The 72,089-nt window shown below is 34.3% G+C and overlaps 2 protein-coding genes across 2 annotated transcripts; one reads left to right on the top strand and one right to left on the bottom strand.

Annotated features, from left to right (window-relative positions):
* Positions 1–7,333: 7,333 nt before the first annotated feature.
* Positions 7,334–8,154, bottom strand: LOC139874950 (probable serine/threonine-protein kinase PBL28). Its single transcript, XM_071862340.1, has 2 exons — positions 8,114–8,154; positions 7,334–8,030 (listed from the first exon to the last, which is right to left on the bottom strand). The coding sequence occupies exons 1-2, from the start codon at positions 8,152–8,154 to the stop codon at positions 7,334–7,336; spliced, it is 738 nt and encodes a 245-aa protein (XP_071718441.1).
* An 8,120-nt stretch (positions 8,155–16,274) lies between these two features.
* LOC139874949 (uncharacterized) lies at positions 16,275–69,034 on the top strand. The gene is made up of 2 exons (XM_071862339.1): positions 16,275–16,404; positions 68,055–69,034. The coding sequence occupies exons 1-2, from the start codon at positions 16,275–16,277 to the stop codon at positions 69,032–69,034; spliced, it is 1,110 nt and encodes a 369-aa protein (XP_071718440.1).
* Positions 69,035–72,089: the final 3,055 nt, after the last annotated feature.

The following is a 72,089-nucleotide window of genomic DNA, read 5'->3' as shown; positions in this document are numbered from 1 at the left end:
CTCTATTTCTGTCCTTCTGAAATATTCATATCGACCTATATTTATCTATACCGAATATATTTATGTTTTTCTTTTCTTCTTCTTCATCAATATTAATCGAATTTTCATTATCATCATAATTATCATTTAATAACATCATCACTACCCATGATCATAAGATCTTCATCAATTATTCAACAACTTCTCGGGCCAAAAATAAAACACAAGCCCAACTAAAGTCACGGCCCAATTAATTCTTAACGGCCCAAAATACAAACGAAATGGCAGCCCACTTCAGAGTTTTTAATCCACCAGCCCGTATAATTGTTTTAAAGGAAAAGGAAGTGTCGGTGTTTGTTCTTGATAACAGGAAAAGTAACAACCAAGTTGCAGTAACTTTATTCGATTATAATAGCAATAGTTAACTGCATTCGATACAAAAAAATATAGCAGTAGTCGTGGTATTTGGTTTGGGTTTGTATCGAGCAATTGAGTGTTAATGTGGACAGGAAAAGAAAACAATAAGTTTCATGGTGAGCTTTGTAGAATCTCGGATAGAACAAAAAGAGGAATAGAATTATATAGCAGGTAGCAGTGAATGGGTTTTTGATAGGGTGATTTTTGGGTCTGATCAGATTAGAAGCAGAAAGAAGCAACAAAAAAAATATGGTGTTACTTTTGGTGGGTTTAGTTTTCGAATAGTAACAAAACCGTAGCAGTTATTACTCGATGATTATGTGGTTGATACCTGAAATGAACAGATACATAGACGTTGGGGGTTTGTATATGGTGATCGATAACGAGCAGTAAACCATATCAAGATCGATGGTTTGTCGGGTTTTCTTTGTGTGTTGAACAAAAAGGAGTGCAGTTGTCGAGCAAAAGAAAACACAACAAGAGAAATTTGTTTTTAGCAATTATAACTGTTTCAATACTTGATGACCAAAACAGTTTTAGAGGTGATCTTTAACATGAATAAACTTGGGCAGTGGTTGTTAATAAGTGTAATCGAATAACAGCATTAAAGATGATTGGTGATGAGAGATGGTGACCGTAGAAAAGAAAACAAAAATGGAAACAATGTGGTGATATAGCTTGGTTGCAGTGGGGTGTGGGATGGCGGTGGTTATCACGATGGAAATATGGAAATGGGTTTGGTGGTGGTTCAAGTAACAATAGTGATAAGATGATGTTGATGATTGAAGGTAGGTTTTGATGGTGAGGGTGTGGTCTTGGAAGGTCTTCGGCTAAAACAGAAACATAGGATCGTGGCAGTGACAGTAAGGTTAATCGATGGTGATGTTGGAGGTCTCAAGGTGATTTTGGTCCAGTGGTGAGTGGTTGTCTACGATGATAACATACAACGGTTTGAGAATGATGAAGACAGGTGATTTCATGTACGTGTTTGTGGTTATTAACTTCCTTAAATCACTTTGTTGTTTGCCTTTGATCATGTACATATATGTAAATGGATATATCGATATTTATATTGTGTTATGTGAATTGCCAACTAAAAGGAATTGAGTAATAAAAAGAAATGAAAGTGATGATGTTGTGACTGTGCAAACGGAAAGGGGGTTAACAAATTGGTGTTCGATGGTTAGTCTCAGAGAAAATAGAAAAGGTGTAGTTATATAAGTTGATCAATCATAAGCCTATATGTATATCTATATATCACATATTCATATAATTATCTAAGTACTATATTATTATAATAAGAAGAAGAAAATATTACACGTGCCTAGCATTATTAGCAGCCTTCATTTCAATTTATTTGTGCCGACAGTTTAATATGAATGGCTATATCGGGCTCCGTTGTTAATTAGTGACGGATAAAAGTCTTCGGAAAAATTTCAAATTTTTAAATTAACTATATTTATTTATTTTGGTCATTATGGTATAAAATTCGATCATTAATTTATAAAATAAAAATTACATCAACTGTCCCTCTCATTTATGGGTGAAATAAAAAAAGTTCTAAAATTTAATAAACAACTCCTTAATACATTTTTAATAAGTCTATAATTTATAGAACTCATTTTCGGATCACCGCTTATTTTAAAATCATATAAGTTTGAATTTGACTTACTTAATATCAATCGGAACATCAAACGAGTATTACAGTCATTTAATATTTATATTTAATATACTTTATACATATATTTATATTTTTTTATATGTATACACATTTATTTACAAATAATGGTTCGTGAATCGTCGAGACTGGTCAAAGGTCAATTGAATATATGAAACAGTTCAAAATTTTTGAGACTCAACATTACAGGCTATGCTTATCATGTCGGAAACATATAAAGATTAAGTTTAAATTTGATCGGAAATTTCCGGGTCGTCACAGTAGATATCAACCTAGAGAACATATGTTGGTCAATAAATGTCTTATCAAGCTAGGTCTGGTCATAGTGTATCACAATCCTAATGCTCGAGATCGACATACAAAAGTTATCAAAAGTCATTTCAAAAAGTCAATCTGACTCAATACTATAGTTGAATGATCATGGTAATCGAAACATTTTAACATTTCACATAGTTTTCCAATTCTTGTAAAATTAGACTATAGTTTTTATAAGGCTTTAGAATATGATAAAACAATCAATTTTGACAATTGCTCAACAAGACGAGACGTGCCTTATATAGAAATTCATTTACTCGATTAGTAATATTTGAAAATCCAATTAATCAATCTTATAAAGAACTTGTTTAAATCTTAATTGCAGATTCAATAGTAATTTCAATTAACGTTAATCATAATTCAGTTGACCATATCTTTTAATTCGTTCATCGAAATTACGCAATTTCTAAATGAAAAGTTATTGATTTTTCGTCCGCTTTCCAAAAACATGCATATCATATACCTTTTATCAGTAATATATGTATTAAATTCGTGATTCATCATAAACTGTTTAATCAATGAAATTTAGCATACAAATATGCATAAATATATATACTCTAGCACTAGACATAGATACACTATTAATATATGAAAGATAAGATATGAATGCTCACGTATCAATATTGTGATTCAATATTGCAGGAAAGTACGTAGACGCAACAGATATGATAAACACTAGGTTTGACTTGCAAATAATACCCACGAACATTACCCATAACCTCCATAGCTATAAATCATAGTTTTCTTAGCTTTATCCCGTTTGAAAACCCATTTTGAAAGTGACACGCTCATAACATCGTCGTAGTATTTTATGTATAATACTACTAATAATAATAAGATTAATAATAATAATATTAATCTTAATAATAATAATAATAATAATAATAATAATAATAATAATAATAATAATAATAATAATAATAATAATAATAATAATAATAATAATAATAATAATAATAATATAAATAATAATGCATACGGAGGAAGTATATGTGTGTGTTATAAGCCAGAAATGATCGAGCTTTTATAGGAAATTCCTGAAATCCCCTACCATGCGATCGCATAGGTTGTAGGGCATTTGGCCATGCGATCGCATGGCCTAGCTATCCAGCACCTATCGTTTTGTTTTCTTGCTTATCGACATTTTTAAATATAATATATAATATATTTAATTTATATAATTAATTATATATTATATTAAATTCACGTGCATAGTTGATTTGTAATTTTTGGTCCGTTGACTCGTACGTTGTCACTTGACTTATGTCCCGGTTCTGGTTTCTCGAATGCATTTTCGTACGCTTAGAAAACTAGTACTTTTCATTACGCGACGTGTACCTTTATCAAAAATAAAACTTAATCATTGATAAACTATGTCACTCGAAGTGTAGCTTTAATCAATTAAGTGTTTTGGTTATTTGCTTCTATCAATCATCGTCTCGTAGTATATACATATACATATATACATTTTCATTTTGAAATAGCGTTTTACTGTAGCAAGTTACTGTAGCAAAGTTTTTTTACTGTAGCAAAAAGTGATTTTCGAAAACACTGTAGCTTTTCGGGTACTGTAGCAATTCAAAAATACTGTAGCAAATTAGTGTTTTACTGGTTCATCTTAAATGTTTTAGTTAACTTACCTAAATATCAATCGAATCAATAATCGAATGTTACTATCGTTTACTAAATAACTTGAAATCATATATATATATATATATATATATATATATATATATATATATATATATATATATATATATATATATATATATATATAAATATGCACAGTAAGTTATATATATATTGTTCGTGAATCTTCGAGAACAGTCAAAGAATAATTGATTACATGAATATAGTTCCAAAACTTTGAGACTCAACATTACAGACTTTGCTTATCGTGTCGAAAACATTAAATCATTTAAAGGTAAAGTTTAAATTTGGTCAGAAATTTCCGGGTCGTCACAGGATGAAACCCTAAATGATTTATGGTGAAAAAGAAACCATTCTGTGAATACCTCAAAGTGTGGGGGTGCCTAGCAAAGGTAGTTGTTCCCTACCTAAGGCATAAAAGATATGATCAAAGACGGTTGACTGCATATTTATCGGATGTGCTAAACACAATAGTGTTTATCGCTTCCTTGTGCATGAATCCAAGATTTCGGATATACACAAAGGTTCGATAATAGAATCGAGAAACGTTTCATTCTTTGAAAATGTATTTTCATACATTACAAATTACAAATGAACATGGAAGTTCATCTAGAATAGACGATGTAGGTGTTGAGGATGAGACATTTAATGAGTTAGTTCAAGAGGAACTAATAGAATTAAAGGAACATCCTCGATAAATGGCATACACTAAATCTATAAAAGATATACGTGATAATCAAAACCCTCTTAAATGGTGTATTTAAGGCGGTGTTTAAGTGTATGAAGTCGGTTTTGTCATGATACAAGGGATATTGTATGACATTCCTTGTGAGAAAAGCTATAGAGAACATGACTGATGCGTCTTATATTCTCATGCTTTGGACTTGAAGTCTATAGAATACTAGACTTAGAATTGTTAATAACGATCATCTGCAGAGATCAATTAACAACTTATATTGCACTATGTTGAAAGAATTTACATGTGGAAATATAATTTGAGTGAACTTTGTTAAGTTTTTTAAATTCGATGTCTCTAGATCAAACCTAGAATATGACTAAGAATTGCTCAAATGTGTTAAAATATAGATCACAAAAGATGTAAATCTTATGTGTGGCATTTGAACGCTTCATTGATTAAAATAATATTAGATATATATGATTATGATATCAAGTTGCAAGACATGTGGGGGGAAGCTTTAAAAGGATGAGCAGTAACCCTTGTTAGTTGTGTAAAATGAACACAATAACTTTAAAATGTGGGGATGTCTTGTATTTGATATCAAGAATATGAAACATGATAATGCGTTCTAATGTATCTAATGAATTTTTACTAGATCCGACTTAGCATATGTTGTAAACAAGCTAAGTAGATACAAGAGTAATCCAAGTACATCTCATTAGAGTTAAGTCAGTAACAGATATCCTGCAGTGAGCAAGGGACACTGTGATGCAAACTAGATATCTGATACGAATGATTTCAGAGCGACAAGTGGGTATGTATTTACACTTGGAGGTGCGACTATATCGTGGAAATCGTTTAAACAAGCGGTTATTGCTAGATCCACGATGGAATTAGAATTCATTGCTTTAGATAAAGCTGGTGAAGAGGTAGAATGGCTACGTCAGTCCGTTAAAGATATACCATATGGCTTAAGCCGGTGTCGGCTATATGTATATATTGTGATAGCCAGTCAGTGATTGGTAGAGCTCATATTACAATGTGTAATGGTATGAATAAACATATGAGACGTAGACATAATAAAGTACGATAACTAATCTCTAAAGGAATTATCACTATTGACTATGTGAAGTCAAAGAATAATGTTGCGGATCCGCTGAAAAAAAAAGGGGCTTAAGCAGAGAGTTAGTGTATGAGTCGTGCGTAGGAATGGGACTGAAGCCCTTGAAAGGCTAAGTTGGAAAACCTAACTCAGTTGACTGGAGATCCCAAGATCTGAGTTCAATAGGACAACCTACCTGTATGAACTGGCGACGGTCACTGTGGGGGAGATAATTACTAAACTAACAACCACTACACTTTTAAAGGGAGTTTACTAATTAAGAGTAGACTTCCTAGTCCATTCCTAAAAGTGACATGTAAGAGGATAAGCCTATGGCTTTTAATGATTCAACTGAAATAACCATGCGTGGTTAATCAGTAGCCATTTGGTGGTAAATCACCTATATGAGAGAGAAGTGGGGTCGCTTTGAAGGGTATTGTTGGGACACAATACTTGATAAGCTCTCGCAGAACCAGGCTAATGTTCATGACCATAACGAACATAACTATGAGGACTTGACTTTGTCAGTGAGAGTCTTGTGTGAAGCGTATTGTCGCCTACAAAAATGGCAGATGAGTTCAAAGACATCGCCGTCTACTCAGAGCCGGTAGACTAAGTGCGTTTCATGAGCGAAGGTTCAAAGGGTAACACCTACCTATCGTATGCAAGATTCAACTGCTGGAAATTTTGTTTGAACATGTGTGTGTTGAGATCGATTTAAACTCATTGAGGTGTAAATGAGGTTTACACAAACTTTAGGACTATGTAATTATTAGCGTATATTATAATGATATGGTTATGTAGTCGGTGGCCAAGACTACATAACATAACGTCATATATCCCAAATAAATTTTAAATGAATGAGATATCGATGCTCGAGAGATGTTGAAGTAAGCTACGTTGAATGAGAAGTCCGGTAACTATTAGTGTGTCAGTTATCAATTTCATTCATGTGGGGGATTGTTGAAAAATTAGTTTGATGTGTGAATTAAAATTGATGTTAAAGAGTAAGTTTGAAGGTTGCAATTATTGTGACTCTTCATATCTTTAACTTGTTAATAATAATGTCATTTTATTGTCATTAAGTCATCATCCTTTTGTTTTCTCCCATGATATATAACAAGAGACGTAGTCTCTAATTGAAGTAGTAGAAAGAATGGCTCTTGAAAAACACATACATATACATATATACAACTTTACATAAGCTTTTGTAAGTATAGTGTTCATCCTTTTGGACAAGCAAAGTGTGTAGCTTATGAAGAACAATATAGACAATTTTTTGAGGCAAGTGTTCAAGTTCGGCAGTACGCTGCTTCGGACCGGTGTACCCTGGGAACAGACGAAGAATCTGTTTAAGGGAATTATGTCAAACACAAGCCCGGTTCAACCTTTAATCTGGTTAGATCGTTCTATCTTTTGATTCTTATTATGATTATATATTATACATATTTGCTATATGATTGTTTCGTTTATGATAATATGTATAACTGTTTCAGTTTCGTATACATATTTCCTACACTTCATTCAAGCATTTATTAAGCGTTTTTGACAAAATTGTCAATGCTCTTAATGAGTGCATTTGTTGACGTATATCATCATCAAAGTGTGTGTAGTCTATTCCGGAATATTCAGTATCCACACCGCGTAAGGAATTTGCAAAGTGCTGACAAAACATGTCAATCAAAACCACACCGAAAGAATACACATCAGATTTCTGTGACACAAGTTGGGTCTTTTTAAACTCTGGGTCAGTGTAGCAGGAAAAGGTAAAGTAGCACTTCTTTTCAATGATTATCCCAAAAGCAACAACCTTAGCCTCCAAATCTTTATCTAATAATATTCGAGTGCTACTGAAGTCGCTATATCTGACATCACACCCGTGGATGTGACTCAAGGCACGAGCAACACCTAAACGTATTTTCAATCTTTGAGAACATGTGAGGTTTTTATTGACTTCTTCAAAATTTATTGAGCTTGAACCGGACACAGGTACGATATTTAGGATTTGGCCTACATTTCCATTAACTTCACATTCCGTAACGATGTAACTGTTTCCATCTCCATAAGAAAACCCAACAAAAGTGGCAATATTATTATGCTTAAAACGAGAAATAATTGAGACCAGTTTCAAAAGCTCATCTTCCGTCTCATATGAAATCATTTTTTCTATAATAACAGCCATCTTTTTACCAGACTGAAGTAGTTCACCTCTGTAACCGTATTACAGTTAAACAATTGTGGAATAGCATTTTCGGTGTCAAAGTTGTTGGTATCAGCTGATATATCATCTTACGGGATTCGTAAGGCATCAAATTCTTTCGATAAAGACGACATGATCGAGATATATTAAGGATTGAAGGAACGGGACCGAAATGTGAGGTTGTGCTTGAGAAGGGATAGGGTTGTTTTCCACTCAAAAACATGAATCTAGTGAAACCATTATTCTTGGAGATATCAAATAAGTGGTCTAGATGTATGATCATTTATGTTAACAAAGTTGAAGTTATGAAAAACACCGAGTGTTATATTCGTCATTTCACATTTTCCCAACCTTCCTTTCCAGAGCATAAAGACAAATTAATGTTCAAAATCGACATCAAATCAACACCACATAACGCATTTCATCTAATCAATGAGTTATCGTTTAAATAAATCAAGAGTTCTGAATGGGATGTAACAAAATCACCTTATGGGGAGGGAGGGCGGGCTAAATTTGGGGTGTCTAAAAGGCAAAAACATGGCTTTGATTGACAAGTGGTGGTGGAGGTTTAAAACCGAAACTACCTCCTGTTAGAATACAGCAACAATACAAAGTTATCATTCTTGGGTAACTTTGAATTTTGGATCAGAAGTCAAACTTCATCATTTCCCTTTATAGTTCATCACAAGACTGCATAAGTACAAGCATTCAACGGCTACAAGTGCAGACTACAAACAACATGTTTCCTTTTTATCAAAGTGGTTCCAAAAAGTTAATTGGAGCCTTACCTTGTTTAGAAATAGCTGTTAGAGTCAATAGTGTATAAAAGACACTATCATTTGATGTAATAAATTAGAACAAAAAATTGTATCAATCAGATTACAACGATACAAGCTCATTTACATAACCCGATCATCATAATCTTTAATTCTTGTAATTTATCATGGTATCAGAGCTAACGGGGAAGATCTAGGATCAATTCAACCGTTTACAGCTTCAATCACTTACCAGAAAAAAAAATTTAAGCTGCTATGTCAATAATTGATGGTAGCTCAAAAATACAGCAGCAGGAAAAGAATTTCTTGAATATAGCTGCCATGTCACATAATGACGGTAGCAAATTAAGAAAAACTTACCTGAACGTCCTTTGTCAACCATCCAAACAGAAACCATTATCTTTAACCATTGTCGAACAACCATCATCCTCTAATCCAGAACAACCAACTGCAAACCACATTCAATCGCAAGAACAATCGTTTTGTATATATTGCAACAAGTCTGGACATACAATCATTCAATGTTTCAAACTTATCGGGTATCCTGAGTGGTATAGCAAACGGAAACATGGCAGAATGAAGACGGTAGTAGAATAGACGGTCGGCGGCAACCATAAGGTCACCTGCAACGGCAGCTCGGGATCTACCACTCGAGCAATTCAGAAAACAACAAGATGTTACTCAATTTTCAAATTACCTCAGAAACCGACCAAATGGGTGAAGGTGAAACCTTCAAACCCTAATTTTGCATCAAAACAGTCGATTAAAGTAATTAGGGTAGACCCTAATCACTGCAAATCTATAGAAAAGAAGAACCCCAATCGGTTCTACTGTTTACGAGTGATTGAAGAAGAGGGATTAAACCCCCATCTTCAGTCAAAAGAACCCAAATCGACCAGTTTTAAAAATAAAAACCCCAATCTTTTTTCTTGCTCTCAAGCTACTGAAAAAAAAAAGAGGAATTAAAACCCTTGTTTCAATCAAATTTATCCTCTGTTGATAAAGAAAGAAAGGTTGGGGATGATGAAGAATATGGGAAAAAGAATCCACGAGTTCTCTGTAATGGTTGTGGGGAATCACGAGTTGGGTTGGGAAAAGAAACAAATAAAAAAGTTCAACCTGGGAATTCACACATAAAGATAATAAATTTCAACCAGGTGGATTTAGATGTGAAACTTGGGCCAACACCAAGGAATATTGAGCTAACACCAAAAAGATATTGGACCACAAACTAGAAAGGGTCAATCACCAAAATACCCATTTTTTTGGCCTTTTCTGAGCTGGAACCTCCTTTTTTTTTTTTTGAGAATTTGCCCGCGCAAGGCGCAAGTATCTTTAGACCTTGCGACCTTGCGGCTTGCGCCTTTGCGTGTAAACGCAAGGCGCAAGGATAAGGGCTTGCGTCCTTGCGTCCTTGCGCCTTGCGCCTTATCAGAATGGATTTTTCCTGATTTCTGGATAAGATTTTTTTGGATTCTTTGTACCTTTACGGATAAGATTATGTACCTGTCTATTTAATGAGGCTAGAACTCCATATTAATAATTTTATTTTACTTCATTTTCAAAAAGATCAAGTCATTAGAGCATCGTTAAGGTACCAACTTTTATCTATTTTTTCACTAATTTGTGTCTTAATGAGCTGTAGTAATGATGAAGCATTTGTTGTTCATGTATGTTGTGGAGGTAATTTTGAATTTGTTAACAACATACCTATGTATCTGCCTCTTGACTGTTTTAGAACCAGATTAAAACTACCACTTGCTCCACAAAAACCAATAAATCGAAGAGTATTGTTAAGGAAAATTCTCAAAAAAATTGAATTGCCACCTAATGCACCTGTTTCGCTAAGATATATTGATAATAATCATATTTTTGATATTACTGATGATCATGAAGATTTTTTTGAGTTTTTAAAACACGCTGTCACAAACGAGCCTATTGATATTTATGTTGTCGACAAAGTTAGAATGCTTCAACCCGGACAAAATTCACAAACACACCAGCCCCAACAAAATCCACAAACACACCATCTCCAACAAAACCTCCGGATTCTCGAGTCTCAACCAAACAAACAAACTCACCATCTGCAAAAAGAACAGGATGAAATACACAATTCCGAACCAAACCTCGAAACACACTATTCGGAAGAAAAACAGGCTGAAATACCACCTCCAAACACAGAAGAATTTGACTTCTTCAACCATGGCGCCGAGAACGTGTGTAAAATAAAAAAAATAGAGAACCCGTTTATACCTGTTGTTGGGTCTAGTGAATCGGATGAAGCAAGTGACGAGGAAGATGAAGATGAAGAAGATGAAGAAAAACAAGATGTATTCTAGAATATGCCAACTCTACACAGTCAGCAAGATGAAGAAAACCCAGAATTTACGACCCCAATTCCAACCACGTATCAGGTATCTGATTTGGTCAAAGTTCATCAAACGTTTTCGAACAAGGAAGAATTCCTAAACCAGCTATTTACAAAATGCCTTGAAGAAAACTTTCAAATAAAGCCTGTAAAGTCAGACAAATCTCGGTACACCGCTAAATGTGTGTTGCCAAATTGTGAGTGGAAATGTAGTGCATACAAAATAAGACACACTGAAAACTTTATGGTTAAAAAGTTGCATGACGTACACACTTGCTCACGCACACAAATTATGGGAAACAATAAACATGCTACTAAAAAGGTGTTGGGTAGTATTCTTATGGATTCGTTCAAGGCTGCTAATCGAGAGTATAAACCAAAAGATATACGTGATGATGTAGCTAATCGGTTTAGATGAACCTTGCGTATGTTTCAAAAATAGGCGCAAGGACGCAAGAAGAACCTTGCGCCTGATTAATAAAAAGGCGCAAAGACGCAAGAATCACCTTGCGCCTGCTTCTAAATACGAGGCGCAAGGCCGCAAGAAGGACCTTGCGTCTACGGCTATTACGGGACGCAAGGTCGCAAGGTCTGATTACACACCTTTGCGCCTTCAAAAATACAGTTACGGACCTGTTCACAGTTTACAACATTTACAGTTTTATACACAAATTACATAATTAACTACAGTTTTCAAAATAAAACCTCAGTTACCAACTTTTGCTTTCTCTTTTGGTGGGGGTTCCTGGGTATCAAAGCGTGCACGAAAGAAGGTCTTGGCCATTCTCACTCTGTAGTCTTCTGCGGCCTTTTTAGGATCTCCAATGTTTGGGATTTCATCCCACCTAAAGATCACCCTCTCCATATGGATGCAGACCCAAACACCACAGTCCCCATTACTTCCACCTTGCACCGGCACGACTGGTGCTGCCTCGGTCATGAACTCGATGCTCTCCTTGTTTTCCAAGTAGTCAACAATCTGGGAGTCTTGCTTTTGGTTAAAGTAATCAATTGCTCTTAAGTATACAGGCAATTGATCTCCCAGATCTTTGGTGAGCTTGACAATTTCTTGATCAACATGACCGGGCAAACTATCGTACACCAATATCTTCTGTTCCTCCAAGTTCAACACAATCAGAATAAAGTGTTGAGCATCGTAAAAGTGAACGGGGATCAAAATCTGCAAAAAACATACACAATATTAGCTAAACTGTAATAGGCGCAAGGACGCAAGACCATACCTTGCGCCTGCAGAATGGAAGCAAGGACACAAGACTAAAGGGCGCAAGGACGCAAGGACAACCTTGCGTCAACCAGAAACAACAGGCGCAAGGACGCAGGGACAACCTTGCGTCAAACCTAAAACACAAGGCGCAAAGACGCAAGTCACACCTTGCGCCTGTGCCAGAACACCTAAAAAGACCAGGCGCAAAGACGCAAGACTGAACCTTGCGCCTGTGCCAGAACACCTCAAAACACCAGACGCAAAGACGCAAGGACAACCTTGCGTCCAACCTAAAACACCAGGCGCAAGAACGCAAGACTTAACCTTGCGCCTGTTCCAGAACACTTCAAAACCTAAAATTTGTATTGGGAATTAAAACATACCTTATCACAATAGGCCCAGGATGGATATAGCTCATCACTACCATCCCCTAATCCAATCAAATACATATAATCAGGTGGATTCTCCCCTGTGATTGCTACTTCTCCTCTTTTCTCCTCTTCTTTCCGTTTCTCTTCCTCCCTTTGTGTATCATCATAATAGGACTGAAACGCTGCAAGGCTAGAAAGGAAACCCAATGGCATGACAGTCCATCGAGAACTACATGCAAACGAGTCGGTCGGGATAATAGGAGTGGAATACTGGCTTGCTCGGGGGAGAACCCTATGACGATATCTCAACATAAGTGTAGCCCATCCATCAATATGCTACAATTGTGATAAAACAAATAAGCATGAAACTTACTTAGTTTTCCAAGAATGGAAACAAATAAGCGAGCAACTTACTAAGTTTTCCAAGTATCCGGAATATCCAAGACCAAGTAACCTGATCCAAAACTCAGGTGTGAGGTATATAAAATTTTCGTTCTGAAAAATGAACATGCACCGCGTTTCTTGCTTACTATCCACCATACTCTTCGGATCTTTTGCAGGCCCAACGTGCTTTCTACCGTCTCTCCAAGCATTGGGTGGTGGTGGTAGTAGAGTTCCTTGATCATTCACTAGCCTGTCTACCATCGACCAAATTTCCTCGTCATTAACCCAATCCTTTTGCGACCGTTTACGCTTTTTCACAATCGGAGCAACAACATCTTCTTCAACAATAGGGTGGGGTTCTTCTTCAACAACACCCTGTTCTTCAGTATCGAGATTAACAACCTCCTCAGCCTCAGACACCCTCAGCCTTTTCACTTTGCGAGCAACATCATCTGACAGCTGTGAATTATAGAAAGTCAGGAAAAAAGGCGCAAGGGCGCAAGATAACCCTTGCGACACACGCAAGGACGCAAGGTATGACCTTGCGCCATTTATGTAACATAGGCGCAAGGTCGCAAGACCATACCTTGCGCCTGTTTGTCAAAACAAGCGCAAGGACGCAAGACATGACCTTGCGCCTACTTTTAACAAACACAGCCTGTTTATTCTCGATAATTAATGACAAAACTGCAAGTTTAAGGTAAAAAAATGTAATTAAAGATATACCTTCTCGATTGGTTTTCTGTATCCCGGTGTTGTGAAAGGGGAGCTTAGTACACGCGTTGGTCGTCGATCTCTCATTCCACGTCTAATCCGTTGAGCTGATTTGTCGTTTTCATTGTCTGAGAAGGATCGACCAAGTAACTCCTCATCTTGATTTTGCTCTTGTTCTGATATTCGTTTCTCTTGTTCAGATATACGTCTCTCGTGATCATTTATTTGCGTTCTACACTCTTGCAGCTCCTTCTCTTGCCTATCCATCCGTTTCACCAAAGACATGTATAATTCCTTTGCATCAGTAGATAAGTTTGATTGAGTCTGAGATTGAGACTGAGATTGAGATTGAGATTGAGACTGTTCTCCACCACCATGTTCCTCATTGACAGGTTCATCTTCAACAGGTTCTTCAACTTCCTCATCCACTTCCGTCCCATCAAAGTATTGGCAACTTTTTAACCACCATTGACATCCACTCTCAACATCAGTGGGATGCAGAGTACGAAAAGGTCGTTTATTCTTCGGACAATCATCCTGTACAACAGCAGCAAAAGTTAAATCCAAAGGCGCAAGGACGCAAGACCAACCTTGCGCCTCGTAAATGATGACGCAAGACTACTCTTGCGTTGACCATAAGACGTTAGCTGAAGGCGCAAGGACCCAAGGACAAACCTTGCGTCCCGGAAACAAACACGCAAGCCGTGAACCTTGCGTGTTACGTCATCAGTAACCAAGCGCAAGGTTAGTCTTGCGTCCTTGCGCCTAATTACTGATGACGCAAGACTACTCTTGCGTTGGCGATATGACGTAAGGTGCAGGCGCAAGGTCGCAAGAACGAACCTTGCGCCTTGGTCACGCAAGGACGCAAGATATATCTTGCGCCCATCACAGAACCCATTTTATCCTAAATCCTTACTCTGTATTCTTCCAGCACCAACAAAACTTTTATGTTAAAAACAACACTTACCATAACGTTTAGTAGATGCAGGTAATCAGTGACTGAAAAAGTCTCAGCCGATGAACGTTTCCAAAATAAGGCCCTCGGTACTCCATTTTTGTCTGTCTTGTGGGCAAAACTTTTAATTGTTCGTCGATATGCCTCGAGAATCCAAATCTACAAAATTAGTTAAATAAATAAGGACGCATAAAAAAATTATATACGATTCAAATGTAGAGGTATTAACCAAATCTACCAAACTTGTTTATTTTTACCTTAAATGACCACATAAAACCGACCAAAGTATAACCCTTTCCCACCTCTAACTGACTTTCCCGAGCTTGAAATCCATCTTTAACTACGGGGTAAGTGGCATCCCAAATACGATTACCCCACGGGTAGTCATTCAATTTAGCAAAGTCTTCGACTAGCCATAGGTATTTTTTGCTCACCACATGAATCCCTTGCTTACCCATAAACGCTCTCTCCACAATCAAAATAATGGCTAGTCGCACGACATCATCATCACTAACCACAAAATCAGCACCATCATATAAAAGCTTTTGGATATCGGTAATTGTAATGTTTGAATTAACTTTACGATTTGGGAAACAACGTCGTCTAATCGGTGGTGTTTCTACATCATAACTTTTGGAAATGTAATGTGCCATGTCCGTGCGACGACTAAACTTAAACCCCGTGATGAGACAAAATTCCCGCCTACTAAATCTAATTTTGAAATTCGGACGGAAACTAAACCATATTTCCTCATCATCAGCAGGGTACTTTTCATCTATTCCTATCGGTCGCTCACTCTTTCTTTGGAGCATTGCATGTACAAGGCCCGGATCATTGCCGGTGTAAGAAAGATCTAGCCAAGGACCAAAACAAGTTCCCCTAAAAAATTTTTGTTGATTCTCAGTCATTGATGCCTTTAGTTGAGGTATAACATTAAGCATATTCTTCATCGTCAACTTCGCCTCAACATATCCCTGAAACAGACAGTTTTTCAGAAGAAAAATACAGGCGCAAGGACGCAAGTCGCACCTTGCGTCTCGTGTATCACACAGGCGCAAGGACGCAAGACGTGCCTTGTGCCAGCTACTAGGGACAAAACGCAAGGACGCAAGACTTTCCTTGCGCCTATACCAGATTCTAGTTTTAAGCCCTAAAACAATCGTGTTCCAGTTTTTATAAAATGTTAGCTTCCAAATACTGTAACTTTAACAAATCTAGCAACACTATAAGTGAGTTTTGCATCACCAAGCTCGTTGAAGCATTTCATCGAACACTTGGTGTGCAACAAAAATTATATATCATTTTCGACATAGAAATGGAGTAATCGAACGGAGATAGTTGAAAGGAAACACTTACCTGTTCTTGTGACATATTGATCACGTTTTTTGTCGGGTTTTTTTCTCTTCCTTTTTCTCAATCGTGGTGGTGATGGTGATGCTAATGGAGGCGGTGATGGTAATGGTGGTGAGATGTACTGATGGCGGTGGTGCTGGCGATGGTGGTGGTGGTGGTGGTGATGTGGTGAGTCTCAGAAGAAAGGTCGCAAGGGTAGACGGGTCGCAAGGGGGTCGCAAGTGCAAGGTTCTTTGTAATCGCCGTCGGTCGCAAAGTGGTCGCAAGAGCTGAGTGTCGGGGTGTGTGTGTGTATGTGGTGTCTGATTTCTATATTTGACCTAATTTTTTAACACAAGGACGCAAGGCGCAAGGACGCAAGGCGCAAGGACGCAAGTCGCAAGGTCGCAAGGTCTCTTGCGCCTTGCGCGGGCATTTTGTCAAGGTTTTTTTTTTTTTTGGGTACCAGCTCAGAAAAGACCAAAAAAATGGGTATTTTGGTGATTGACCCAACTAGAAATATACTTTCTGGGCCAGAACCATTTGATAATAATAAAGGTCAAGCCCAAATGTCAAATTCGTTTGTTAAAGAGGTCCAAAAGTCAACTTTTTTTGAAAATGAAAATACCTTAGACTTTACCAGAAAAGCCAATATTAATATTAATATACTATCTATTAGACAAAACACTGTAGCATTATTCACCTACAGTAACACTTTAGCTACAGTGTTTTTCAAACATTTTTTTAACACTTACGCCCTCAAATTATTTTTTACTTCTTTCACCCAACAATCTTCTTTTTTCAATTTACTAACTAAATAAAGGTTCCCGAGTACCTTCCAAACTACCTCATTTTTCCTATCAAATTTAGCAAGCATATAGCAAAACACTTTGCTTCAAGGAATGGCCAACAAATTATATCCGAAACGGATCCCCCGACACGAAGCGAGGGCTCACAAACTAGTTATTTCTAATAATGTTAAGAGTAACGAATGGATTTTTGATTGTGGTGCCACCCACACCATGAGTTTTGAAAAATCCGATTTTATGCTCAATCAAAACCTCGGGTTAGTAAAATTCAAACGGCCAATAGAGGTGTTGTACAAGTTGAAGGGGGTGGAAAAATTGAAATTACTTCGACTATGAACTATCTAATTGTTTATATATTCCAACCTTATCACATAAACTTTTATCCATTAGTCACGTTACAAAAGAATTGAATTGTTCCGTTTTACTTCATCCCACTTTCTGTATCCTTCAAGATATCAGAACTGGGGAACTTATTGGGCGTGGCACCGAACGGGGCGGGTTGTACTATGTGAACGAAGTAACCCAACAAGGTACCGTGATGCTTGCTCATGGAACACCTTCGAGGGAAGCTTGGTTATGGCATAGGACGTTGGGTCACCCTTCTATCGGATACCTACATGCTTTATTTCCGAATCTTTTTCCATCAAATGTTACCTTAAATTGTGAAACTTGTATTTTGGCTAAAAGCCACCGAAGTACTTTTAAACCGAGTAATACGAGAAAAGATGTCCCTTTTGCTTTAATCCATTCAAAGGTTTAGGGTCCTGCACCGGTCATTGGGGGGAAAAATTTTGATATTTTGTCTTATTTATTGACGATCATACCCGAATGACTTGAATTTATTTTCTAACTCACAAATCAGAAGTTTTTGAGAAGTTTTCTCACATTTATAAAATGGTACAAACCCAATTTAATAAAAACATACAAATGTTAAGATCCGATAATGGGGTGAGTTTGTAAACTCATCAATAAAATCTTTTTGCGAAAATAATGGGATTATTCATCAAACCTCTTGTGCTCATACCCCCGAGCAAAATGGCGTAGCCGAACGTAAGAATCAACTACTTTTAGAAATGACCAGAGCATTATTAATTGAATCCAAGGCTCCAAAAAGCTTTTGGCCTGAATCCCTTGCTTCCGCTACCTATCTTATCAACTGTTTACCTACTAAGGTTTTGGGCAAAAAACCCCCAAAGATATGCTTTCCCAATTCCATACCCTTCCGAGTTCATTTAGCATTGAACCTCGAATATTTGGGTGCTTTGTCTTCTTCCATATTCCAAAACATGAGCGTACCAAATTAGATCCATGTGCGGAAAAATGTGTCATGGTTGGCTATGGAATAAACCAAAAAGGATATTGGTGTTATAGTCCCAAAAGACGTCATGTTTTTACCACAATGAACTGTGATTTTGTTGAAACTGAATATTTTTACAATAATACCCAACTCACGAGTGAGGAGGATGTGACGACCCGGAAATTTCTGACCAAATTTAAACTTGATCTTTATATGATTTCGACGCGATAAGCAAAGTCTGTAATATTGAGTCTCAAATTTTTTGAACTAGTTTCATATATCCATTTGACCATTAACTGTTCTCGACGATTCACGAACAAATAAATTGTAAATAGATATGTGTGTGTGTGTGTGTGTGTGTGTATATATATATATATATATATATATATATATATATATATATATATATATATATATATGTATAATTTCTATTCACAGTTATAATTATATTAAAATATTATAATATATCAAATATTCAATATATGTTATTATACAATTATTAAATATTAATAATTAATAAACTGTAATATTAATATATGTAGTTGCAAGTTAAAATATAGTTATATTATTAATATCAATTTTATTATCAATTCTAAAATACGTATTAATGTTAATATCATTATTATGAATATATTCATTTAAACATAAGATATAGATATAAAATTCGATACATTTAATTTGTTATATTATTATTATTACTAATATTATTTTTATCATTACTAATATCGTTATGATTATAATTAATAATAAAATTATGATTTTAGTTATTACTAAGATTATTATTATTATTATTATTATTATTATTATTATTATTATTATTATTTAATAATAGTTATTAATTGTATTAGTAATATACTTATTGGTTTATTGATACTAATTATATATAAAATATAAATACATATATATATCATGAATTCAGTTTGATATCACCATTAACCCTTTTCATTCTGTCCCCTAAAGTCGATTATTTTGATAATACTAACAAAATCTGTTAGCAATCCACCTCAACTTTTAATTCCTTATATTCTTTCTGATTGAAATTTGCTGTCAACATGCAATTTTCTATATAACACCAAATCTACTTATTTGTTCCTTTCATCGATTTACATGTACTATATATATACATATAAATATTGATACAATACATATTAGATATATTAAAACATCCACACCCCGGATAATATTATTGTTACTTCCCCATTCCATGACCATCTTCACTACTTGACCACTCCTCGTTATTGTTGCTATTTGCTCCACAACCACTCAAGTACCATCACCACCCTACCATATAAGATTCAAACGAATGTGACAAGCATACAAGTGCGGTTCTTGGTTTCTTCTTGAACCTTGTCAATTACTGAAGAAAGAAAAGCAACAAAAATAGACAATAGATATAATAATTCAATCAAATAAAAAATTTGTAGATATTAATTAGATACGGAATCGAATTCAGTTGAGCATTAACATCAACTTATTTACTCTATATTTTCCCAGTCCTTCTTGTCTACTCAAGTGAAAAACGTCAACCTCTTTGTCAATACCAAACAAAATTGGTCGCATCATATTACTGCAATCCAAATATAGTAGAAGAAAGATCAAACAGACAGATACAAAATTTTTTAGCTATCAAAATCAGTAAAGCGTACGATTCTGTTTTCGGTCACTATCTACTTCATTCTTTTCTTGTTTGTTACTGCTGGCTAGAATACTTCGGTCAATCTTCTCAATCTTCTTTTATTTTATTGGTATCGCTTCGGATTGATTTTTCATGTCGACACCTTTCAATATATATAAATCAATCAACATTATATATATAGGGGGAGTTATTATACAAGCATTCACACAAAAACCATACCCGATCACCTTCAACTTGAAAACCACAGCACATTATACCACTTTCAATTTCTATTTCTTTCTTTCTTTGTTTGAACTACCCAACCAAAGTATCATCACCTTGAATCATCACAACCATACCCTTATTTCTCACTCGACCATTAAACATCATCACTTTCTATTTACTGTTTTGAATTTACACCAACACCATCACATATATATATATATATATATATATATATATATATATATATATATATATATATATATATATATATATATATATATATATACGCTTTCCATCGACCAAAAACCAACACCCTTGTTGATCACTCATTTGAAAAACACCATCGGGTCACCACCATTTGAAACCCATTTAACCATCTCCTTATTTGAACCACTACAACTACTTCTTCTATCTTCTGTTGCTCTTTCTCTTTTCGAAATCTTCCATCATAACTGGCAACAATCACCACTGTAGCAGCTGTATATATTATTATTTTTTTCTTCTACAGCTGCTCACTTTAATTCTGCATACATTCTAACTTTTGTTACCTCATCTTGTTTACTGAATATAGACGAATAATGATGATGATGTTCCTGTGATGTTATGATTAATACGATAAGGAAGATGGTGGAAAGAAAAGGTTATGGCTGTAACGAATTTTTTTTCTGTTTATATCATAATCACCACCGACACTTTCTCTTTTCCTTTGTGATGGCCGACCAGTGGACAAACAAAAAGCGATGATTTGCTTTTGCTATATTTTTTAAACCATGATATTAAGCCACTGAACTTATAATGGATGGACTAGAGTTTTATATATATATTTTTTTTTGTCAAAGATAAAGATATTTTAAAAGGGTGGCGTGATTATAAGAGAATTAGTTTAATTTGTTTCTATGATACTCGTTACCACAGCTGTTTGCATATACTTCTTTTTCTGTTTTGAACCGGCTGATAACCAAGTGATCATCTCAACCGATACTTTATTTTATGTTGGGCCTGTTTCAGTTTTCAGTTGGGCCGAATCCCTTTTGTGTTATTGGGCTTCGATCATTTAATTATTGGGTTACACAGCCATTGGGTTGCTGTTAGTTTAGTATTAGTGCTCAGTATTGATTAAGGATAACGGTTTATAGGAGTTATAATGATGATTACGGTTGTAATGAAGATAATATTATGATTAGTCATGATTTTATGATGATGTGTTTAAGAGAAGATGATTATGATTATGATTATGATCATGTCGTGATCAAGATTAAAGATGATGAGAAGTTATGAGAAGATGGATAATAAAAAAAATGATTATGGGAATGATAGTGATAATGATATACGTATTATGAAAGTGATGATTATGATAATATTAGGTTAAGATTATGATCCATAAATGATGATGTCAATTGATAATGATGATATTGATGATGATGATAAGATGATATAGATGTGATCGATGTTGATGATGATGGAGTTTTAAGTTAAGAAGAAGAAGAAGGCAGGAATCATATTAGTTTAAAAGAAATTAAAGTGTTAATTAAAACAGAAAATAAGAAATGGAGCAACGGTTAAGGGTGTTAGCGGGTTATCGGGAGGTCGCGGGTTCAAACTCGGACTTGGGCATTTTTTTAAGGGCTACTTCTTTAAGGTAGTTTATTTATTACTTAGCATTATTATTATTATTATTATTATTATTATTACTACTTATTCTTATTCTTATTATTATTATTATTATTATTATTATTATTATTATTATTATTATTATTATTATTATTATTATTATTATTATTATTATTATTATTGTTGTTGTTGTTGTTGTTATTAGTAATTATTATTATGTTATTACAAATATTAAAAATATAAATATTAGTATCATTATTATTATTAGTAAAATTATTATTTTTATAGTTACTATTATTAGTATTCATTATTATTAAAATTAACATTTTTATTAAATGTGTCATTTATATTTAAGTTATCATTTTTATCGTTAAGTATCATTTCTAACTCTATTATCATTATTATTATTTTTACCATTACTAATATTATTTTAATATTATTATAATTTTAACAAACAAACGATATATATATATATATATATATATATATATATATATATATATATATATATATATATATATATATACAAAAAAATATATTTAATACATATAACATAACAAAAGTAATATTTCTTATATTAAATATATAAAAAGAATATATGAAACATATATGTTATTAATATAAAAATGATATAACTAATAAATTTATATATATATATATATATATATATATATATATATATATATATATATATATATATATATATATATATATATAAATTTGTACGATTACAATTATGTGTGTTAATATATAAATGATATAGGTTCGTGAATCTGAGGCCAACCTTACACTTGCTCAATGTCGTCATACGTATTTTTACTACAAAATATAGTATTGTGAGTTCATTTGATTCTCTTTTACTCTTTACATTTTTGGGACTGAGAATACATGCACTATTTTTATAACTGCTTTATTAAATGCTTTTGAAATATATTTTGAACTGAGAATACATGAGATGCTTTTATAAATGTTTGATGAGATAGACACAAGCAAAACATTCCTCGAATGAATTATTATGCAGACAGAAGTTCTGTGGATTATTATTGAATTAGTTGGACGTGATAATTGCTACTAATTGTTGTGAATATTTTCCCCTGATTATTATTGCTTGGTAACCTAAGAATTAGAATCGGGTATGGCCCTAATTCACACAAATCCTAAAGGTAGCTACCGGGTTTAACACCCCCACCCAGAATGTTCACTAGATGGAAGAGCTAGTGGGCGTGGTGTTTAGTACTTCGAAGTTTATATGATTATTATACAGACGAGATGTTCTATTTTGGGGATATTATTGATGCGCATTATATGTTAAGGTCGATTACTAAGCCAAGCTATGAAAGCAAAGTGAATGTTATGTATCGAGAGAATGATTTTATACACAGGTTATGTGTATGTTATTTTTGTGCACGAGATATGTGTACGGTTATTTAATAATCGCGAGGCAACCTGCGGGGGAGAAAAGGATACGAACCTACTCTGCTAAGCATTATGAAAAATGGTTTTGTACACGAGATAGGTGTACTATATTTAAATCTTGTGGTCTATCAAAATGATGAATTTTACTGTTTATGATAAACCTATAAACTCACCAACCTTTTGGTTGACACTTGAAAGCATATTTATTCTCAGGTACGAAAGAAAACTTTCGCTGTGCATTTGCTCATTTTAAAGATATTACATGGAGTCGTTCCTGGCATATAGAGGTCAGAACCTCGTAATGGGACCATCTGATGAAGACTTCGTCCAGGTGGATCAGGACGGGTCACTACAGGGGAGAATGAAAGTAATGACACTCTCAGTTGGATGACATGGGTTCCACATCAAATACCTCAAACACAAGATCCCGAGCCAACACAAAACCCCGAACCTATACAAACTACTCCAACACTAAACCCCGAGCCAATACAATGCCATGAACCCACAGAAACTATCCCACCAAACCATGAGACTACTGAAACCTCCTCGAACAATGATCATCAAACCTATGAGACATAAAATGACACAAATTCCGATGAAACCACCCAATAGTATATCCTACCTCAAAGAGTCAATAGAGGTGTCCCCCCTAAACGATACTCACCAGAAAAAGAAGCGCAAAGATCAAGATATCCTATAGCTAATATAGCACAGGGAAATTTGTCAAAATAAGCTCATAAATTTAACTCCGCAATCTACTCCGAAAATATTCCAACCTCTGTTGAACAAGCTCAAAAATCAAAAAACTGGAAAAAAGCAATGGAGGTTGAAATGAAATCTTTGAATGATAATAACACGTGGGAAAAATGTGTCATGCCTCAATAAAAGAAACCAGTGGGATGTCGATGGGTATTTACGATAAAATATAAACCAGATGGAACTATTAGGAGATACAAAGCTTGACTGGTTGCAAAAGGGTACACTCGGACATACGGGATTGATTACTCCGAAACCTTCTCACCAGTTGCAAAGATTGATACCACTAGAGTTCTCTTCTCTATTGCTGCAAATGAAGATTGGCCACTTCATCAATTTGATGTGAAGAATGCTTTTCTCCATGGAGAATTAAAAGAGGAAGTCTATATGGAAGCACCACCTGGATTCACCGACAACTTTAAAAACAGGGAAGTTTGTAGACTTAAAAAGGCTTTATATGGGTTAAAACAATCGCAACAGGCTTAGTTTGGGAGATTTACTTTATTTATGAAAAAATACGATTTCAAACAAAGTAACTCGGATCATACTCTCTTCTTTAAACAAAAAAGAAATTTAATTACATGCTTAATCATTTGTGTTGATGATATGATAATAACAGGAAATGATAAAGAAGAAATTTCTAACTTAAAAATGAACTTATTTAAAGAATTTGAAATGAAAGATTTGGGCAGACTTAAGTATTTTTTGGGGATTGAGGTATTACGATCCCAGCAGGGAATATTTATCTGTTAAAAGAAGTATGTTCTTGATTTTCTTGCAGAAACAGGTATGATTGATTGCAAACCAGCTGATACTCCAATGATTCCAAACCAGGAGCTATATATAGAAGATGAAGATGATCTTGCTGATAAAACGTAATACCAAAGGATGGTGGGAAAACTCATCTATCTTTCTCATACTCGACCTGATATAGTACATGCAGTTGGAGTTGTGAGTCAATTCATGCATCAACCACAAGTTCACCATATGGAAGCTATCATGAGAATCATCAGATACTTGAAGAAGACAGCAGATCATAGAGTTATTTTTAAAAGACATGGACACTTAAAGACTTAAATATATACAGATGCAAGCTGGGCTGGAGAAAAAGGGAAGAGAAAATCTACATCCGGATTCTTCACACTTGTAGTGTAACGAACCGGATTTTTCGGATCATTTTATACTTATGAGATTAATATTTACATAAATTAAACCTTACCAACATGATAAGCAATCTAAATTGTTGAGACTTATGTTTTTGAAAAGAGTTTTACATAACGTTTGACCGTCCAATTTGACCGATGATATCACGAACTATATAACACACGATAATTATACGATTATGTATATATACATATCTATACATATTTAACATGATTTAAGGATGGTTTAACGTCTCATTGTGTACTAACAACAATGAGTTATAGGTATACTTTGAAATCACTAACTTAAGTTTTCAAAACAATAACTATATGTAACATTCTTTGACATATATACTTATAATCTATAATGTGTTGGTGATTTATGTCACCAATATGATTTAAGTGTAATGGAATTAATTTGTTAACCAAAATAATCTTGATAAATAGCGAACAAGTTTGGGAAAGTGTGGAGTGCACACTTGTTTGAACTTATCATGATCATGACGGGGGTTCGGGGGTAGCGCCCCCGATAGCGGGGTCCAAGGGTTGGCAACCCCTGGCGGGGTCCAAGGGGCAGAGCCCCTGGATGGGTTTGACCCAAAATAAAAGCCCGGTTTTGAGCTAATATTGCTTTATTAAAAATGTCTTAAAATTTTATTTTGGCCCGGTTTGACCCAAAATAAAAGCCCGGTTTTGAGCCTCTTTTACAGTTATAAACCTGTCCATATTTGAATTCTAGTTCCATTTCCTCAAAATTTCTACAAGTACATCTAGGGTATATGTAACCGTATCATACCCAGCTTCTATACGTATTTACTATTAGTATATACCAATAATAAACTCTAATGATCAGCCACTAGACATGATGTTACATGTGGGAACCAACCATTTAACCTCATGTATGACTTATATGCAAGAAAATAAACTAAATCTCCTATATATTCATCCCATAATCACATCATTTTGCACACACACACACACATACAATTTCATTTCCAATTTTCTTTCAAGTTAATTCACTCCCTAATCTATCTTCATTTACCTACTCAAGAACGTATCAATATAGTCATCCAATTTCAAGGAGATTACTTCCAATCTTTCAATCCCACTCCACCACTCTTTTGATTCCAAGATTTTTCTTATCTTTTCTAGTAGCTTTATCTAAGTAACCTGAGGTAGTAACCTTATTCATAATCTTATTCGATTCATATTTATATAGCTATTTTATTTTGAGTTATAAATTATAACAACAAGAACATAGTTTGAATGATTTCAAACTTGTTCGCAACCTAAATAGATCCTTCTAACTTGACTTTTAAAATACTTCAAGACCTGTAATATATCATAATGATATGCTAACTTAACAAGAAACAACTTGTTTTTACAAAGAACACCTTAAAACAAAATCGGGTATCCGAAGCTAGTTTAGCTACGAAAATATTTGGAGATAAAGTAAATTAATCATATCTTTTCTAATTAATATGATATTTTATATATAATTACTTATGATTTGATTTTATATATTTCAGGACCACCCGTAAACAACACGAGAAGATTAATCATAAGACCTCATGATTGTACGCAACACGTCATTTGACAACACGGTACTTTATGTACGCAACACGTCATTTGACAACATGGTACCATGGGTCGAGATTAATTCTGATCAATACGAATATGATGGGGTCTTTATTTATTTTATTGAGCAACTAATTGTGGACCACTAACATCAGACTGCTAACTACGGACTAAGAAAATATTTAAAGTATTATAAGTATATATATATGTAACGATTACTTGAAAAGAAAATATGTTGATATATTATATATATATGGTTAGGTTCGTGATATCTATCGGAGACCAAGTCGTGTTAAATACCTTCAAGGAAAAAGTGAGTATATAGTCCCACTTTTAAACTCTAAATATTTCGGGATGAGAATACATGCACTTTATGATTTACGTTATGGACACAAGTGATTAAAAATATATATTCTACATTGAGTTGTACCACTGGCATACTTCCCTGTAACTTGATAACTACTATTTACATGAGGTATTGTAAACGCGAATCCTGTTGATAGATCTATCGGGCCTGACAACCCCAACCGGACTGGACGACCAGTATTCAACAGTTGCACAGTACTTCGTTTCGGTGACTACACTTGGTACGGTGTAGTAAGATTTCATAATAAAGGGAATATGCGATGTTGATTAAATGTTAAGTATGGTTATCAAGTGCTCAACAACTTAGAATATTTTTATTAAAACGTTTGTATATGAAATCTTGTGGTCTATATTTATAACGCTGCCAGCATTAAACCTATATCTCACCAACTTTATGTTGACGTTTTAAGTATGTTTATTCTCAGGTGATAACTAAAAGCTTCCGCTGCAACATGTTGAATTTAAGCAAGATCTTGAGTATGCATATTTGTGTCAAAAATAAAACTGCATATCGGAGAAGTTGTAATGTAAAATACGTTGGAAATCGTGTTGTTATCATCACATGTAAAGTTTGTAAGGCTAAGATTATCGCTAAACGATAATCATTATTATGTTGTTTAAACTTTGTATTTTTAATAAAAGTTATGGTTTGTATTGTAAAAACGAATGCAATTTTCTTTGAAAAATGTCGCATATAGAGGTCAATACCTCGCGATGAAATCATATGTTATTATATTTGTCCTTATGGTTTAGGACGGGTTATGACATGTCGGGGGTAATTTAGTTGCATGGAGAAGTAAGAAACAAAAGGTTGTCTCCCTTTCAAGTGCCGAATCAGAATTCAAAGGAATAGCCAAAGGAGTAGTCGAGGCATTATGGATCAAGAAGCTATTAAATGAGATTGGTTTTTCACCACAAGAAGCAATTCAAATCTTATGCGACAATGAAGCAGCAATCGCTATTTCATAAAATCCCGTTCGACATGACCGAACAAAACATGTTGAAATAGATAGACATTTTATCAGAGAAAAGTTAGATAACCAAATTATTTCACTTCCCTCAATCAGATCAGAAGATCAGTTAGCCGACATCCTCACCAAATTTGTCAATGGAAGACTCTTTAGCGAAGTTCTTGGCAAGTTGAATATTGGAAACCCCAATATTCAACTTGAGGGGGAGTGTTAGAATACAACAATAATACAAAGTTACCATTCTTGGGTAACTTTGACTTTTAGTGAAGGGACCCATTCATATACAGTATAAACGATTCACAATAGTTGATTACATCGCGAGGTAATTGACCTTTATATAATACATTTTACAAACATTGCATTCGTTTTTAAAAGATAAACTTTCATTTCATCGAAAGTTGACGGCATGCATACCATTTCATAATATATCCAACTATAATTGACTTAGTAATAATCTTGATGAACTCAACGACTCGAATGAAACGTCTTTTGAAATATGTCATGACTGACTCCAAGTAATATCTCTAATATGAGCAAATGCACAGCGGAAGATTTCTTTCATACCTGAGAATAAACATGCTTCCAAGTGTCAACCAAAAGGTTAGTGAGTTCATTAGTTTTTCATAATCAATTATTTTCAATAATATAATAGACCACAAGATACTCATAATTAGAAAACAATATGTGCAGGTCTATTCCTGCTGTAAAATCATTCATATGAAGAACACCGGAACCTTTCAAACAACTCACCAACGGTAGCTAATGTGTAGTGCAATGACACAATCATCTCACCGTGGTATTTAATACAATATAATTCTTACAACGGGGGCTAATGCGTACGCAATGCAAAATCATCCCTCCGAGGGTAGCTGAAACGGGGCTAATGCGTACGCAATGCAAAATCATCCCTCCGTTACCAACTACAAAGTCGATTATAATACAATACAATACATCGGGGGCTAGTGCGTGCGTGCAATGCAAAATCATCCCGCCGATGGTAGTTAAAACGGGAGCTAATGCGTACGCAATGCAAAATGATCTCTCCGTTAACTACTAAATCGAACCTCTGAATCCAAATAATTCTATCATAGAATGTAGTTTTGAATATTTGTGTCTATTTTGTCAATCATTTATAAAAGCAGTTCATGTATTCTCAGTTCAAAAATATATCTCAAAAGCATTTAGGAAACAGTTATAAAAACAGCGCATGTATTCTCAGTCCCAAAAATGTAAAGAGTAAAAGGGAGCAAATGAAATTCACCATACTGTATTTTGTAGTAAAAATACATATGACTAAATTGAACAATGCAGGGTTGGCCTCGGATTCACGAGCCTATACCATTCGTATATATATATATATATATATATATATATATATATATATATATATTAAAACATATAATCGTAACTGAACGAATTTATTTAATATATCTTTAATTTGTATATTTAATTTATGTATATATATTTAAAAATCGATAGTTTTTGTTATTTCAAATGTTATTTATATAGATATATATGTTATAATATATATACTTTAATTAATTTTATATCAATATAAATAATAATATATTAGTTAATATATATTAAAAACATATTAGTATGTATTATTAGTATACTTGTAATATATTTTTATATAAATATCATTTGTTTGTTCAGATAATAATTATAATAATAATAATATTAGTAATGATAAAAATAATAATGATAATGATAATAATAATAATAATAATAATAATAATAATAATAATAATAATAATAATAATAATAATAATAATAATAATAATAATAATAATAATAATAATAATAATAATAATAATAATATAATTGTAATAAAAATGATAAAATTTAATAAATTAGTTTTTACCATCATCATGTATTATCATTATCATCTTAGCATCATGATCATTATCATCAAAATCGTGAATTAGGTTTGTCAACTTCATTCATCATCATCATACCCCTACCATATCATATCATCATCATTCTCATCATATATCTTAATCTAATCCTAATCACGATAATCATTTCATTTAGCCAACACCATAATATATGTGTATGTCATCATCTATCATCCTTTCGTTATCATTTACTATCATCATTTTCATCTATCACCATCGTTCATCATTAATTCCATGATACCCGTCACCATCATCATTCGTTTATATATCAAGTCATTATCTCTTCTTCTTCAGCTCGTCATCTTTATGGGCGTTAACCAGGAAAAGAAAGAAAAATTGATGCCTGATGGGTGATTCTCGAATGGTAATAGAAACAGATATACATAAATAGCACTGGCCAGGTTTAATTGATAGACCAAGGTTTTTAGCGGTAATGGCCCAATTACATCAAGAGCCCAGGTTGTATTTTCACTTAAATCTTATACGGCCCAAACAGTAGCCCAATTCAAGTGATCCACTATCGTTATAATCCAGATATTATATGTGAGTTTTCCTGTCGATGGGGAAAGCAGACGAAAGAAAAGAAATAAAAAAAAATTGTTTTCTTCTTTCTCGTTATTTAATTGGATCACCATGTATAGCAGTATCAGACGCACAATGAAATAGTAGAAAACAGAAAGTAGCTGTGATGTGGTGGTGGTAACGGGTGGACGTGGTTTTCGGTCAAAACAGAAAGGAGAAGCTGTATAGCAGTAGTTTATTCACGATGAGTTTTGGTGGTGAGTAGTCCATGTCCAGGAAACAGAAACGAATTAGAAATGGGTGTGGTGATTTTTAAGTGCACGAAGAATTAAGATAGTGAGGGGGAGAGAGAAAGGTGGATAGAGGAGACAAGGTGGTGATGGAGGGTGAACTGTGGTGGCGGTGGAGGATACCGGTGGTGGTGAGGTGGTCGCCAGTTGTGGCGGCGAGGATGATGGTTGCAGGGAGGTTCACAATTGTGAGGGTGAAGGGTTTTGTCTCCTGAATCCATATGTAGGGAATATATATAGATATAGATGTTAAATAAATAAATAATAAATAATAAATATAACAATAATATATGATACACTCTTTAATAATTGAAATTGTGATTGAAAACAGTAACAACAAGATATTCACTGAATGGAAGGAGTAGTTAGCAGCCGAGTAATCCTACAGATCCTTTTCTCAAGGAGTGCTATCGTGTCCATTGCTAAACAGTGGCGGATAAAAGTGTTCAGAAAAATCCCATATTTTAAAATTAAGTTCATTTATTTATTTTGGTCATTATGGTATAAAATTAATTCATAATTTATTAAATAAAAATTACATCAACTGTCCCTCTCATTTTTTGGTAAAATATAAAAAGTGTTAAAACTTAACAAATAGTTCCTAAATGCATTTTTAGTAAGCCTAAAATTTATAGAACTCATTTTCGTGTCACCGTTTATTTTAAAATTACATAAGTTTGAATTTAACTTGCTTAATATCAATCGAAACATCAAACGAGTATTACAATCATTTAATATTTATTTTTAATATATTTTATTTATATATAGAGATATATTTTAAATAATAATTATTTATAATATCCTATTTTTATTTTATTAATTTTTAATAACAACAACATATAATACTTCAAATTATATTTCGAATTATTATTTATATATACATACACACATATCTATTTATAATTAATTGTTCGTGAATCGTCGAGAGCAGTCGAAGGTCAATTGAATATATGAAACAGTTCAAACTTTTTAAGACTCAACCTTACAGACTTTGCTTATCGTGTCGGAAGCATATAAAGATTAAGTTTAAATTTGGTCAGAAATTTTCGGGTCGTCACAGTACCTACCCGTTAAAGAAATTTCGTCTCGAAATTTGAGTGAGGTGGTCATGGCTAACAATAAAAATTGTTTTCATGACGAATATGAGTTGATAAATAGAGTTTTATCATTATTGATTAATATAGATAAAACGATTCGATTATGTGAAACGTACGAGTGAAGCTGTCTCAAAAGATTGAGATAGAGATTTAACTTTTGACCCAGTCACGGTGGATTTTTGGAATTTAAGGAATTTAGAGGAAATCTTTGTAATCTGAATAAGATTTGATGTTTCAATGAATAAGGAAATTTGGATCCTCTTTAATTAAATGTGATCATCTGTCTCGATTGCTCTGTCTGATGTTTCCACTATAAATAAACCTCTTTCGTCTTATTATTTCCACAACTCTCATCTTTTATACTTCAATTCATATTCCCAAAACATTTACCAAATTATCAAGAGTCACTGAAAAAGATAGAATTATCAAGAAGATATGTTCTTGATTTTGTTTAGAGATTAGATAGAATATAAGAGTCGTGTACCATGGCACATGATGAAGTTATGGTCTGTGAATCATCACGTTCCATTAGAAACTCAGCATGACTTACTGTAATATAATCACGTTGATCAAGTGTCATTATATTATACTAACTCATGCATCAATTTCCAACACTACTTCAAAATCATTCATAATTCAAATTCGAATTTTTCAGAATTTAGAAACTAACACAGTTTCCTTTCTGATGTAACACTGATTTCGCTAAGGGATAAATAATTTCAGGTAAGAATAATTATAAAATTATCTTCAAAAATATGGAGGATATTTATAATGAAAGATACGGTGATATCCTAGAATTTTAGAATCATAGTGTGATGAAGAAATTTATTCACAATGATTTAGAGCAATTTAGAAGTAAGGTATTCGCTAAAGATTTCCTCAGAAATAGAATTATCAGGATTCTTTAAATACAAAGTTTGATCCTTGTGATTTTATTCAGAATCTCCTTCATGGTTTGCTTAACTAGTTGTTCAGTATCAAAACTTTTGAGCTTTTTCAGTATGTCGCTCTTTATTATCAAACTTTCGACTGTTAAACAGTCTTCAGTTTTTGTTGCTTCATCAGCTTTTTCAGAACTCAGAGATCTGATTCGTAAGCTATAGTGCATTTCAGGAATTTCAGAATGGAAGATCATAATTCTAAGAGATAAATGTTATATATATATACATATAACTATTGATGTAGAAGTGCGGCGAGATTCAAAATATTGATTGCTGATTACCAGAAATTGATATGGAAATTCTTATCACAAGATGTGGATGAGTATATGACAGGGTTTCGATGAATGTAATGATTTTTAGGAAAGTCAAAGATTTATGAAGTTGCTGGTAAGTTTACTACTAATGTGGTGGAATATAAACGGTTCTCCTGTAACGATGATGAAAGGCGAACTTATATATCAAAGTTATAATAGAGTTTATTCGAATGAAAGTCGAAGTTGATTTGCTAGAGCTGTGACAAAATTGGCTAATTTGAAAAGGGATTGCAAGGTTATTTTGGGTAATAACAATGCCAAAGGAGCTACCACAGATACGTGTTAGACGTTTACTCAAGTTCTGAGTGTTTTCAGGTGTATAACTATATGCATCAATCTTTTCTTTCGTAGATGAAGTGCGGTTGATTCATCCTCTCGATTGAGGTATTTTTATGGATCATGAAATATTTGAACACAGATTGTAATCGTCAAGATACAAATGAGGTTTAAGATGAAATCAAGTGGCAAACTTAAAGAAATGTTTAGTTTCATATGTTATAATCAATATTTTAATTCATTTTAATTGTCCAATGTTGGTAGTCCACAGTTAGCAGTCCACAGTTAGCAGTTCAATAATTCATATATAGTTTAATATATAATATTCGAATTAATTAATACGTATCGTGACCCGTGTACATGTCTCAGACTCGATCACAACTCAAAATATATATATATTATTATAGAATCAACCCCAACCCTGTATAGCTAACTCGATCATTACTGTATATAGAGTGTCTATGGTTATTCCAAATAATATATATAGATGCGTCGATATGATATGTCAAAACCTTGTATACGTGTCCCGATATTTAAAGTGTGTAAAATAAATAACAGAAATTAAATGACAATAAATAAAATTGCGAGAATTTAAATTGCGATAAATAAATTGCGATAATTAAATTGTGATAATTAAATTGCGATAATTAAATTGTGATAAATAAAATGTACTACGGAATTAATCAGTTAGCTAGGAACAGTTAGCGTGGATTCTTATCAAAATTCTTCTCATAATTAAATTGTTTGTTTCTAACAAATTTTATTTTTTTGTCCAATGTTTTCTTCATTATGCCACTTGTTGGATTCTGATAGGTCAAAATCCAAATATGAAATTGAATGAAAATGGTTATTCTGCGGTGAACGGATACGTATATCTGTGGGTGTAAGTAGGATAGTAAATGACTGTTGAATTAGATTCGAAGAATGTACAGTGTAACTTATTAATGTGAAATCTAAATATTTCTCAGGTATTACCTACCCGTTAAAATATTTTCACCATTAACGGTTTGTACAAAAGAATTTTAATTACAATCTTTATGAAAATATACTTACATATATATTTTCTTCAGATGTAATCATGAATTTAATGAGTCAATATGATATTAGACTCATTTGATTTACCGTTAGAATAAGAATATACAATCTCTAAAACATTAAAGATTATATAATCGCCATGTTGAACGAAGATAAATAATGTAGAACGATGGTTATGCTCGAGGTATAGATTGCGATGTTGAGGCGTGTGATGTTGAAACTTGGGTTGTTGGTGGTACTGGTGTTGATGTTGGTAGTACTGTTGGTGCCGATGATGTTGTTGAAGCTGGTAAGTTTTGCACCATATTCTCCAAATTGATTACTCGAGCGCGAAGCTCGTTGACTTCTTCCATTACTCCAGGATGATTGTCGGTCAGAACGAGTGGATGAATAAGGTCTAGAATAGTGGATAGAATATAATCGTGTCGAGCTACCCTGGAAATGAGACTGAAAATGGTGTTTCGGATAGGTTCGCCGGTAAGTGCTTCATCTTCATCGCCAAGAGGTAAATTCAGCTGGTGGAAGGGATCGCCTTCTTCGCGTCTCCATTGATTAATTCGATCACGAACCCATTCCCAATTCATCCAGAATTGAAGATGACTAATCGGTTGATCCATTCCGGTTACACTGCTTTCGGAGCTCAGGTGGATATCCATATCGGAATAGCTGTCGGAATCCGAGGAATTTGAACTAGTTGCGAGTTCCATCTCGTACGATAGAGTAAGGGATTTTTCGATATGAAATGATTTTTGAATATTGGATGATATTCTAACTACATAGAATATCTATATATATAGTACTAAAGATTTCGTAGACTACGGAGGAATTTACGGCATATGTCAGGCAAGTCTACAGTAACAGATACACTAAGATATGAATTTTGTCTATACACTATTCATGCAGTCAATGCAGTAAAACGTGTCTAGACTAAGAATGATAAGCAGGTAATTTCCTAAGGATGATAAGCAGGTAATTTTTGACACGAAATGATAAGCAAAACTTTTGACATGTAGACACGGTCGAAGTCCAGACCCACTAATGCATCTAAACAACTATCAGTTAGATAAACTAATACGAGACCTGGTTCGCTAAGACTACCGCTCTGATACCAACTGAAGGGACCCGTTCATATATAGTATAAACGATTCACAATAGTTGATTACATCGCGAGGTAATTGACCTCTATATGATACATTTTACAAACATTGCATTCGTTTTTAAAAGACAAACTTTCATTTCATCGAAAGTTGACGGCATGCATACCATTTCATAATATATCCAACTATAATTGACTTAGTAATAATCTTGATGAACTCAATGACTCAAATGCAACGTCTTTTAAAATATGTCATGAATGACTCCAAGTAATATCTCTAATATGAGCAAATGCACAACGGAAGATTTCTTTCATACCTGAGAATAAACATGCTTCCAAGTGTCAACCAAAAGGTTGGTGAGTTCATTAGTTTTTCATAATCAATCATTTTCAATAATATAATAGACCACAAGATACTCATAATTAGAAAACAATATGTGCAGGTCTATTCCTGCTGTAAAATCATTCATATGAAGAACACCGGAACCTTTCAAACAACTCACCAACGGTAGCTAATGCGTAGTGCAATGACAAAATCATCTCACCGTGGTAGTTAATACAATATAATTCTTACAACGGGGGCTAATGCGTGCGCAATGCAAAATCATCCCTCCGAGGGTAGCTGAAACGGGGGCTAATGCATACGCAATGCAAAATCATCCCTCCGTTACCAACTACAAAGTCGATTATAATATAATACAATACATCGGGGGCTAGTGCGTGCGTGCAATGCAAAATCATCCCGCCGATGGTAGTTAAAACGGGAGCTAATGCGTACGCAATGCAAAATCATCTCTCCGTTAACTACTAAATCGAACCTCTGAATCCAAATAATTCTATCATAGAATGTAGTTTTAAATATTTGTGTCTATTTCGTCAATCATTTATAAAAGCAGTTCATGTATTCTCAGTTCAAAAATATATCACAAAAGCATTTAGGAAACAGTTATAAAAACAGCGCATGTATATTCTCAGTCCCAAAAATGTAAAGAGTAAAAGGGAGCAAATGAAACTCACCATACTGTATTTTGTAGTAAAAATACATATGACTAAATTGAACAATGCAGGGTTGACCTCGGATTCACGAACCTATACCATTCGTATATATATATTAAAACATATAATCGTAACTGAACGAATTTATTTAATATATTTTTAATTTGTATATTTAATTTATGTATATATATTTAAAAATCGATAGTTTTTGTTATTTCAAATGTTATTTATATATATACATATGTTATAATATATATACTTTAATTAATGTTATATCAATATAAATAATAATATATTAGTTAATATATGTTAAAAACATATTAGTATGTATTATTAGTATACTTGTAATATATTTTTATATAAAAATCATTTGTTTGTTCAAATAATAATTATAATAATAATAATATTAGTAATGATAAAAATAATAATGATAATGATAATGATAATAATAATAATAATAATAATAATAATAATAATAATAATAATAATAATAATAATAATAATAATAATAATAATAATAATAATAATAATATAATTGTAATAAAAATGATAAAATTTAATAAATTAGTTTTTACCATCATCATGTATTATCATTATCATCTTAGCATCATGATCATTATCATCATGATCGTGAATTAGGTTTATCATCTTCATTCATCATCATCATACCCCTACCATCATCATATCATCATCATTCACATCATATATCTTAATCTAATCCTAATCACGATAATCATTTCATTTAGCCAACACCATAATATATGTGTATATCATCATCTATCATCCTTTCGTTATCATTTACTATCATCATTTTCATCTATCACCATCGTTCATCATTAATTCCATGATACCCGTCACCATCATCATTCGTTTATATATCAAGTCATTATCTCTTCTTCTTCAACTCGTCATCTTTATGGGCGTTAACCAGGAAAAGAAAGAAAAATTGATGCCTGATGGGTGATTCTCGAATGGTAATAGAAACAGATATACGTAAATAGCACTGGCCAGGTTTAATTGATAGACCAAGGTTTTTAGCGGTAATGGCCCAATTACATCAAGAGCCCAGGTTGTATTTTCACTTAAATCTTATACGGCCCAAACAGTAGCCCAATTCAAGTGATCCACTATCGTTATAATCCAGATATTATATGTGAGTTTTCCTGTCGATGGGGAAAACAGACGAAAGAAAAGAAATAAAAAAAATTGTTTTCTTCTTTCTCGTTATTTAATTGGATCACCATGTACAGCAGTATCAGACGAACAATGAAATGGTAGAAAACGGAAAGTAGCTGTGATGTGGTGGTGTAACAGACTGAAACCCGGGCTAGTTGTAAGTTGCCTATTTTGCCTTAGGGTTTGTGCTTAGTCTTAAGTGCTTTTATTTTAATTATTTTATTAGTGTTTTATTATAATTGTGTTGTGACCAGTTTGTGACAAGGGTCCCAGAACAGGTTGGTTTATTTAATTTAGACTCCGTTAGGACCGCCTAAGGAGATACGAAAGGTTATCAAATAAGATAACTAGTAAATACCTGTGTGATATGGGGTATGAGTTTATAACTCATTTAAGTGTATGTATCTGAATAGTTCTATCCATTTCTCATTTCATCAAACACATACACGAACACATACACAAACACACACATAAACCCTAATTTGATTTTGTGAGCCTTTGGATTAATTGAAGCTAGAGATATATTCCTTGTGATTTCGTGATCAATATAAGGTATGCATATCATAGATTCATGTATTAATTCGTGCTCAAAATGGTTTTTGTGTTCTTGAATAAAAAGTGTGATTTTATGCTTGAATCTTCATTTTTGGTGTTTGTTATGCTTAATTGATGTTAGAAATAGGTTGTATATATGTTTAGTAGCTTCCATGTGCTTAAAAACGGATCAAAAACACTCAAAAATCGAGTTTTGGGCGAAAAAATCGCAAAAACAGCGAACTGCTTCGAAACCCAGTTGCTACAGTATTTGCTACAGTATCTTGCTACAGTACCCGAGCTGCTACAGTGTCACTATTTGCTATAGTGTCACTATTTGCTACAGTTCCCGAGTTGCTACAGTACCCCCGAGTTGCTACAGTGTCCCTATTTGCTACAGTACTTTTATGAAATTGAAACGGACGTAACTTTCAAAACGTAACTCCATTTTTGATGAATAAACTATCGTTAGAATTGTAATAAAGAATACTTTTCAATGATGAACTTTTAAGAAACTAGATCAAACTATTTTGGGTCACAACAGGAGTTTTAGTGTGTATGTCGTGTTTTGCACGCACCTGTATGCCATTATTGAGTGGAGTCATGATGTAGACTCATAAAATTATGAATATATGGTATTATGACCTAGTTAATCGTATGAAATGATTATATTATTTATTGGATATGTATATTAACTTTGTTTGTGTTGTTCTCAGGTTATAAGGACAAGGAGGAAGCTCAGAAATAATAACTGAGCAGTTGCTGGTAATTGGTGAGTGGGTCTATCTCCGGATAGAGTTTAAGTAGCATATCATGCTACTGTGGTTGACTCTTTTACCATGCATAGTGTAGAAATTGCCATGTTAGAATAATATAGTATGCCTGATGTTGTATGTGAATTATGTGTACACTGTGTGAATGGCACCAGTCGGGCCTAGGGAGACTGGGGACTCGAGACCGTGCCTAGGAGAGGTTAGAGTCCGTATGAGGTCAACCGTGCCTAGGGGAGGTTGGGTCCATAGGCTACTGATTGTAGAATATAGTGTGAATGATGCATCCCCTGCATCTGGATAACTATACTGTGAATTGAGTAGCAGGGACTATCGGTAGACTCAAGTCCGATCAGCTAGGAGTCGTGTGCTCGTACAAGCTGCCGATCCTCGTATTGTCTTATTGTAGTCTAGTTGATAGTTAGCATGTGTTGTTGTTAGTATATAGCTTGTGTGTGACTTAAGCTATATCTGTTAGATAGATTCCATTCACTTAGCGGTGCGCTAATCCCCCACATATTCTCCCCTTGCAGGTTTAGGTACTGCTAGTCGGGAATGGTGCTATTGCAGAAGACATGTTTGACAACCCAACTATGATGTGGACTTTTGTATAAATAATGTTTTGTGATAACGTAACACCGTTGTGTAAACTTAAACGTAATGACGTGACTTATATTGTGTTTGTTAATAAAGTCTTCCGCTGTGTATTTAAAAAAAAAATGGTCGGTGTTACAAGTTGGTATCAGAGCATGGTTTGGCAGCAAATATGTGCTCGTATTTTGTTCCCAAACCCTGAGGTAAGTCAAACATGTCTGTGGGAGTGGGGGCTAAGTGAAAATAGGATATACGTGTGTTAGTTGTGATTGAACTAACTGTTATCCACTAAGCTTTTGTGTGAGCTATTTTGTAGCACAGGTATGGCTGATAGAAACGTAACTGGCCCCTCCAACCCCGGAACATTCAGAGCACCAGAAGAGGGTGTTGAGTCAGATGATGATCAGAGGCTGAGGAACATTCAGAGCACCGGAACATCCTTCAGTTAGAAAGCAAGCTAAAAGAGGCTGAGGACAAAATTAATGAGCTTGAATTGGCGAGGCATTCTGGAAATGATGATACACCACCTGGATTCCCAACAGCGCAATCCCAAACGATACCTAATGTGCCCCAGAACCAGTTTTAGAATCAAATACCTAACCAATATTATATGCCACCACAAAACACCTTTACTTACCAAAATCCCATGATGATGAATCCATACCAAATGCAAATGTTCCATCAACCTTACATGCAACCACCCAAAAGATGTACTTATAAGAACTTCCGTGATTGCAAACCCTCCGAGTTCTCTGGAAGTACTGATCCGACTGTAACTCTCAATTGGTTGCGAGAAGTTGAAAGGGTATTTGAAGCGTGTTAGTGTGAACCTGAGCTGAAGGTAACATATGCTAGTAGACTGTTGAAAGGTAGGGCTATGATTTGGTGGGATTCTTTGATTTCCAGTATACCGAAAGAGCAAGTGAGTATGATCACATGGGAGCAGTTTTATGGGAAGGTGTGTGAACAGTATTGTAATCTGTTTGATATGAACCGAATCAAGACTGAGTTTCTTGAAATGAAGATGACACCTCAAATGACGATCGATGAGGTAGTAGAGAAGTTTATGGATAAACTGAGGTTTGTATAACAATGGGTGCCAGACGAAGCGTCTCGTATCCAGCATTTTGTTAATATCATTCTGCCTGAGTACAGAACTTTTGTTAGAACAGCTACATCATTGTCTCAAGCTGTTGTGATGGCTAAGATGGTAGAAAGTGATGTTCAGGCCGCCAGAAACAGAATGTTTGGTAATGTGCTACAACAAGGTGGGCAAGTATCTGGTCAATCAGGATCTAAATCCAAGAAGTCTAGTGAGTTTAAATCGAAGGGTAAAAGTGGTCAGAGTAGTACTAGATCTGGATCAGGTAAAGGGAATTGGTGTCACACATGTCGATCTTCTCACATTGGTCAGTGTTCTGAGGCTATAAGAAGATGCTTAAAGTGTGGTGTTGTTGGGCATGAGTCTTCAGCATGCCCGTATCCAAATAGTGTGTGTTGGAGTTGTCACAAACCAGGGCATCGTGCAATTATTTGTCCGTCGAAGAGTGGTAGTTCCGGGGTAGGGTCAGGGGCGCGTTCAGCATCAGCTGGAGGGTCAACTACCTCGAGTGGGCAGAAGAGGAAGAACCCTTCAACAGCAGAGGCTAGAGCTTTTCAGATGTCGGTGGAAAATGCTGTGGCAACTGACGAAGTAATCATCGGTATGTTTCTAATCAACTCAATACATGCTCGCGTATTATTTGATTGTGGTGCCAATAGGTGTTTTATGTCCCTAGATTTCTGTGCTAAGTTGAATTTACCAGCTACTGTGTTACCCAAGCTGGTTAGTGTAGAAGTAGCTGATGGTAAGACCACACCCGTCACAACCTATGTGACTGGGGTTTGTATAGAGATCGAAGGGAAGTCTTTCCCGGTGACTTGTTTAGTGTTACCTATTCCTAGCTTTGATGTAGTACTAGGAATGGATTGGTTGAGCTCGCTTAGGGCTAATATTAAGTGTGATAGGAAAATGATTACCTTTCGTTCGACCGATGGAACCCCTGTTGTGGCCCGAGGGGAGCGGGGAGGGTATAATTTTCTGTTGATAACCATGATGAAAGCGAAAAAGTCGATGGCAAAGGGTTGTGAATCATTTCTTGCATATGTGATTGATGCGAAGAAAGAAAAGAAAATAGTGGCCGATATTCCGATAGTATCAGAATTTCCCGAAGTGTTCCCAGATGAGTTACCAGGTCTGCCGCCGGTAAGGGAAGTTGAATATAAGATTGAATTGGTTCCTGGAACAACTCCAGTTGCAAAAGCTCCATACCGATTAGAGCCGTCTGAAATCCGTGAAATGAGGTCACAGATTCAAGAACTATTAGATCGTGGGTTTATCCGACCGAGTTCTTCACCGTGGGGTGCTCCGGTATTGTTTGTTAAAAAGAAAGATGGGTCAATGCGTATGTGTATTGATTATCGTGAATTGAACAAAAGAACAGTGAAGAATAAGTATCCGTTACCTCGAATAGACGATTTGTTCGATCAGTTACAGGGTGCTTCATTCTTTTCTAAGATAGACTTATGATCCGGATATCATCAGGTTCGTGTTGCTGAATCAGATATACCGAAAACAGCGTTCAGAACAAGGTATGGTCATTATGAATTTCTTGTCATGCCGTTTGGGTTGACGAATGCGCCAGCAATCTTCATGGATCTAATGAATAGAGTGTGTCGCCCGTTCTTAGATAAGTTTGTGATTGTGTTTATAGATGATATACTAGTGTATTCAAAGACCGAAAGTGAACATGCTGAACATCTGATGCAGGTTTTGAACATGTTGAAACGTGAACAACTATTTGCAAAATTTTCAAAGTGTGAATTTTGGTTACGTGAAGTGCAGTTTTTGGGTCATGTGATTTGTGCCGAAGGTATAAAAGTTGATCCGACAAAGATAGAAGCGGTAATGAATTGGAATTCTCCGAAGACTCCGACTGAGATTAAGAGTTTTCTAGGATTAGTCGGTTATTATCGCAGATTTATCAAGGATTTCTCGAAAATAGCGGGTCCCTTGACTAAGTTGACTCGTAAAGATGTAGCCTTTCGATGGACTGACGAACAGGAAAAGGCTTTTCAGATTTTGAAACAGCTACTGTGTCAGGCACCAGTGTTAGCTTTACCAGAAGGTTCAGACAACTTCGTGGAATACTGTGATGCATCATATGCTGGGTTGGGTTGTGTATTAATGCAAAGAGATAAAGTAATCGCCTACGCCTCGCGACATTTGAAAGTTCATGAGAATAATTATCCAGTGCATGATCTTGAAATGGCTGCAGTAGTGTTTGCTTTGAAACTGTGGAGACACTATTTGTATGGAACCCATTGTGTTATATGTACAGATCACAAGAGTTTGCAGTATATCTTCTCACAGAAAGAATTGAATATGCGTCAGAGACGATGGCAAGAGTTGATCAAAGATTACGATTGTGAAATTAAATACCATCCGGGTAAGGCAAATGTGGTTGCAGATGCGCTAAGTCGTAAAAAGTCAAGTGAAAATGTGAAATTTCTTCGTTTGAATATAACTTCAGATTTGATTAACAGCTTAAAAACCATTCAGGCCTGTGCTTTAGAGGACGAACATATTAAATCTGAACAAATGACCAAACAAAAAGTGGACTTAATTGATGACTCACGTGGACTAAAGACCTTAAACAATCGTGTTTGGGTGCCTAAGCTTGGAGATTTGAGGGATTTAATCATGACGGAAGCTCACAAATCCAGATTGACAGTACATCCGGGTAGTAATAAGATGTATCATGATTTGAAAACAGTGTATTGGTGGCCAACAATGAAATCAGATATCGCCCGTTATGTCAAAAAGTGTCATATATGTGCTCAAGTGAAGGCCGAACATCAGAAACCTTATGGTTCGTTACGTCAGTTACAGATTCCAGAGTGGAAATGGGAACATATAACGATGGATTTTGTGACCAAATTACCTCGAGCTCAGAAAAGACATGATATGATTTGGGTAATAGTGGATCGCCTAACTAAAAGTGCTCATTTTCTTGCTACTCGTGAAACAGCTTCGTTAAGTGAGTTAGCCGAATTGTATATAAACGAGATAGTTAGTCGACATGGTGTGCCATTATCGATCGTTTCAGACAGAGATTCCAGATTTGTGTCTAATTTTTGGAATAGTCTTCAACAGAATTTGGGTACACGTGTGAATTTAAGTACAGCTTATCATCCTCAGACAGACGGTCAGAGTGAAAGAACGATACAGACTTTGGAGGATATGTTAAGGGCTTGTGTGTTAGAATACGGTGGTTCGTGAGATACACATTTGCCGTTGGTCGAATTTGCGTATAATAATTCATATCATTCGAGTATAGGGATGCCGCCCTATGAAATGTTATACGGTCGTCGTTGCAGAACTCCGACTTGTTGGTTAGAAGCCGGGGAGAAACAGTTTGCAGGTCCCGAATTTGTTCAAATGACAGCCGAAAAAGTTGCAATTGCGAGAGAAATGTTGAAAGCCGCTAGAGATAGGCAGAAAATGTATGCTGATCCGCGTAGACGTCCGGTAACCTTTAATGTGGGTGAACGAGTGTATCTGAAAGTTTCGCCGTGGAAAGGGGTTATCAGATTCGGTAAACGTGGTAAGTTAGCACCGAGATTTATTGGTCCGTTTCCGATCAGTGAAGTGTTGAATGATCAGACTGTGGTGTTAGATCTTCTGCCAGAATTAGCTGGTATTCATAATACATTCAACGTATGTTATCTTTGTAAGTGTAAAGTCGACGATGAAACACAACTTCTTCCTTTAGAAGATTTAAGGGTCGATTTGAATAAGAAATTGGTGGAAGAGCCGGTCCGTGTGGTTGACCAAAAGGTGACTAAGCTGAGAAAGAAAGAGATTCCGATGGTGTTGATTGAGTGGAAACACAGTTTGGGTTCTAATCTTACGTGGGAAACGGAAGAGTTGATGAGAAAAAGTTACCCTCATTTGTTTGACCAAGACCAGATTCCGAGGATGGAATCTTCTTAAGGGGTGGATTTGTAACAGACTGAAACCCGGGCTAGTTGTAAGTTGCCTATTTTGCCTTAGGGTTTGTGCTTAGTCTTAAGTGCTTTTATTTTAATTATTTTATTAGTGTTTTATTATAATTGTGTTGTGACCAGTTTGTGACAAGGGTCCCAGAACAGGTTGGTTTATTTAATTTGGACTCCGTTAGGACCGCCTAAGGAGATATGAAAGGTTATCAGATAAGATAACTAGTAAATACTTGTGTGATATGGGGTATGAGTTTATTACTCATTTAAGTGTATGTATCTGAATAGTTCTATCCATTTCTCATTTCATCAAACACATACACGAACACATACACAAACACACACATAAACCCTAATTTGATTTTGTGAGCCTTTTGATTAATTGAAGCTAGAGATATATTCCTTGTGATTTCGTGATCAATATAAGGTATGCATATCATAGATTCATGTATTAATTCTTGCTCAAAATGGGTTTTGTGTTCTTGAATAAAAAGTGTGATTTTAAGCTTGAATCTTCATTTTTGGTGTTTGTTATGCTTAATTGATGTTAGAAATAGGTTGTATATATGTTTAGTAGCTTCCATGTGCTTAAAAACGGATCAAAAACACTCAAAAATCGAGTTTTGGGCGAAAAAATCGCAAAAACAGCGAACTGCTTCGAAACCCAGTTGCTACAGTATCTTGCTACAGTATCTTGCTACAGTACCCGAACTGCTACAGTGTCACTATTTGCTACAGTACTTTTATGAAATTGAAACGGACGTAACTTTCAAAACGTAACTCTGTTTTTAATGAATAAACTATCGTTAGAATCGTAATAAAGAATACTTTTCAATGATGAACTTTTAAGAAACTAGATCAAACTGTTTTTAGGCCGCAACAGGAGTTTTAGTGTGTATGTCGTGTTTTGCACGCACCTGTATGCCATTATTGAGTGGAGTCATGATGTAGACTCATAAAATTATGAATATATGGTGTTATGACCTAGTTAATTGTATGAAATGATTATATTATTTATTGGATATGTATATTAACTTTGTTTGTGTTGTTTTCAGGTTATAAGGACAAGGAGGAAGCTCAGAAATAATAACTGAGCAGATGCTGGTAATTGGTGAGTGGGTCTATCTCCGGATAGAGTTTAGGTAGCATATCATGCTACTGTGGTTGACTCTTTTACCATGCATAGTGTAGAAATTGCCATGTTAGAATAATATAGTATGCCTGATGTTGTATGTAAATTATGTGTACACTGTGTGAATGGCACCAGTCGGGCCTAGGGAGACTGGGGACTCGAGACCGTGCCTAGGAGAGGTTAGAGTCCGTATAAGGTCAACCGTGCCTAGGGGAGGTTGGGTCCATAGGCTACTGATTGTAGAGTATAGTGTGAATGATGCATCCCCTGCATCTGGATAACTATACTGTGAATTGAGTAGCAGGGACTATCGGTAGACTCAAGTCCGATCAGCTAGGAGTCGTGTGCTCGTACAAGCCGCCGATCCTCGTATTGTCTTATTGTATTCTAGTTGATAGTTAGCATGTGTTGTTGTTAGTATATAGCTTGTGTGTGACTTAAGCTATATCTGTTAGATAGATTCCATTCACTTACCGGTGCGCTAATCCCCCACATATTCTCCCCTTGCAGGTTTAGGTACTGCTAGTCGGGAAGGGTGCTATTGCAGAAGACATGTTTGACAACCCAACTCTGATGTGGACTTTTGTATAAATAATGTTTTGTGATAACGTAACACCGTTGTGTAAACTTAAACGTAATGACGTGACTTATATTGTGTTTGTTAATAAAGTCTTCCGCTGTGTATTTAAAAAAAAAATGGCCGGTGTTACAGGTGGTGGTAACGGGTGGACGTGGTTTTCGGTCAAAACAGAAAGGAGAAGCTGTATCGCAGTAGTTTATTCACGATGAGTTTTGGTGGTGAGTAGTCCATGTCCAGGAAACAGAAACGAATTAGAAATAGGTGTGGTGATTTTTAAGTGCACGAAGAATTAAAATAGTGAGGGAGAGAGAGAGGTGGATAGAGGAGACAAGGTGGTGATGGAGGGTGAACTGTGGTGGCGGTGGAGGATACCGGTGGTGGTGAGGTGGTCGCCGGTTGTGGCGGCGAGGATGATGGTTGCAGGGAGGTTCACAATTGTGAGGGTGAAGGGTTTTGTCTCCTGAATCCATATGTAGGGAATATATATAGATATAGATGTTAAATAAATAAATAATAAATAATAAATATAATAATAATATATGATACACTCTTTAATAATTTAAAGTGTGATTGAAAACAGTAACAGCAAGGAGCAGTTAGCAGCCGAGTAATCCTACAGATCCTTTTCTCAAGGAGTGCTATCGTGTCCATTGCTAAACAGTGGCGCATAAAAGTGTTCAGAAAAATCCCATATTTTAAAATTAAGTTCATTTATTTATTTTGGTCATTATGGTATAAAATTTAATCATAATTTATTAAATAAAAATTACATCAACTGTCCCTCTCATTTTTGGGTAAAATATAAAAAGTGTTAAAACTTAACAAATAGTTCCTAAATGCATTTTTAGTAAGGCTAAAATTTATAGAACTCATTTTCGTGTCACCGTTTATTTTAAAATTACATAAGTTTGAATTTAACTTGCTTAATATCAATCGAAACATGAAACGAGCATTACAATCATTTAATATTTATTTTTAATATATTTTATTTATATATAGAGATATGTTTTAAATAATAATTATTTATAATATCCTATTTTTATTTTATTAATTTTTAATAACAACAATATATAATATTTCAAATTATATTTCAAATTATTATTTATATATACATACACACATATCTATTTACAATTAATTGTTCGTGAATCATCGAGAGCAGTCGAAGGTCAATTGAATATATGAAACAGTTCAAACTTTTTGAGACTCAACCTTACAGACTTTGCTTATCGTGTCGGAAGCATATAAAGATTAAGTTTAAATTTGGTCAGAAATTTTTGGGTCGTCACAGTACCTACCCGTTAAAGAAATTTCGTCCCGAAATTTGAGTGAGGTGGTCATGGCTAACAATAAAAATTGTTTTCATGACGAATATGAGTTGATAAATAGAGTTTTATCATTATTGATTAATATAGATAAAACGATTCGATTATGTGAAACGTACGAGTGAAGCTGTCTCAAAAGATTGAGATAGAGATTTAACTTTTGACCCAGTCATGGTAGATTTTCAGAATTTAAGGAATTTAGAGGAAATCTTTGTAATCTGAATAAGATTTGATGTTTCAGTGAATAAGGAAATTTGGATCCTCTTTAATTAAATGTGATCATCTGTCTCGATTGCTCTGTCTGATGTTTCCACTATAAATGAACCTCTTTCGTCTTATTATTTCCATAACTCTCATCTTTTATACTTCAATTCATATTCCCAAAACATTTTCCAAATTATCAAGAGTCACTGAAAAAGATAGAATTATCAAGAAGATATGTTCTTGATTTTGTTTAGAGATTAGATAGAATATAAGAGTCATGTAACATGGCACATGATGACATTATGGTCTGTGAATCATCACGTTCCATTAGAAACTCAGTATGACTTACTGTAATATAATCACGTTGATCAAGTGTCATTATATTATACTAACTCATGCATCAATTTCCAACACTACTTCAAAATCATTCATAATTCAAATTCGAATTTTTCAGAATTTAGAAACTAACACAGTTTCCTTTCTGATGTAACACTGATTTCGCTAAGGGATAAATAATTTCAGGTAAGAATAATTATAAAATTATCTTCAGAAATATGGAGGATATTTATAATGAAAGATACTATGATATCCTAGAATTTTAGAATCATAGTGTGATGAAGAAATTTATTCACAATGATTTAGAGCAATTTAGAAGTAAGGTATTCGCTAAAGATTTCCTCAGAAACAGAATTATCAGGATTCTTTAAATACAAAGTTTGATCCTTGTGATTTTATTCAGAATCTCCTTCATGGTTTGCTTAACTAGTTGTTCAGTATCAAAACTCTTGAGCTTTTTTAGTATGTCGCTCTTTATTATCAAACTTTCGACTGTTAAACAGTCTTCAGTTTTCGTTGCTTCATCAGCTTTTTCAGAACTCGGAGATCTGATTCGTAAGCTAGAGTGCTTTTCAGGAATTTCAGAATGGAATATCATAATTCTAAGAGATAAATGTTATATATATATACATATAACTATTGATGTAGAAGCGCGGCGAGATTCAAAATATTGATTGCTGATTACCAGAAATTGATATGGCAATTCTTATCACAAGATGTGGATGAGTATATGACAGGGTTTCGATGAATGTAATGATTTTTCAGAAAGTCAAAGATTAATGAAGTTGCTGGTAAGTTTACTACTAATGTGGTGGAATATAAACGGTTCTCCTGTAACGATGACGAAAGGCGAACTTATATATCAAAGTTATAATAGAGTTTATTCGAATGAAAGTCGAAGTTGATTTGCTGGAGCTGTGACAAAATTGGCTATTTTGAAAAGGGATTGCAAGGTTATTTTGGGTAATAGCAATGCCAAATGAGCTAGCACAGATACGTGTTAGACGTTTACTCAAGTTCCGAGTGTTTTCAGGTGCATAACTATATGCATCAATCTTTTTTTCCGTAGATGAAGTGCGGTTGGTTCATCCTCTCGATTGAGGTATTTTTAAGGATTATGAAAGATTTGAACGCAGATTGTAATCGTCAAGATACAAATGAGGTTTAAGATGAAATCAAGTGGCAAACTTGAAGAAATGTTTAGTTTCATATGCTATAATCAATATTTTAATTCATTTTAATTGTCCAATGTTAGTAGTCCACAGTTAGCAGTCCACAGTTAGCAGTTCAATAATTCATATATAGTTTAATATATAATATTCGAATTAATTAATACGTATCGTGACCCGTGTACATGACTCAGACTCGATCACAACTCAAAATATATATATTATTATAGAATCAACCTCAACCCTGTATAGCTAACTCGATCATTACTGCATATAGAGTGTCTATGGTTATTCCAAATAATATATATAGATGCGTCGATATGATATGTCAAAATATTGTATACGTGTCCCGATATTTAAAGTGTGTAAAATAAATAAAAGAAATTAAAGGACAATAAATAAAATTACGAGAATTTAAATTGCGATAAATAAATTGCGATAATTAAATTGCGATAATTAAAATGTACTACGGAATTAATCAGTTAGCTAGGAACAGTTAGCGTGGATTCTTATCAAAATTCTTCTCATAATTAAATTGTTTGTTTCTAACAAATTTTATTTTTTTGTCCAATGTTTTCTTCATTATGCCACTTGTTGGATTCTGATAGGTCAAAATCCAAATATGAAATTGAATGAAAATGGTTATTCTGCGGTGAACGGATACGTATATCTGTGGGTGTAAGTAGGATAGTAAATGACTGTTGAATCAGATTCGAAGAATGTACAGTGTAACTTATTAATGTGAAATCTAAATATTTCTCAGGTATTACCTACCCGTTAAAATATTTTCACCATTAACGGTTTGTACAAAAGAATTTTAATTACAATCTTTATGAAAATATACTTACATATATATTTTCTTCAGATGTAATCATGAATTTAATGAGTCAATATGATATTAGACTCATTTGATTTACCATTAGAATAAGAATATACAATCTCTAAAACATTAAAGATTATATAATCGCCATGTTGAACGAAGATAAATAATGTAGAACGTTATGTAGAATGATGGTTATGCTCGAGGTATAGATTGCGATGTTGAGGCGTGTGATGTTGAAACTTGGGTTGTTGGTGGTACTGGTGTTGATGTTGGTAGTACTGTTGGTGCCGATGATGTTGTTGAAGCTGGTAAGTTTTGCACCATATTCTCCAAATTGATTACTCGAGCGCGAAGCTCGTTGACTTCTTCCATTACTCCATGATGATTGTCGGTCAGAACGAGCGGATGAATAAGGTCTAGAATAGTGGATAGAATATAATCATGTCGAGCTACCCTGGAAATGAGACTGAAAATGGTGTTTCGGATAGGTTCGCCGGTAAGTGCTTCATCTTCATCGCCAAGAGGTAAATTCGGCTGGTGGAAGGGATCGCCTTCTTCGCGTCTCCATTGATTAAGTCGATCACGAACCCATCCCCAATTCATCCAGAATTGAAGATGACTAATCGGTTGATCCATTTCGGTTACACTGCTTTCGGAGCTCAGGTGGATATCCATATCGGAATAGCTGTCGTACGATAGAGTAAGGGATTTTTCGATATGAAATGATTTTTGAATATTGGATGATATTCTAACTACATAGAATATCTATATATATAGTACTGAAGATTTCGTAGACTACGGAGGAATTTACGGCATATGTCAGGCAAGTCTGCAGTAACAGATACACTAAGATATGAATTTTGTCTATACACTATTCATGCAGTCAATGCAGTAAAACGTGTCTAGACTAAGAATGATAAGCAGGTAATTTCCTAAGGATGATAAGCAGGTAATTTTCGACACGAAATGATAAGCAAAACTTTTGACATGTAGACACGGTCGAAGTCCAGACCCACTAATGCATCTAAACAACTATCAGTTAGACAAACTAATACGAGACCTGGTTCGCTAAGACCACCATTCTGATACCAACTAAAGGGACCCGTTCATATATGAAATGTCCCGTTCTTATTGATTAAAAACGTTCCATATTAATTGATTTCGTTGCGAGGTTTTGACCTCTATATGAGACGTTTTTCAAAGACTGCATTCATTTTAAAACAAACCATAACCTTTATTTCATCAATAAAGGTTTAAAAAAGCTTTACGTAGATTATCAAATAATGATAATCTAAAATATCCTGTTTACACATGACCATTACATAATGGTTTACAATACAAATATATTACAACAAAATAAGTTTCTTGAATGCAGTTTTTACACAATATCATACAAGCATGGACTCCAAATCTCGTCCTTATTTAAGTATGCGACAGCGGAAGCTCTTAATAATCACCTGAGAATAAACATGCTTAAAACGTCAACAAAAATGTTGGTGAGTTATAGGTTTAACCTATATATATCAAATCATAATAATAGACCACAAGATTTCATATTTCAATACACATCCCATACATAGAGATAAAAATCATTCATATGGTGAACACCTGGTAACCGACATTAACAAGATGCATATTTAAGAATATCCCCATCATTCCGGGACACCCTTCGGATATGATATAAATTTCGAAGTACTAAAGCATCCGGTACTTTGGATGGGGTTTGTTAGGCCCAATAGATCTATCTTTAGGATTCGCGTCAATTAGGGTGTCTGTTCCCTAATTCTTAGATTACCAGACTTAATAAAAAGGGGCATATTCGATTTCGATAATTCAACCATAAAATGTAGTTTCACGTACTTGTGTCTATTTTGTAAATCATTTATAAAACCTGCATGTATTCTCATCCCAAAAATATTAGATTTTAAAAGTGGGACTATAACTCACATTCACAGATTTTTACTTCATCGGGAAGTAAGACTTGGCCACTGGTTGATTCACGAACCTATAACAATATATACATATATATCAAAGTATGTTCAAAATATATTTACAACACTTTTAATATATTTTGATGTTTTAAGTTTATTAAGTCAGCTGTCCTCATTAGTAACCTACAACTAGTTGTCCACAGTTAGATGTACAGAAATAAATCGATAAATATTATCTTGAATCAATCCACGACCCAGTGTATACGTATCTCAGTATTGATCACAACTCAAACTATATATATTTTGGAATCAACCTCAACCCTGTATAGCTAACTTCAACATTCACATATAGAGTGTCTATGGTTGTTCCGAAATATATATAGATGTGTCGACATGATAGGTCGAAACATTGTATACGTGTCTATGGTATCTCAAGATTACATAATATACAATAAAAGTTGATTAAGTTATGGTTGGAATAGATTTGTTACCAATTTTCACGTAGCTAAAATGAGAAAAATTATCCAATCTTGTTTTACCCATAACTTCTTCATTTTAAATCCGTTTTGAGTGAATCAAATTGCTATGGTTTCATATTGAACTCTATTTTATGAATCTAAACAGAAAATGTATAAGTTTATAGTCGGAAAAATAAGTTACAAGTCGTTTTTGTAAAGGTAGTCATTTCAGTCGAAAGAACGACGTCTGGATGACCATTTTAGAAAACATACTTCCACTTTGAGTTTAACCATAATTTTTGGATATAGTTTCATGTTCATAATAAAAATCATTTTCTCAGAATAACAAATTTTAAATCAAAGTTTATCATAGTTTTTAATTAACTAACCCAAAACAGCCCGCTGTGTTACTACGACGGCGTAAATCCGGTTTTACGGTGTTTTTCGCGTTTCCAGGTTTTAAATCATTAAGTTAGCATATCATATAGATATATAACATGTGTTTAGTTGATTTTAAAAGTCAAGTTAGAAGGATTAACTTTTGTTTGCGAACAAGTTTAGAATTAACTAAACTATGTTCTAGTGATTACAAGTTTAAAACTTCGAATAAGATAGCTTTATATGTATGAATCGAATGATGTTATGAACATCATTACTACCTTAAGTTCCTTGGATAAACCTACTGGAAAAGAGAAAAATGGATCTAGCTTCAACGGATCCTTGGATGGCTCGAAGTTCTTGAAGCATAATCATGACACGAAAACAAGTTCAAGTAAGATCATCACTTGAAATAAGATTGTTATAGTTATAGAAATTGAATCAAATTTTGAATATGATTATTACCTTGTATTAGAATGATAACCTACTATAAGAAACAAAGATTTCTTGAGGTTGGATGATCACCTTACAAGATTGGAAGTGAGCTAGCAAACTTGAAAGTATTCTTGCTTTTATGTAACTAGAACTTGTAGAATATATGAAGAACACTTAGAACTTGAAGATAGAACTTGAGAGAGATCAATTAGATGAAGAAAATTGAAGAATGAAAGTGTTTGTAGGTGTTTTTGGTCGTTGGTGTATGGATTAGATATAAAGGATATGTAATTTTGTTTTCATGTAAATAAGTCATGAATGATTACTCATATTTTTGTAATTTTATGAGATATTTCATGCTAGTTGCCAAATGATGGTTCCCACATGTGTTAGGTGACTCACATGGGCTGCTAAGAGCTGATCATTGTAGTGTATATACCAATAGTACATACATCTAAAAGCTGTGTATTGTACGAGTACGAATACGGGTGCGTACGAGTAGAATTGTTGATGAAAATGAACGAGGATGTAATTGTAAGCATTTTTGTTAAGTAGAAGTATTTTGATAAGTGTATTGAAGTCTTTCAAAAGTGTATAAATACATATTAAAACACTACATGTATATACATTTTAACTGAGTCGTTAAGTCATCGTTAGTCGTTACATGTAAGTGTTGTTTTGAAACCTTTAGGTTAACGATCTTGTTAAATGTTGTTAACCCAATGTTTATAATATCAAATGAGATTTTAAATTATTATATTATCATGATATTATCATGTATGAATATCTCTTAATATGATATATATACATTAAATGTCTTTACAACGATAATCGTTACATATATGTCTCGTTTAAAAATCATTAAGTTAGTAGTCTTGTTTTTACATATGTAGTTCATTGTTAATATACTTAATGATATGTTTACTTATCATAGTATCATGTTAACTATATATATATCCATATATATGTCATCATATAGTTTTTATAAGTTTTAACGTTCGTGAATCACCGGTCAACTTGGGTGGTCAATTGTCTATATGAAACATATTTCAATTAATCAAGTCTTAACAAGTTTGATTGCTTAACATGTTGGAAACATTTAATCATGTAAATATCTATCTCAATTAATATATATAAACATGGAAAAGTTCAGGTCACTACAGTACCTACCCGTTAAATAAATTTCGTCCCGAAATTTTAAGCTGTTGAAGGTGTTGATGAATCTTCTGGAAATAGATGCGGGTATTTCTTCTTCATCTGATCTTCACGCTCCCAGGTGAACTCGGGTCCTCTACGAGCATTCCATCGAACCTTAACAATTGGTATCTTGTTTTGCTTAAGTCTTTTAACCTCACGATCCATTATTTCGACGGGTTCTTCGATGAATTGAAGTTTTTCGTTGATTTGGATTTCATCTAACGGAATAGTGAGATCTTCTTTAGCAAAACATTTCTTCAAATTTGAGACGTGGAAAGTGTTATGTACAGCCGCGAGTTGTTGAGGTAACTCAAGTCGGTAAGCTACTGGTCCGACACGATCAATAATCTTGAATGGTCCAATATACCTTGGATTTAATTTCCCTCGTTTACTAAATCGAACAACGCTTTTCCAAGGTGCAACTTTAAGCATGACCATCTCTCCAATTTCAAATTCTATATCTTTTCTTTTAATGTCAGCGTAGCTCTTTTGTCGACTTTGGGCGGTTTTCAACCGTTGTTGAATTTGGATGATCTTCTCGGTAGTTTCTTGTATAATCTCCGGACCCGTAATCTGTCTATCCCCCACTTCACTCCAACAAATCGGAGACCTGCACTTTCTACCATAAAGTGCTTCAAACGGCGCCATCTCAATGCTTGAATGGTAGCTGTTGTTGTAGGAAAATTCTGCTAACGGTAGATGTCGATCCCAACTGTTTCCGAAATCAATAACACATGCTCGTAGCATGTCTTCAAGCATTTGTATCGTCCTTTCTCTCTGCCCATCAGTTTGTGGATGATAGGCAGTACTCATGTCTAGACGAGTTCCTAATGCTTGCTGTAATGTCTGCCAGAATCTTGAAATAAATCTGCCATCCCTATCAGAGATAATAGAGATTGGTATTCCATGTCTGGAGATGACTTCCTTCAAATACAGTCGTGCTAACTTCTCCATCTTGTCATCTTCTCTTATTGGCAGGAAGTGTGCTGATTTGGTGAGACGGTCAACTATTACCCAAATAGTATCAAAACCACTTGCAGTCCTTGGCAATTTAGTGATGAAATCCATGGTAATGTTTTCCCATTTCCATTCCGGGATTTCGGGTTGTTGAAGTAGACCTGATGGTTTTTGATGCTCAGCTTTGACCTTAGAACACGTCAAACATTCTCCTACGTATTTAGCAACATCGGCTTTCATACCCGGCCACCAAAAATGTTTCTTGAGATCCTTGTACATCTTCCCCGTTCCAGGATGTATTGAGTATCTGGTTTTATGAGCTTCTCTAAGTACCATTTCTCTCATATCTCCAAATTTTGGTACCCAAATCCTTTCAGCCCTATACCGGGTTCCATCTTCCCGAATATTAAGATGCTTCTCCGATCCTTTGGGTATTTCATCCTTTAAATTTCCCTCTTTTAAAACTCCTTGTTGTGCCTCCTTTATTTGAGTAGTAAGGTTATTATGAATCATTATATTCATAGATTTTACTCGAATGGGTTCTCTGTCCTTCCTGCTCAAGGCATCGGCTACCACATTTGCCTTCCCCGGGTGGTAACGAATCTCAAAGTCGTAATCATTCAACAATTCAATCCACCTACGCTGCCTCATATTCAGTTGTTTCTGATTAAATATGTGTTGAAGACTTTTGTGGTCGGTATATATAATACTTTTGACCCCATATAAGTAGTGCCTCCAAGTCTTTAATGCAAAAACAACCGCGCCTAATTCCAAATCATGCGTCGTATAATTTTGTTCGTGAATCTTCAATTGTCTAGACGCATAAGCAATCACCTTCGTTCGTTGCATTAATACACAACCGAGACCTTGCTTTGATGCGTCACAATAAATCACAAAATCATCATTCCCTTCAGGCAATGACAATATAGGTGCCGTAGTTAGCTTTTTCTTCAATAACTGAAATGCTTTCTCTTGTTCATCATTTCATTCAAATTTCTTCCCTTTATTCGTTAATGCAGTCAAGGGTTTTGCTATTCTGGAAAAGTCTTGGATGAACCTTCTGTAGTAACCAGCTAGTCCTAAAAACTGGCGTATGTGTTTCGAAGTTTTCGGGGTTTCCCACTTTTCAACAGTTTCTATCTTTGCCGGATCCACCTTAATACCTTCTTTGTTCACTATGTGACCGAGGAATTGAACTTCTTCTAACCAAAATGCACACTTTGAAAACTTAGCGTACAATTCTACCTTCCTCAATACTTCTAACACCTTTCTCAAATGTTCACCGTGTTCTTGGTCATTCTTTGAGTAAATAAGTATGTCATCAATGAAAACAATGACAAACTTGTCAAGGTATGGTCCACACACTCGGTTCATAAGGTCCATGAACACAGCTGGTGCATTAGTTAAACCAAACGACATGACCATAAACTCGTAATGACCGTAACGTGTTCTGAAAGCAGTCTTTGGAATATCATCTTCTTTCACCCGAATTTGATGATACCCGGAACGTAAGTCAATCTTTGAATAAACAGACGAGCCTTGTAGTTGATCAAATAAGTCGTCGATTCTCAGTAGTGGGTAGCGGTTCTTGATGGTAAGTTTGTTCAACTCTCGGTAGTCGATACACAACCTGAATGTACCATCTTTCTTCTTGACAAACAAAACAGGAGCTCCCCACGGTGATGTGCTTGGTCGAATGAAACCATGCTCTAAAAGTTCTTGTAATTGGCTTTGCAGTTCTTTCATCTCGCTGGGTGCGAGTCTGTAAGGAGCATGAGCTATTGGTGTAGCTCCTGGTACAAGATCTATTTGAAATTCAACGGATCGATGTGGGGGTAATCCCGGTAATTCTTTCGGAAATACATCGGGAAATTCTTTTGCAATGGGAACATCATTGATGTTCTTTTCTTCAGTTTGTACTTTCTCGACGTGTGCTAGAACAGCATAGCAACCTTTTCTTATTAGTTTTTGTGCCTTCAAATTACTAATAAGATGTAGCTTCGTGTTGCCCTTTTCTCCGTACACCATTAAGGGTTTTCCTTTTTCTCGTATAATGCGAATTGCATTTTTGTAACAAACAATCTCTGCTTTCACTTCTTTCAACCAGTCCATACCGATTATCACATCAAAACTCCCTAACTCTACTGGTATCAAGTCAATCTTAAATGTTTCGCTAACCAGTTTAATTTCTCGATTCCGACATATATTATCTGCTGAAATTAATTTACCATTTGCTAATTCGAGTAAAAATTTACTATCCAAAGGCGTCAATGGACAACTTAATTTAGCACAAAAATCTCTACTCATATAGCTTCTATCCGCACCCGAATCAAATAAAACGTAAGCAGATTTATTGTCAATAAGAAACGTACCCGTAACAAGCTCCGGGTCTTCCTGTGCCTCTGCCGCATTAATATTGAAAACTCTTCCGCGGCCTTGTCCATTCGTGTTCTCCTGGTTCGGGCAATTTCTAATAATGTGGCCCGGTTTTTCACATTTATAACAAACTACATTGGCATAACTTGCTCCGACAATACTTGCTCCGCCATTACTCGTTCCGACACCATTTGTTCCTTTCGTTCTATTAACCTCTGGTCCGTAGACCTCACACTTCGCCGCGCTATGACCATTTCTTTTACACTTGTTGCAAAATTTGGTGTAGAACCCCGAGTGATACTTTTCACACCTTTGGCATAGCTGCTTCTGATTGTTGTTGTTGTTGCGGTTATTATTGTTGTTGGGATAATTGTTGTAGTTGCTGCTGTTGTTGTTGTTGTTGTTGTTGTTGTTGGGCCGTTTGTTGTAGTTGCGATTGATGTTGCGAGTGATGGGATAATTGTTGCGATTATTGTTGTTGTTGTATTGGTGATTCTTATCACTGTTTTCCTCCCACTTTCTTTTGACTTACTTCACATTGGCCTCTTCAGCAGTCTGTTCTTTAATTCTTTCTTCAATCTGGTTCACTAGTTTGTGAGCCATTCTACATGCCTGTTGTATGGAGGCGGGCTCGTGTGAACTTATATCTTCTTGGATTCTTTCCGGTAATCCTTTCACAAACGCGTCGATCTTCTCTTCCTCATCTTCGAACGCTCCCGGACACAATAGGCACAATTCTGTGAATCGTCTTTCGTACGTGGTAATATCAAATCCTTGGGTTCGTAACCCTCTAAGTTCTGTCTTGAGCTTATTGACCTCGGTTCTGGGACGGTACTTCTCGTTCATCAAGTGCTTGAATGCTGACCACGGTAGTGCGTACGCATCGTCTTGTCCCACTTGCTCTAGATAGGTATTCCACCATGTTAACGCAGAACCTGTGAAGGTATGCGTAGCGTACTTCACTTTGTCCTCTTCAGTACACTTACTTATGGCAAACACCGATTCGACCTTCTCGGTCCACCGTTTCAATCCGATCGGTCCTTCGGTTCCATCAAATTCCAAAGGTTTGCAGGCAGTGAATTCTTTGTAGGTGCATCCTACACGATTTCCTGTACTGCTAGATCCAAGGTTATTGTTGGTATGTAGCGCAGCCTGTACTGCGGCTATGTTTGAAGCTAGAAAAGTACGGAATTCCTCTTCATTCATATTCACGGTGTGTCGAGTAGTCGGTGCCATTTCCTTCAAAATAGTCAAATGGAACAAGTTAATCATACGGAATATTAAGAGTAGTTAATAGTATTTCGTAGCATAATATGAACTCATTTATAAAAGCTTTTTCTTCATATTAGCGTTTTATAAGTTTAAATTCGGGTAGTACCTACCCGTTAAGTTCATACTTAGTAGCTAATATACAATTCAACTACTACAATTCTATATGAAAAACTGATTGTAATAATATTTCGCGTTCAAACTTTTATACAATATTTTACAAACTTACAATACCAATTATTTTACATAAATTATGAAATATAGCACACAATAACTTTGATACAAGAGAGTTGTGAAGATAATTCTAGCTAGTACACAAGTCGTTCAGCAAAGGCAATAAAGACACGTAATTCATACGTCCAGAAACAAGCCATGCATTCTGGTTTTACTAGGACTACTTCCCATCCTTGGTCTTGTGGAACATAACCGTTATGGCCGTTGATAAGACAGCGTGTTGTAACGTCGTCAAAGGGACGAGGGTTACGTAATGTCCAACAGTCCCGTAACAATCTAAAAACCTCATTTCTTACCCCAATTACCGACTCCGTCACTTGTGGAAACGTTTTGTTTAATAGTAGTAGCCCGATGTTCTTGTTCTCACTTTGGTGAGAAGCGAACATTACTAATCCGTAAGCATAACATGCTTCTTTATGTTGCATGTTAGCCGCTTTTTCTAAATCACGAAGTCTAATATTCGGATATATTGAGTCAAAATAATTTCTTAACCCGTTGCGTAAAATAGCATTTGGGTTCCCTGCAATATATGCGTCAAAGTAAACACATCGTAACTTATGGGTTTCTCAATGTGATATCCCCCATCTTTCAAACGAAAGTCTCTTATAAACCAAGACATTCTTGGAACGTTCTTCGAATGTCTTACAAACTGATCTCGCCTTAAATAGTTGTGCCGAGGAATTCTGACCGACTCTAGACAAGATTTCATCAATCATGTCTCCGGGTAGGTCTCTTAAAATATTGGGTTGTCTATCCATTTTGTGTTTTTAAACTGTAAAATAGACAAGAGTTAGATTCATAAAAAAATACTTATTAATACAAGCAATTTTTACATATATCATAAAGCATAAGCATACTATATTACATATATTACACCACAAGAATACAACTATCTTATTCCGACTCGCTCGTTTCTTCTTCTTCGGTTTTGGTTCGTTTTGCCAAGTTTCTAGGGATATATGATGTTCCCCTAATACGAGCCGTCGTTGTCCACATTGGTTTAGAAAAACCTGGTGGTTTAGAGGTTCCCGGGTCATTCTTACAACTTAAGGACTTCGGGGGTTGACGATACATATAAAGTTCATCGGGGTTGGAATTAGATTTCTCTATTTTTATGCCCTTTCCCTTATTATTTTCTTTTTCCTTTTTAAATTCAGTTGGGGTAATTTCTATAACATCATCGGAATTCTCGTCGGAATCCGATTCATCAGAGAATTGGTAATCCTCCCAATATTTTGCTTCCTTGGCGGAAACACCATTGACCATAATTAACCTTGGTCGGTTGGTTGAGGATTCTCTTTTACTTAACCGTTTTATTATTTCCCCCACTGGTTCTATTTCTTCTTCCGGTTCCGATTCTTCTTCCGGTTCCGATTCTTCTTCCGGTTCCGACTCTTCTTCCGGTTCCTCTTCGGGAACTTGTGAATCAGTCCACGAATCATTCCAATTTACATTTGACTCTTCATTATTATTAGGTGAGTCAATGGGACTTGTTCTAGAGGTAGACATCTATCACATAATATCAAACGCGTTAAGAGATTAATATATCACATAATATTCACATGTTAAAAATATATAGTTTCAACAAAATTTGTTAAGCAATCATTTTTCAAGTAAACATGGTCGAAGTCCAGACTCACTAATGCATCCTAACAAACTCGATAAGACACACTAATGCAAAATTCTGGTTCTCTAAGACCAACGCTCGGATACCAACTGAAATGTCCCGTTCTTATTGATTAAAAACGTTCCATATTAATTGATTTCGTTGCGAGGTTTTGACCTCTATATGAGACGTTTTTCAAAGACTGCATTCATTTTAAAACAAACCATAACCTTTATTTCATCAATAAAGGTTTAAAAAGCTTTACGTAGATTATCAAATAATGATAATCTAAAATATCCTGTTTACACATGACCATTACATAATGGTTTACAATACAAATATATTACAACAAAATAAGTTTCTTGAATGCAGTTTTTACACAATATCATACAAGCATGGACTCCAAATCTCGTCCTTATTTAAGTATGCGACAGCGGAAGCTCTTAATAATCACCTGAGAATAAACATGCTTAAAACGTCAACAAAAATGTTGGTGAGTTATAGGTTTAACCTATATATATCAAATCATAATAATAGACCACAAGATTTCATATTTCAATACACATCCCATACATAGAGATAAAAATCATTCATATGGTGAACACCTGGTAACCGACATTAACAAGATGCATATTTAAGAATATCCCCATCATTCCGGGACACCCTTCGGATATGATATAAATTTCGAAGTACTAAAGCATCCGGTACTTTGGATGGGGTTTGTTAGGCCCAATAGATCTATCTTTAGGATTCGCGTCAATTAGGGTGTCTGTTCCCTAATTCTTAGATTACCAGACTTAATAAAAAGGGGCATATTCGATTTCGATAATTCAACCATAGAATGTAGTTTCACGTACTTGTGTCTATTTTGTAAATCATTTATAAAACCTGCATGTATTCTCATCCCAAAAATATTAGATTTTAAAAGTGGGACTATAACTCACATTCACAGATTTTTACTTCGTCGGGAAGTAAGACTTGGCCACTGGTTGATTCACGAACCTATAACAATATATACATATATATCAAAGTATGTTCAAAATATATTTACAACACTTTTAATATATTTTGATGTTTTAAGTTTATTAAGTTAGCTGTCCTCATTAGTAACCTACAACTAGTTGTCCACAGTTAGATGTACAGAAATAAATCGATAAATATTATCTTGAATCAATCCACAACCCAGTGTATACGTATCTCAGTATTGATCACAACTCAAACTATATATATTTTGGAATCAACCTCAACCCTGTATAGCTAACTCCAACATTCACATATAGAGTGTCTATGGTTGTTCCAAAATATATATAGATGTGTCGACATGATAGGTCGAAACATTGTATACGTGTCTATCGTATCTCAAGATTACATAATATACAATAAAAGTTGATTAAGTTATGGTTGGAATAGATTTGTTACCAATTTTCACGTAGCTAAAATGAGAAAAATTATCCAATCTTGTTTTACCCATAACTTCTTCATTTTAAATCCGTTTTGAGTGAATCAAATTGCTATGGTTTCATATTGAACTCTATTTTATGAATATAAACAGAAAAAGTATAAGTTTATAGTCGGAAAAATAAGTTACAAGTCATTTTTGTAAAGGTAGTTATTTCAGTCGAAAGAACGACGTCTAGATGACCATTTTAGAAAACATACTTCCACTTTGAGTTTAACCATAATTTTTGGATATAGTTTCATGTTCATAATAAAAATCATTTTCTCAGAATAACAAATTTTAAATCAAAGTTTATCATAGTTTTTAATTAACTAACCCAAAACAGCCCGCGGTGTTACTACGACGGCGTAAATCCGGTTTTACGGTGTTTTTCGTGTTTCCAGGTTTTAAATCATTAAGTTAGCATATCATATAGATATAGAACATGTGTTTAGTTTATTTTAAAAGTCAAGTTAGAAGGATTAACTTTTGTTTGCGAACAAGTTTAGAATTAACTAAACTATGTTCTAGTGATTACAAGTTTAAAACTTCGAATAAGATAGCTTTATATGTATGAATCGAATGATGTTATGAACATCATTACTACCTTAAGTTCCTTGGATAAACCTACTGGAAAAGAGAAAAATGGATCTAGCTTCAACGGATCCTTGGATGGCTCGAAGTTCTTGAAGCATAATCATGACACGAAAACAAGTTCAAGTAAGATCATCACTTGAAATAAGATTGTTATAGTTATAGAAATTGAACCAAATTTTGAATATGATTATTACCTTGTATTAGAATGATAACCTACTATAAGAAACAAAGATTTCTTGAGGTTGGATGATCACCTTACAAGATTGGAAGTGAGCTAGCAAACTTGAAAGTATTCTTGCTTTTATGTAACTAGAACTTGTAGAATATATGAAGAACACTTAGAACTTGAAGATAGAACTTGAGAGAGATCAATTAGATGAAAAAAATTGAAGAATGAAATTGTTTGTAGGTGTTTTTGGTCGTTGGTGTATGGATTAGATATAAAGGATATGTAATTTTGTTTTCATGTAAATAAGTCATGAATGATTACTCATATTTTTGTAATTTTATGAGATATTTCATGCTAGTTGCCAAATGATGGTTCCCACATGTGTTAGGTGACTCACATGGGCTGCTAAGAGCTGATCATTGTAGTGTATATACCAATAGTACATACATCTAAAAGTTGTGTATTGTACGAGTACGAATACGGGTGCGTACGAGTAGAATTGTTGATGAAAATGAACGAGGATGTAATTGTAAGCATTTTTGTTAAGTAGAAGTATTTTTATAAGTGTATTGAAGTCTTTCAAAAGTGTATAAATACATATTAAAACACTACATGTATATACATTTTAACTGAGTCGTTAAGTCATCGTTAGTCGTTACATGTAAGTGTTGTTTTGAAACCTTTAGGTTAACGATCTTGTTAAATGTTGTTAACCCAATGTTTATAATATCAAATGAGATTTTAAATTATTATATTATCATGATATTATCATGTATGAATATCTCTTAATATGATATATATACATTAAATGTCTTTACAACGATAATCGTTACATATATGTCTCGTTTAAAAATCATTAAGTTAGTAGTCTTGTTTTTACATATGTAGTTCATTGTTAATATACTTAATGATATGTTTACTTGTCATAGTATCATGTTAACTATATATATATATCCATATATATGTCATCATATAGTTTTTATAAGTTTTAACGTTCGTGAATCACCGGTCAACTTGGGTGGTCAATTGTCTATATGAAACATATTTCAATTAATCAAGTCTTAACAAGTTTGATTGCTTAACATGTTGGAAACATTTAATCATGTAAATATCTATCTCAATTAATATATATAAACATGGAAAAGTTCGGGTCACTACAATATACAGTATAAACGATTCACAATAGTTGATTACATCGCGAGGTAATTGACCTCTATATGATACATTTTACAAACATTGCATTCGTTTTTAAAAGACAAACTTTCATTTCATCGAAAGTTGACGGCATGCATACCATTTCATAATATATCCAACTATAATTGACTTAGTAATAATCTTGATGAAGTCAATGACTCGAATGCAACGTCTTTTGAAATATGTCATGAATGACTCCAAGTAATATCTCTAATATGAGCAAATGCACAGCGGAAGATTTCTTTCAAACCTGAAAATAAACATGCTTCCAAGTGTCAACCAAAAGGTTGGTGAGTTCATTAGTTTTTCATAATCAATCATTTTCAATAATATAATAGACCACAAGATACTCATAATTAGAAAACAATATGTGCAGGTCTATTCCTGCTGCAAAATCATTCATATGAAGAACACCGGAACCTTTCAAACAACTCACCAACGGTAGCTAATGCGTAGTGCAATGACAAAATCATCTCACCGTGGTAGTTAATACAATATAATTCTTACAACGGGGGCTAATGCGTGCGCAATGCAAAATCATCCCTCCGAGGGTAGCTGAAACGGGGGCTAATGCGTACAAAATGCAAAATCATCCCTCCGTTACCAACTACAAAGTCGATTATAATACAATACAATACATCGGGGGCTAGTACGTGCGTGCAATGCAAAATCATCCCGCCAATGGTAGTTAAAACGGGAGCTAATGCGTACGCAATGCAAAATCATCTCTCCGTTAACTACTAAATCGAACCTCTGAATCCAAATAATTCTATCATAGAATGTAGTTTTGAATATTTGTGTCTATTTCGTCAATCATTTATAAAAGCAGTTCATGTATTCTCAGTTCAAAAATATATCACAAAAGCATTTAGGAAACAGTTATAAAAACAGCGCATGTATTCTCAGTCCCAAAAATGTAAAGAGTAAAAGGGAGCAAATGAAACTCACCATACTGTATTTTGTAGTAAAAATACATATGACTAAATTGAACAATGCAGGGTTGGCCTCGGATTCACGAACCTATACCATTCGTATATATATATATTAAAACATATAATCGCAACTGAACGAATTTATTTAATATATCTTTAATTTGTATATTTAATTTATGTATATATATATTTAAAAATCGATAGTTTTTGTTATTTCAAATGTTATTTATATAGATATATATGTTATAATATATATACTTTAATTAATGTTATATCAATATAAATAATAATATATTAGTTAATATATATTAAAAACATATTAGTATGTATTATTAGTATACTTGTAATATATTTTTATATAAATATCATTTGTTTGTTCAAATAATAATTATAATAATAATAATATTAGTAATGATAAAAATAATAATGATAATGATAATGATAATGATAATGATAATAATAATAATAATAATAATAATAATAATAATAATAATAATAATAATAATAATAATAATAATAATAATAATATAATAATTGTAATAAAAATGATAAAATTTAATAAATTAGTTTTTACCATCATCATGTATTATCATTATCATATTAGCATCATGATCATTATCATCATGATCGTGAATTAGGTTTATCATCTTCATTCATCATCATCATACCCCTACCATCATCATATCATCATCATTCTCATCATATATCTTAATCTAATCCTAATCACGATAATCATTTCATTTAGCCAACACCATAATATATGTGTATATCATCATCTATCATCCTTTCGTTATCTTTTACTATCATCATTTTCATGTATCACCATCGTTCATCATTAATTCCATGATACCCGTCACCATCATCATTCGTTTATATATCAAGTCATTATCTCTTCTTCTTCAACTCGTCATCATTATGGGCGTTAACCAGGAAAAGAAAGAAAAATTGATGCTTGATGGGTGATTCTCGAATGGTAATAGAAACAGATATACGTAAACAGCACTGGCCAGGTTTAATTGATAGACCAAGGTTTTTAGCGGTAATGGCCCAATTACATCAAGAGCCAGGTTATATTTTCACTTAAATCTTATACGGCCCAAACAGTAGCCCAATTCAAGTGATCCACTATCGTTATAATCCAGATATTATATGTGAGTTTTCCTGTCGATGGGGAAAACAGACGAAAGAAAAGAAATAAAAAAACAGTTTTCTTCTTTCTCGTTATTTAATTGGATCACCATGTACAGCAGTATCAGACGAACAATGAAACAGTAGAAAATAGAAAGTAGCTGTGATGTGGTGGTGGTAACGGGTGGACGTGGTTTTCAGTCAAAACAGAAAGGAGAAGCTGTATAGCAGTAGTTTATTCACGATGAGTTTTGGTGGTGAGTAGTCCATGTCCAGGAAACAGAAACGAATTAGAAATAGGTGTGGTGATTTTTAAGTGCACGAAGAATTAAAATAGTGAGGGAGAGAGAGAGAGGTGGATAGAGGAGACAAGGTGGTGATGGAGGGTGAACTGTGGTGGCGGTGGAGGATACCGGTGGTGGTGAGGTGGTCGCCGGTTGTGGTGGCGAGGATGATGGTTGCAGGGAGGTTCACAATTGTGAGGGTGAAGGGTTTTGTCTCCTGAATCCATATGTAGGGAATATATATAGATATAGATGTTAAATAAATAAATAATAAATAATAAACATAATAATAATATATGATACACTCTTTAATAATTTAAAGTGTGATTGAAAACAGTAACAGCAAGATATTCACTGAATGGAAGGAGCAGTTAGCAGCCGAGTAATCCTACAGATCCTTTTCTCACGGAGTGCTATCGTGTCCATTGCTAAACAGTGGCGAATAAAAGTGTTCAGAAAAATCCCATATTTTAAAATTAAGTTCATTTATTTATTTTGGTCATTATGGTATAAAATTCAATCATAATTTATTAAATAAAAATTACATCAACTGTCCCTCTCATTTTTGGGTAAAATATAAAAAGTGTTAAAACTTAACAAATAGTTCCTAAATGCATTTTTAATAAGCCTAAAATTTATAGAACTCATTTTCGTGTCACCATTTATTTTAAAATTACATAAGTTTGAATTTAACTTGCTTAATATCAATCGAAACATCAAACGAGTATTACAATCATTTAATATTTATTTTTAATATACTTTATTTATATATAGAGATATATTTTAAATAATAATTATTTATAATATCCTATTTTTATTTTATTAATTTTTAATAACAACAACATATAATACTTCAAATTATATTTCGAATTATTATTTATATATACATACACACATATCTATTTACAATTAGTTGTTCGTGAATCGTCGAGAGCAGTCGAATGTCAATTGAATATATGAAACAGTTCAAACTTTTTGAGACTCAACCTTACAGACTTTGCTTATCGTGTCGGAATCATATAAAGATTAAGTTTAAATTTGGTCAAAAATTTTCGGGTCGTCACATTTGGGATCAGAAGTCAAACTTCATCCTTTCCCTTTATAGTTCATCACAAGACTACATAAGTACAAGCATTCAAGGGCTACAAGTGCAGACTACAAACAACATGTTTCCTTTTTATCAAAGTGGTTCCAAAAAGTTAATTGGAACCTTACCTTGTTTAAAATTAGCTGTTAGAGTCAGTAGTGTATAAAAGACACTATCATTTTATGTAATAAATTAGAACAAAAAATTGTATCAATCAGATTACAACAATACAAGCTCATTTACATAAACCGATCATCATAATCATTAATTCTTGTAATTTATCACTTCTTTGTGGGTCAAAGTCATTTCGAGCATTTACGGAATTTCGGGCGGTCTTTTGGTGGATGACTCTTTTCGTACCGATTCTTACAAATCGGTATGGAATGAGATTGTAAAAATCAGTAATCATATTAATACAATTGGTCTTTCCTTTCGGAACTCTTTTGTCAAAGATCTAGGTGATGGCGGCTCCACTTCATTTTGGAACGACTCTTGGATTGGTGGCGAGACTCTAAAAGGCAAGTTCAAAAGACTTTCGAGACTAGAAAATGACATTAATGTCTCGGTCAAAGATCGGGTCATTTGGGACGGTGCAAAAGGTGTGGGTAATTGGTCGTGGACTCGAGAACCATTTGGGTGGGCAAGGGATGAATTACATTCTTTAACTGAAATGATTTCGGGTGCGGTTTTCAATCCGGAAAAGGAAGATTCATGGAGGTGGGCACCGGGTGGCAATGGGATGTTCACAACAAAATTTCTTTCGGATATGATCACTTCAAGACTACTTCCTATAAGTGACTTAAATGGTGAGACCTCACGTAACAAACTTGTTCCAAAAAAGGTCGAGGTATTTGTTTGGAGGGCAAGGAAACTACGGCTCCCAGTTTTGTTAGAACTTGACAAACGAGGGATTGAACTTCATTCGGTTCGGTGTCCGCTTTGCGACGACGATATTGAGACGGTCAACCACTCGTTAATTTTGTGTAAGAATGCTTTTGAGGTTTGGGCTAAAATCTTCGATTGGTGGGGTCGAGGAGGTGTTCCTTTTATTAACGTTGGGGATCTCTTTCTTGATACGGGTCAAGCGACTTCTCATGTGGGGAAAATTATTTGGCAAGCGGTTGTGTGGACATGTTCGTATCTAATTTGGAAGATTCGAAACCAAAAGATCTTTACAAATAAGAGTTGGAACGGGACGGTTGCGCTTAATGAAATTCAAGTTAAAAGCTTTGAGTGGTTCGCGAAGAGATGCAAAGATAAAAGTATCGATTGGCACAATTGAATTAACAATCCACAAATTTTCATCTAGTTGATTGTTAGTCATTGAGGCACCTAGTTTTGATTACTAGTCATTGAGGTTACTGGTTTTCTTGTTACAGTAGCATTAGTGGTAGTATAGTTTGAGAAATGTGGGTTGTAGCTCATACTGAGCATTACTCTTGTACATACAATTTTGATTGCAATAAAATTAATGCCTTTAAAAAAAAATTGCCACAATTTGTAGAGTGCATGTTTTAAAAAAAAAAAAAAAATTCTCCAACATCATTAATATATGTAGATATATTCTTTAATTTATTTCATTGAAAAAATAACAGGTAAATACAAAAGGTTGCTTCGTATGTAATTGATAATTGATCCGGCAAGAAATTTAATCGTTTGACGGTCAATGGATTGGTTGTAAAGCCGATCATTAAGTGTCGGAAACGTAAAGGTAAATCGGTTGTCAGTTAGTTAGATCGATTTTTATTCGTTTAGTTAGGTGTGTTGATTCTTCATTTATCGGCTTTGTTTTGGTTTATTTGTCCAAGCTTCTAGTTTGTGTTTATTTTGTGGGTTTGTATTTGTGGCATCGGTTCGATCAAGGCTCGGGTTTAGTTAGTTTGGTCACGATGTTTAGCGTTAGGGTCCGAGCCTTGAGGTTTTTTAGGTCTGATTGTATCTTTGTTCGTCTCTTTCAATCATACGTGATTCTGCATGTCAAATCCAATCACATATGATTGAAAAAATTAATTTTTTTTGTCAAATATTTTTTTTTCAAATTCTTTTTTTAATCACATGTGCTTGGATTTGACATGCAGAATCACATATGATTGAGTTTTACAATCACATGTGATTGGCATACAGAATCACATATATGTCAAATTCAATCACACGTGATTGAAAAAAACTGAAAAACCAATTTTTTTCGAAATTTTTTTTTTGGAAAAAAGATTGTGTCTTGAAAAAAAATTTTTTTTATCAATTACATGTGATTGTTGCGCCACATGTCACACTCTTGTTAATCTATTCAATCTCATTTTAATATTAATATTTCTCAAAAAAAATCAAAACAAAAACAAACACATCATTGAGAATCATTGAGAGAGACGTTCATTACCATAACAATTCATTTCCGACGCACTTTGTGTGTTCAGCAATCTTCAAAATTAGATATACTTTTTTAAATCCTCTTAAATTATTCTCACGTATTTGTATTTCGCTCGGAGCTATCCATACAGATGTCACTCACTATATTTTCCAATTCAATTGTGATCCCCGAAAAGTGAATCCTAACAGATTTCACTTACCACGCTGCACACAAGCAACCAAATTATATACATAAACGTATAAATATTCCACTCACCACGGTTACTTGAAGAACCAATCCCGCTTGAGCTCCTACTCGTCCAAAAGTAAATCACCTAGGTAATTCACAAACAAATAAGCTAAACACTCTAGCTTATAACCAAAACACCATAAGTGCAATTTCGACCCATTAGCACTTACCTCCAATTTGACTAAGTCAAATATCACCCGAAACACCCATAATCACAATCGACTAGTGATTATGTTCCAACAACTCATTTTACTCAAGGTTTTATCATCAAAACACTCTACTTGCATCAATTTACACAAAACCCATTTTGACCTAATCTCAAGTCAAAACACCCATTTTGCAAGTTACACCTTTAATCACTTATAACCTTAGTTAACTAGTGATTTCAACATTCAAACATGATTATCAACTAATCAATTTCATCATCCAACCCAAAACCCACCAACAATGGCTATCAACACCATTTACTAACTCAATCACCCAATTATCAACTAGTGGGTTTACTCAAGAACACCCAAATCAAAACCCCAATTATGAACACTAAATCAAACTATGAAAACTCGGAGTTAGAACTTACCAATACTACCACAACGTAGTCAAGGAAGAGATGAACAACTTTAACACTTGAGCTTTAGATCAATTCGAACTCCTTCCCCAAATCACCAAATCTCTCTCTAGAAATCTCTCTCTCTCTAAAAATGAAATGAGAGTGTTTGTGGATTTGAAATATGATCCAAAACTAGATCCCAAATTGATAATATGGCTACACATCCGGCCTCAAGTGAAAAGACCGAAATGTCCTTCATTTAACTCAAAACATCAAAAAACAGAATTCTGACGCAGGGGCTGTGCGCGGCGCGCTCACTTAGATGTGCGCAGCGCGCACCATGGTCTGAGCAGTCTGTCTGTTTCAGTTTAAATCCAGTTTGATTATACAATGTTCATGTACTCAAGTACACTTGGGTTTAGGGTCTTACAACAATATAGTTTGTAACCTCTTTGATACATTTATATCCGGGAGAGTGGTGCCGGTAACTGACTCACTTGTCCTGGTAGGATGGTTTATGTGAAGTCGCGACCATCTATTTATTCAGGACACTTCTTCCCAAGTGTGTACTTGAATGATCTTCTGGCCGGTTTACTTATGTACGACTGGGAGAATGCATTCCCTCCTGGACCGTTATTCCGTTTAAATTCGAGACGGGACTTTGTTAAATTATGAAAAAATGTGTTTTATCGATACGAATCGTTATGCATATCATCAGTCTTGTTCATCATTTTTTCCTTTTAGTAAGATAGATTTTTATAAAGGGTTTGGCAAATCATCATATTATTTAATAGATTAACATGTAAAATTATCGATATAGATATTCTTTTATTTAGAAATTTTAATTTAGGGTGGTTTTTGTAAGGTTATTTAGGAAAGAATATGATGAAATTGAAAAATTAATGTTTTCCTTTCAATAAAGAAGTTGTAACTTTTAAATTTTTACATTTTGAGACTCTAAATGGTAATCATTTATTTTTTATTTTTGCTTAACAAACACATTAAATTATTATTTACAATTTAAAATTTTAAGAAAAAAACACCCCAAAAATGCAACGAAACACCGCCTTAGCATACACAGAATTAAATATTATTATTGATTGATTTTGATCGAATAGATTTAAAGTAACAATAACAAAAATAAATAAATAAACATAAGTCTTTTAAGGCTTTTTGAGATAATCCGAGAGACTG

This window comes from Rutidosis leptorrhynchoides, chromosome 11, assembly GCF_046630445.1.
Source record: "Rutidosis leptorrhynchoides isolate AG116_Rl617_1_P2 chromosome 11, CSIRO_AGI_Rlap_v1, whole genome shotgun sequence".
NCBI classification, from domain to species: domain Eukaryota; kingdom Viridiplantae; phylum Streptophyta; class Magnoliopsida; order Asterales; family Asteraceae; genus Rutidosis; species Rutidosis leptorrhynchoides.
Note: the sequence above shows the minus strand (reverse complement) of the source record. Positions and strands in the feature narration are given on the sequence as shown.

What these genes read in the sequence shown, in the direction of transcription:
- LOC139874950 (XM_071862340.1), bottom strand. Translation starts at nt 8,154, where the DNA reads ATGTCGTCTTTATCGAAAGAATTTGATGCCTTACGAATCCC. An exon ending in TTTGATGCCTTACGAATCCC is followed by an intron (nt 8,031 to 8,113) that starts GTAAGATGATAT and finishes ATACGGTTACAG; the next exon opens with AGGTGAACTACTTCAGTCTG.
- LOC139874949 (XM_071862339.1), top strand. Translation starts at nt 16,275, where the DNA reads ATGGTGGTGAGATGTACTGATGGCGGTGGTGCTGGCGATGGTGGTGGT. An exon ending in TCGCAAGTGCAAGGTTCTTT is followed by an intron (nt 16,405 to 68,054) that starts GTAATCGCCGTC and finishes TGTGGGTCAAAG; the next exon opens with TCATTTCGAGCATTTACGGA.